Source organism: Haemaphysalis longicornis, unplaced genomic scaffold, assembly GCF_048455015.1.
Source record: "Haemaphysalis longicornis isolate Haplotype H1 unplaced genomic scaffold, Haemaphysalis longicornis Haplotype H1 scaffold_7, whole genome shotgun sequence".
Classification (NCBI taxonomy): Eukaryota; Metazoa; Arthropoda; class Arachnida; order Ixodida; family Ixodidae; genus Haemaphysalis; species Haemaphysalis longicornis.
Window position 1 is genome coordinate 59,592,654 of NW_027526422.1, and position 63,162 is coordinate 59,655,815.

General features: G+C 48.7%; 1 protein-coding gene across 1 annotated transcript; it reads left to right on the forward strand.

Moving 5' to 3' along the window:
• Positions 1-39,193: 39,193 nt before the first annotated feature.
• LOC144144357 (uncharacterized) lies at positions 39,194-59,690 on the forward strand. Its single transcript, XM_077675770.1, has 4 exons — positions 39,194-39,420; positions 47,639-47,683; positions 50,841-51,214; positions 59,241-59,690. Exons 2-4 carry the CDS (start codon positions 47,639-47,641, stop codon positions 59,599-59,601), a joined length of 780 nt encoding a protein of 259 aa, XP_077531896.1. The 5' UTR covers positions 39,194-39,420; the 3' UTR covers positions 59,602-59,690.
• Positions 59,691-63,162: the final 3,472 nt, after the last annotated feature.

The following is a 63,162-nucleotide window of genomic DNA, read 5'->3' on the forward strand; positions in this document are numbered from 1 at the left end:
TGTGTTTAGGAAAGGGTACACAACCATTCATCACATCCATGTCATCAACCAAGTGATAGAAAAATCCGCTGAGTACACTAAACCTCTTTACATCGCCTTCACACATTTACGAGAACGCTTCGTATTCCGTACTCACCGCAGCCGTTTTAGAAGCACTAAAATACCAAGAAAGAGAGGAAACCTACATAAGACTTTTAGAAGAGATATATAAGGGATTCACGGGTAGGATAACCCTCCACAAGCAAAGCGATAAATTTCCTATTCGAAAGGGAGCGAGAAAGGGAGATACCATCTCTCCTAAACTATTCACCGCTTGTCTAGAGGGAATATCTAGGAAGCTTGACAGGGAAAACATACGATTAAGGATAAACGGGGAATAGTTAAGCCCTTTGAGGTTTGCGTATGACATAGCCTTGCTGAGTGGGACTGCAGAACACATACAAATAATTTTTGCAGAACTACAATCAGTAGCGCGGTCGTGTGGCTAAAATAAATATGAATGAATATAAAGTAATGAGGAGTAAGCATGCCAAGAACGTCTTATTCAGCTTAAGAAACGAAACGCTAGAAGAAGTAAATGAATATAACTACCTCGAACAGATCATTAGTGCTTACCCCAACCGCAACAGAGAAATCCGGTGCAGAATAGGTGTGGGTTGGGGAGCACTCGGCAAGCACTCCCACAATGAGAAGCAAGCTACCTCTGTCACTCAAAAGAAACATTTACAACCAGTGCATACTACCGGTGATGACTTACGGAACTGAAACTTAGCTCCTTGCTAAACACCTAGGAAGCAAACTTAGGCCGGCTCAACGGGCCCTGGAACGAATTATGTTTGGAATAATACTCAGAGATGAGAAACGAGCTACCTGGATTAGAGAACAAACTGCAGGGTGCGCGAGGTATTTGAGGACGCTATTCCTTATCGCCATAGACACCAGCAGGCTCATCATATATATTTAGGCGTACAGCTTCTTATTCATCGACCCCTTATGCTTCGTACTGTCCAGTTTGTTCAGAGATGGAAGTGTGCAAGTTGAAGCAGGGAATAAAACGCCAGGCAGTCCTCGTCGCCCTGGCCACGCACCACAGTGACTAAGAAATTGCTACCTTTGTTTTACAAAGTGCGGACGGAGGTGGTGTGTTGCGGCGGTGACGTGGCAGGTGTAGCGAAAAGTAAAAAGCACAGTCAGCGGTCAGAAATCGTCAGAACCCCTTAATTTCGCCGGTGGTGGTGTTATCCGTGCTCCACAATGAGGGTGATGGCATGCTGGCACACTTTTTGCAGGACTCCGCGTTAATTCTGACGGTTACGTGGATGTGCTTGTTTCCGTTGTAAATCTATGGATAGAGAGTGTTTCGAAAGAAAGATCTAATGCCTTTCACCAAGATTCGGCTCCTGCCCACACCGCCTGCGTAACCCAATAGTGCCCACCTGACAACGTCTGCGACCCCGTCCCTCCCAACTTGTGGCCTTCTAGCTCTCCAGATTTAAATTCTCTTTACTACTACGTCTGGGGCGTAGTTGAGTGAGAGGCCAACAAAGAACCACATAATAGAAAATACTGGCTGAGGGCCGCCATTTCTAACTCAATCGCCAACATCTCTAAGGTGCTCCAGATCCGTGCATACAGCCATTTGCGAAGCCGAATCGAATAACTTATTGCTGCCGATGGAGGATTCATTGCGTAGTTATGGAATTAAACCATAACAGAAGTACATCGCAAAGTTTGGTGAAAATATGTCTCATTTTGCTGGCGATATTCGGTTGTGCCTGACGTCAACGTTCTGTTCTCAAATACCTCGCGCACCCGGTAGAGTTGACGATATCATAGTTCAAATAAAGAAAAAGAAATGAATTTGGGCTGGCCATGTAGTAAGACGAACGAACAACAGGGGGACAATTAGAGTAAGAGAGTGGGTACCAAGAGCTGGGTATGGAAGAAAGGGAAGGCCAATAACACGATGGAGGGATGAAATACGGAACTTCGGGGGTAAACTGTGAAGCCGAGCAGCGATGCACAGGAGCGGTGGGAGTTCAATGGGAGAGGCCTTCGTCCTACAGTGCACCTGAGCAGGTTGATGGTGATGATGATGATGACTTAAACAAGCAATGGCATCTGCCTGATCTTGTTATATTAAGCTCAAAACCAGCTACGTGTGTTCGTTGATGCCGCCTTACTACGCTTGTCATTAGTCTTCCATGGCGCTGAAACCTACATGAGAAATGCACAATGGATGCCGAGCTCACAGCCTCCCAACAAAAGAAGCTTCACTTAATGGTTAAGGTAAAGTTGAAACTTGAGCAGACTCTTACTCGTCACCATGCGATGTAGCTCACGTTTTGTGAAATTATCAAGGTCAAACTGTTTGTGTGAAATAATCAAACATCTATGTGGTGTCGTCTCATAGGTACATAATTGTGGTCTTTCTGTGCGCAGCAAACGGCGCTGAGGCACACCTTAGGCGCATCACTTTAATGCCCATAAAATGTTCTATGAATGGCGAAGTGACTCATGGGATGAAAGGCTAAAATAATTAATTCCGCCTTTTATGCTCACCAACTGTTCTTTTCTCACTTAGTTTTGGTAATGGTAATCTTGTAATGCGTGCGGAAACAGTGCAGTGCAACCTGGGGACCACGCGGGCTTCGGCTGGTTGATGCATATGAAAGCAAAAGCAACAAAATATGCACCAGCGAGGGAAGGAGGACCACATCAGGAAAAAACGGCCACTTTTGTGTTCTCTTCATGCTTCTCCCCAATCACAACTGCCAAGCTGGTAATCCTGGTGTGTTCTTCGTTCTTCTCCCATTGAATTACGGTTCTGCAGGTTTTTGATTGGCAGCCTGGCATATCTTGTGATTACTGCATTGCAGGTTTTTTGAATCCCGAGCTGGAAGTTTTCGTTTTCTCGTCGTTCTTCTACCGTTGAATCACTGTTTTGCAAGTTTTTTTATTGCGAAGTCGTTAATTTTTTATTTTTGTCGTTGCTTCGTGAGTTGAGCTGTGGTTTGTAAATTTATTTTATTGCCAAATAAATTCGGATGTTATAATGTTCCACTTTCACAAAACATTTTCACCAACTCTCTCATCTGCTGCTAAACTCCTATACACCCAGGAATTTTCTTTTCACAACTTGCAATAGCGTTTCAGGATTTCTTCTCCAATGCTTCTTGAAGCATTAAAATACAGAAAAAAATCTTGGCATTCTTGTGTTGAAGCCTAATTTCTGAGATTTTGTGGAGCCAAAAAGGTAAGTGTCAAAACAGGTGGTATCGGCTTTAATGAAGCAGCGTCCAGGAAAAAAACCCTTTTGAAGGGCTACCTAAATACCTTTAGACTGGCGTCTAGTTTTCGATGCAAGCGGAAATTGTCTTAAACAAGGAAGACGTAAAAGCCGACTCCAGAAAACTAGCCGGCTTCTGAAAAATGACCTATGGTGCCTTAAAGTACAGTAGTTTTGTAGCTGTGCTTCTGGGGAACACCTAAGTTTGCTTTGATTGATTAATAGCCTTTAATCAGAAAGTGGCAGGAACTCTTGGTTGGGAAAAGTGGGGAGATAGAATAAGAGGGGCGGGAAAAAAGCATATGGATCATTAGTGTCTTATCTAGTTCTTCTGTACTGCGGATGAATTCATTTAAAACACCCCGTGTGGAGCCCTAACCTTGGGGCACTACACCTATTGTCCAGTTTGGGCCCATGATCTTAAAGTACACTGTGTGGCAATACAAGTGTTGTCAACTTTGTGCATATTCTCTCAGAGATCTTTGACAAGTCAGACTGAAGAAGTGGAATTCGATCATGTGTCACAAATTCTTAAAGATACCATTTTATATAGAAAAGTGGGTAATTACTTCCAGTAGCGATGTGCAAACCTAAACTGCTTGCAAGTGCTTCTGCCGATTGTTTCGGAGGCCGCAGAAAGTGAGCAGTTGATCTCGACCGCGGACAAAGTGGAGGTATGTGTACCTTCAATTTTTCAGATTTTGGATGTTTTACGCGGCGAACCTGCACATTGGCTATGAGACGGGGCGTAGCGTGGAGGTCCGGATTACTGTTCACTACCTAGGGATCTCTAATGTGGGCCTAAATGTCACCACATGGGCCGTTTCACTTTTCTTTACATTTTAACAGCGGCGACCGAGATCGAACCCGCACCGTTGGACTGAGCAGCACAACCCCTTAGCCACCGAGCACACATTGGCGGGTCCATGTTTATATTTGATGAAGTTAGGCTAAGGGTGCAACTCACAAAAGGTGCATTTAGGGTAACTGTCACGGTGTGGACGAGTACATTTGCCGGTGATATCTAGAGTATGGGCGGAGTTAGCATAAGCCTCATCGCCGAATATTTCTCCCAGCTTATTGGCAGAATTAAGATATAAATGAATCCTGACGATGATACGTGAATAAGTCGTTTTCCTGTCATTCAGCATTTCGATATCCCTAAAGCCGAATAGGAATTGGCCTATCTGGGTATGGAGGAGCAGCCTCGTAACGTGCTCATTCCGAAGAAGCACCCATGGGACGTTTACAGGTACACTGTCGGGCAACAATGTGCGCCAGATCGTTACTTGTCCTTTGGGTGTGAGCGGGGGTCTAGAGAATGCGGATATGAACATTTTTGCCGTGTCATTCTTGAACTGTTCGAAGTTTTGTAGTGGGCATAAAATTTGACGAGGACGGTGATATAGTTCTCAAAGTGAGACATATGATTCAGTGATAATACTATATTTCCGAGACGGAAGATTATAGATACTATTCTGCATGTGTTGCAAAGTTCCGAGGATGCCGAAAAGCTCAGATTATTCAACAACACTATACAGATTGGTAATTTGACGTGATCTGCTCTGTAGAGTATCAAATCTCTATGCGGTAGATAACAGAACCAAACACTATCGGAGGCCAATAAAAGTTGCAGGTGACATCTACGTTTCGGTCTTAAAGGAGCCATGAAGAGAAAATACAACTTCGTTTAATTTGCAAGAACTAGGATTCAGGATCTCACTCCGTTCCATTACAGCCACAAAAGAGGTTTTTTAACGAAAAAAAGCAAGAAGTATTTAAAAAACGTTCAAATTTTGCGCCACAGTGACGTGTTATGAGCAAGAATGACGTCATACGGGCCAACAATAAAACATAATTTTCAGTGCGTTAACTGCACGTTAGCATTCAAGTGATGCGGTCAAATGGAACTAGAGACCGCATTGCAGACGTCCAGTCATGTGTGGTCGCGACAGGTCAGTTAGGCGGCCGCCAATCGCACAAACAAGGTTCCGTGACGTCATAGAAAAGTTGCGGGAAATTGGCTAGGGCGTCGCGACTGCTTCACACGTTTTCTTTCATATCTCCGTTATTTGTTCGAAGATTGCGATGATATTGGTATTATTGTTATCGGGACTAAGCATTCTTTTTAATAAACCCAACTTGTATTTTGTCTTCATGGCTCCTTTAAGATGTAAGGAGCGATAGCGTTACTTCGGCATGGAGGGAGCGTTTTGAATTGTAGTCGTGCATTTACCATTTATGCTTTCCGAGAATTGCAGTTCAGTGACAAGCCGGAACGCTCACTGAGGCGCGGGAAGGGCAGCCGACATTTCCGCTTGTGTGGCTTAAAGGGACCATGAAGACAAATTACGAGTTTGTTTTATTCGAAATATTTCGTGTTCTATATTGCCCCCAGTGCTTGTCCGGAAGCAAATGATGCTTTATTCACTGCGAAATTGCTTAATTTTAGCTACAATTTTCGTTCTCGCGCCAAAACTTGTGTTTGAACAACGTTTGCATTGGCATCATAAAAACAGGTCCTTCAGCTAAACTTGGTGTGCAGCGGAGACTTGTTTACTGTTAGTCAACCTAGATGGCGCCACCACACCACGGCAAGCCGCTTTCTGCCTTTGGTTTGTTTGTGACCATATTTAAACCTGGCTTGTTTTTGTTGATTGAGCAAATTATCGTTTCGTGAAACATAGTGCTCGCTCGACAACCATCGTCACGTAAGACACCGCCACTTGCGTCAGTCGGCCAGTGTCATTCGAGACAACCCCAAAGCCCCGTAGTGCTCTGCATCTAAACCAAGCATAGTGCGCGCAGTACCAACAGCAGTACCCATCGTTACTTCTATGTCGACGTGTGCTGTCGTAACTTCCACCTTTTACCCCACCATTCTTACTGATGTAAAAAGAATTTCCCCTACGTTTAAGCGCAAATAGCTCCTTTGGCAAGCTTATCAGCTCTGCCTAATTTGCGTTTGCTCTTGCCGGCCTCCGCCAACCCCAGAGCTGGCTGGTATGACATCATAGGTTCTGTTGCGGGACATCAGCTAGTGGGTCGCATGGCCATTCCGTTTTTCCCTAATTATGTAGATTCTTTGAGCGAAGTTTAGGTTAAAACTGGTGTCAGCATGATTCTAACGAGGTAATCTTTTGAATGAACCAAACTTGCATTTTGTCTTCATGGCCCCTTTAAGATGACGGCACTAAAACTAGCGGCGGCGCTGTTTTGGTCAGTTTGAGAAAGAAAGTTACAGTGTCAGTGACTAACCGTATTTATTCTCCACCGTTGTGAGCTAACGGAATTTGTTGGTTTATTTATATTCCACACCCAGAGTGAGACAGAAAGAAAGAGATAAAGAGAGAGTCAGGGCCTTATGGAGTAAAATGTAATGGAAGTTGTTCGCCCCTGAATATATCCTTGAACATGACCGCGTCGCGTAAAGAGAGTGGGTGTTTTAGATGCGACGCTCGGAGCATCTCTTGTCGGTGGCCCTGTCCTTCGTGCGTGCGTCCGTTGTTGTTCGTCCTTCCTGCGTGCGTCCGTTGTTGTCTGTCCTTCCTGCGTGCGTCCGTTGTTGTCCGCAGCCTTTCCACTCTCCCCCTCTCCTCTCCGATAGCGAACACTCTCTCGCGAGGGGCATTGGTTTGGATTGGATTGGCTTGGCTTGGCTTGACTTGGATCGGATTGGATTTGGATCGGATTGGATTAAAGTGGATTGTGTTGGATTGTGTTGCGTCATAGCCGCGGCAGACGCACTGGCGCCGGCGCGTGCCCAGGTGAGAGCGAACACACTCTCTCAAATCTGCGGGTGTGCGGCCCAGCGCGCTCTCACTCCGCCGGTGGACGGCACTGCGCGCGGTGCTGCGCATGTGCAGTACTCTTTCTCTCCCCGGTCTCCTCTCCTTCGGGCGCGCTGCGCATATAGGTAACCGGTGTGCCGCTCTCTGGTTGCCTTTCGGTCGACGGTTGCTCTCCATTTGCGCTTGAACTCCCCTCAGCGTCGCATCACACTAGGGTTCCCGCGAGGGGAGGTGGGCGTAATTTTTTTTTCGTATTTTGCACAGTTTAAGGTTGATGTCGCACGTTGCTTACTGAAAATCTTCGGCCATCTAGTAGATATATGTATTAAATTGCATCGCGTGCCTAGTTTGCAGTTTTTCGGCGCGTAGATCCTTGTGATGCACGGGGACGGCCGTTCCGGTGTACCTAGGCGTAGGATGAGGAGAAGTTGCCAATATTTTTCGAAGAGAGAAGTGTGGAAGTCGTGGTCAACCTGGAACACCGTATGCGAGTTTGCCTGTATCTTCGTCGGCTGCATCGTTCCCTTCCAATTCGCCGTGCTTGGTTTTAATGTGACGTTAACATTCATCTTTGCGTATTTAAGAATCCTCCTTAATTGTTTAGGTACTATGCGTGCAGCCGGAGACTAATGGCCTTTTGAGCGTGTGTAACGATGTTTAAGAATAGTTCCGTTAGGAGGATTGTAAAAACCATTGTCGCTTTTTTTCTTTCCTGTGTGCGGAGGGTAATGAAGTCACGGCGATTGACACTAGTACTCTGGGACAATTGTTGTCTTCGTTCTATCAAACGTCCAGGCGTCGGCGTATAGTGTGTTTTAGTAGTTTTTTAACCTTCCTCGAAACAATTTGACCCTAGCTTTTAGCCTGTTTTTGTTTAGTTCTGGGGCTATGTTTTTCGGTAGTGGCAGGGCTTTAATGGAAAGCCGCTGGATTGGCGATGTATCCATCATGGCGTACAGACGTTTTCTCTCTGGAGGTGCGGCATATATTCCATAGGATCGCCGGTCCGAAATATTTCCCAGGGCCTTCTTTCGTGCTGGGATAGTGGCCTCTCAGGGCCTCTCAGATATATTCAAAGTTATTACAAGACAATTTAGGACCTGTGCGGTGATCTTTAAAATTGAGATGCAGGCGCGCCGGGCTGCAGCTGAATGGTTCTTATTTGGCTTTCTTCAGAGTGGGTAACTTTGTGGTACGACAGGCGCAGGCTGGCCGATATCCGACTCGTTATAACGCGATAACGCGATAGCGTTATTAGGCTCACTTATCGGTTTTTCCGTGCCTGCTAGCCGTTCGCTATCAGCCGTGCTCATCAAGCATCCACGGAACTACGTCACCGCTGCAAACCGGAAACTACAACTGGGGTAGCCAGACACTAGGGTTCGCCCGAAGCTGCAGTACCGAGCAGCGGCAACTAGATTGTGGAATGATTGATTGTAGGGGTTTAACGCGCCGACGCAGCGCAGGCGATGAGGCGCGCCGTAGTGGAGGGCTCCAGATTAATTTTGACCACCTGGGGATCTTTAACGTGCGCCGAAATCTCGTACACACGGGCGTTTTTGCTTTTCGCCTCCATCAGAAAAGCGGCCGCCGCGGCCGGGAATCGAACCCGCGACCTCGTGCTCAGCAGCACAACGCCTTAGCCACTGAGCCACCGCGGCGGGTGGAGATTGTGGAAAGGGGGACCGTGATACTACAGCCGAGACAAAAGAAAAGTTACCCGGTTGCAGCAGGCGCCACGCCTGCATAGTGGAGTTCGTTCAACGTACCTGGTAGTCCCATGCTCCCCCCTTACGGTCGCTAGTTGTGCCCGCAACTTGCGCCACCACCAAAGCGTTCTCCAATCTATACTAATACTGGCGCTAACATTGTGCCACCGAAATAAAAAGACGTGCAAAAGCCTAACCGCTAAATCCACGGAAAACCTAGATTAGCACCAGAAACCAAATAAGAAGTGTCGCGATAAAACCGTAAAACCGGGCACATCTCTTCTTATTGCGAGAATTTTGAGATGATTTTTCGAATTTTTCGGGACCGACAACGCCGCAAGCTCTCTCCTGTAAACGATGAATAACACTACGGCGAGAATTTACAAAACATAAAAATACGTTAGCAGGAGTTCTCAGAAAACGTTCACGTAAGAATCATTGGCATGGCCATACATGCAAGCTGGAGAGCCGATAACCAAGTCGCAGAAATACGAGGAATATTTGGATATTGCGGTTAGACTCTAAAACGCCGATACGCACTGGAGAAGAGGAATAAAAGAACAAGCGAAAAAATTCATGCAGTGATCACAACTCAAATGTCGATCAGCCTGCCGTACTTGCTCAAACTGACCAACACAGCGCAGCCGCAACCTTTCCGGCCGACATCTTAAACCACACCCGCGCAAATGTCCTCTGCCATTCCTGTGGCGCAGTCATTGTTGCGACCAGTCAATCTATCGTCGCTGAACTGGAATTCTCGGAAAGCAATAATGGTAAATGCACGGCGCCCATCCAAAACACTCCCTAAATGACCAAGCAACACACCCCGCCATACATCTTAAGACCTAAAAATAGATGTCATCTGCAACTGTTTTCTTTCTTCTGTTATTGCTGCTGTGCCGTGCCGACAAGCCTTTAAGACTCGAGGCGACCCAGCCTCCGCACCTGCTCTCCCTCGCGGCGACCCAGCCACAGGGGCGGCCCTCAGCAGCGGCCAAGGCCTAGCTGGCACGCCCTTCAGCCCTGCTGCCCGAATTCGCCGCTGGGGCTGCAGTCTCCGCACGAGCGCCGAACGCAAGTAACGCTCAGCACCCAGGTGAGCCAGTCTTGGGCGCGGCCTCCCCAGCGGTCGAAGTCTTCTGGGCTCGCTTTGCTTCTGCAGTTCGCGCCGTGATTTCTGCGGACTTTGGATTCCCCTCCGAGAGTCAAGAACATTCCCCGATGGCGATCAGTGCTGTGCGTGGTGGCCGCCCTTCTTGGGCTGTCCAGGTCCTCAAACAGGCGTGCCGGAGGCTTACCGACGTCGCGCCCACCCCGGAATAAGCAGTCCGTGGCAACGCGTTTTCATCGCCTGCCCGCGCGATGTCGCTTGCGGCACAGATGCCGCTAGGCTCACAGGCCTCTGGCCGCCATCGAGCGGGAAAGGGCTGCCGAACACTCCCCTTCGTAACCTTCCATCCCCCAGTTTAAAGTTTCCCATCATCATCATCGTCGTCGACGAAATAGCCTCTTACGTCACTTATGCGATATACACTTGTGAGGGATTTGCCCAAAAATAAAAAAGGCTCCATGCACCATGCCTGGAATGCTGGCTAGTCAAAACACTTGCAACATGTGCTGTCTGAGCCACCACTTGTATGTATGTACCAAGCCGTGTTTTCTCTTCCTTGAAGAAACAATTTCCGGGTCATACGCACTTCCACGTAGGGGGAATTTCAAAGGATATTGTTACCAGAGGACGAAGACGCGAGCAGTGGAACATGATATTGCGGTTCCAGCTCCGAGCGTAAAAAAAAGCTGTATGGGCGTAGAGAGAGAGAGAGAAATCGACTTTATTCGATAAAAAATCCTACGGAGGCTGCAGGCGGACCACGCAGGATCGCCCAAAGCCCGACTATTCTAGGCCTGTCGTCAAGGCGCGGTGTCCCCCCGACCTCCACTCGGGCCGGCCGGACCGCGGGCGGTCCCGAGGGCTCGCATCCCTCGGTCCCGCGCGGCATCAGCCCGCCCTCGGGATTGCCGGGCGAGAGCCGCATCGACCCGCTGGACTACCTGCAACTGCACTTCATAGTCTCTTGACTGCATAGCCCACACCACGTCCGTCGGTAAGCCCCCCGAGTGTGACCCAGGTGGACACAGGTCCGTAGTGCAGTGCCAGAGAATGTGGGTAAGAGTCGCTGTTGCCCTTCCGCACACACTGCACTGCTCACTGTCAAACACCTCCGGGCACACGAAGCGCGCCAGCGCCGGCGTGAGCACAGAGTTGGTTTGCAGCTGCCTAAACCGCACTGCCTGCTCTCGCGTGAGTCTTGGATGAGGCGGTCGCATGGTCTGGCGACCGGCACGGTACCAGTCCAACATCTCGGCGTATCCCAGCAGCGGGTCCGCCTCCTCTTCGTCCTCGCTCACCTCACTGGGGCCCGACATTTCACTACACCGAACACTCGCACTCGCTGCACGCACCACACCGCCACTCACACGCCCCCCGGTCCGGCTTTCGTGCGGTTCCTCGGAGGCGTTCAGCGGGCCCGTCGGGTGACCCTCATTTCACACACGATTTCTATGACACCCCCTCTCGCTCCTGTCACGTGATCACAAATGTCGTGACGTCAAGACCAAACGTCACGTGACAAAGATCGTTTCGTCACTTTCTTGTTTAACCCAAAACAAATCGTGCCGTGCGCGTTTTCTCCACGTTGGCGTCGGCGTTTGTGGGTTCGGTGCTATCCGCGTTTGGTGTCAACGGCGGTTATTTAAAACAAGTGCAGCGTCGATCTGCAAACGTTTCTGTCAGGTAAATAAGCGAGCGAGAGTGAGGGAGAGCTATTTTCCCCTTGTTTCCGTCGTTTCGTGGTTTCGGACGTCGCGTTCGTGCCTGGCGGTCGATCGTTCCGAGTGCGCGGCTGGCCTTGCGCGCCGGGTAGCTGACGCCCACATGTAGTAGTTATTAACCTTACCTTACCTGTTCTTGCTTCTAGCTCAGAGTACTGGAACAACGAGAAATTTCGCAGCTACTTTGAAGCGGTGTGGCTAAGTGTGAAGGAGCTGTGGGTAATGTTTCACAGGCTTGAATTTGACGTTCTAACGACAAATAACGGCATTGAAGCCAAAACAGGGTGCTCAAGGCCCACTATGTCAAAAGTGCGAGTGGAAAGCGGTCACTGACGTCTCGGATCGCAGCCGTTGTTCGTGGCTACCTTTCGGACAACGAGAAAAGGTTCCATGAGTCAACGATGAGGCAGTCATCACTGTACAGACAGTAGAGAGTTTTAGTACAGCGGAAAGCAACACTTTAGCGCGCCCATTGCGTTAGCGAACACGTTAACTGTCGTGTAACGAGGCGTTTGTGATTGCGGCGCGCAGTCGTTAACGCCTGTAACAATTTTTGTGGAGGCTTTGTGCAAAGCCCGTGAGTTTTAATTGCACAGAGGTGCAGTGTCCTGGTATCTGTACAACAAAGTGCGAGTGGTCTTTTGTTCTTTGATTTCCATATTACTCCACATTGGATTGTTTACCTATGTATATATTAGTTTGTCTTTCAGTATGTTATTTGAATTTGAATGTTTGTACACCGACACGTACCTGAGGCCTGCTCTCAAATAAATTGGTGTCTGCTTAACTATCCTGTCTCGCAGATCTGTAGCATTGCTAAGAGCAGTTAAGTGGCTTATAAGCTACACCTTAGACAGACATAATGAATGCTTCACACTGTTAAGGCAGAATTACAGGTAGAAACAAGAAGTCAGTCACATAAACAATAAACTACCTACCTGCAAGATATTGCTTTTATTGCACTTTTGTGCATAAAAATATTGTTTTTTTCTTTTGTTTCAAGTGTGCTTATTGAATTCTAATTTTACTTTCGCAGTTAATGGCCTTTTTGTACATTTGCTGATTTTATATTATATATTTTGTTTTACATACCTGTGACATAGTATTTATGCCAATGGGCATACTATCGCAATAAAAAAAAATGTGGGGTATGCTTGCTGTCATTCTAACTCTGACTGATTAATGTGAAGTTGTGTACAGCAGCGGCAACGAAACATCCCAACTGTATGCGCCATAATGCAAGCATAATGTTTGGTACAAAGTTTGTTTACAGCAAGGCATTTTCAGCTGCTGCTGACACACACAAAAAAATGTAAAGTTCCTTTCAGGCTTTGGTAACTGTTGTGACTAACAATAGTGCAGTAGAAGTGTGGCAGTTTCACAATTCATTTGTAAAATTGGTTGCGAACTCAGTATTCCAACACTGAAACTATGCAAGTCATTACGTTAACTTTGTTTCAGTGGATTCAGCATCTAAAGGTCCAACGAGACGAAAGGTCCAATAGTGGATATTCCGTCTCGCTGGTCATTCAGGCTCGATTGGACTTTCCGTCTCAGAGGATCTTTCGTCTCGTTAGACATTGAGGCTCTTACTATTAAATGAATGTCTGGAGCACTCTGAAGTTACCTTGAATGCCCTCTACCGCAATATAGTTGTGGGACCTTCTGCATTTTCACATGCAATACCTTTTACACGATAATTTGAAGTGAAATGTATGCCTGGCACCTCTGATTTACGTCATAAAATTTGAGTGCGCCTGCAACGCTATTGACGAAAGCAAGCTTGGTCGCGAGTACGTTGCTGAGGGTGCCGAAATATGACTCCAGTTTTTTCATTTGGACCTGTTTTATCATTCGCGCAAACCATCAGGGTTTTTCTTGTCGTTTTGTTGGAGTGCACTAGTATCAGTGAAAAAAATAATTTTCCCGACCTTCATGCCATGGCAGGCACACGAGTGCTAAGCAAACAGTCACATGTTCGTCCATCCAAAAAAAGGAGGGTGCTACGACAGTCGCCTAAAACATCCTACTTCAATATCTTCCCTTCTGATATTTCGTCTAAATTTCGTGCCCACTTATAAAAACGACGTTATTGTGCTTCACGCTGTCACAAGAGCAAGCCAAAATACTAACTTCAAGCCTTGGAATTATCATAGTATTCACTTTTCAAAAACCGTCTTCTTTTCATCAATTCCCTTTCCTCATCTGTCCGCAGCAGTAGAAATTTGACGATGCCCTCAGCAGCATAAACTCAGCACCAGGACATGTGTTACATCGATAAATGGAACACTTCCTGAGCGTATGAAATGAAAATACGCTCAGGAAATAAAAGTTTCCTGAGCGTATCGCTGCTCTGTTCGCGCTCAAACTTTTTATTTTGTTTGGCACTGGGAACAACAGCAGTAGATACCTGTTTATTCTGCAAATACATAATATCGATCTTTGACTATGGCAAAATGGCGACCATTATGGACGGGCAAGCTGATCTTGGATCGGTGGTGCCACCTGGGATATGCAAAATGAAATGAGCGATGACAATTCACGGTGGGAAGGAGCCGAATGAGGTAGCAGAGGATCAAAAAACCTCTTTTGTCGATAGCTTAGGATGGCCACAAATAATTACATAGCAGCTAGTACAAATCATAATACTGTACTCCTGCGGTTCATTGTTGTCGATACCGGTTACCTGGTTTCAGATAAGCTGTCGTCTTCTCTGCCAGGTTCCCAGGCAGCACAGGACTGTTCGGCCTAAAACAGGCCGGTGTACTTTGGCCGGGGATTTTCTGTCCGGCTGTTTTCCGGCAGCCATGTTCGGCCCATGTCCAAATGTGGGCCTTTTGGCCGTATACGGCCGTACTCCCATGGCTGTCCAACGGCCAGTTTCCGTCGGCCAGTCGACCGGCTTACGGTCATACGGCCAGATTCCAGACGTAGGGCTGCGGCCATTCTAAAGCTACCCGTGTACGGCCGAAGTACGGCCGCCGGAGGACAGCCGAGATGGGGTCGTCGGACTCCAGCCGGACTAAAGCTACCGGAAATACGGCCGTGCTACGGGCATTGGAGTTCAGCCACAGTACGTTAACTGTACTGAGGCCGGTCACTGCATGTCGCGCAAGCTGATGACTCATTCGCGCAGTGCAGAAGCAGCACAAACCCAGCATTTTGGGCCCAATGCAGCCACATCAAAGGGAGCTCGCGCGCAACCACCAGCCGTCAAGCTTTCAGCGCAGCCTTGCTTAATTACCAGCCTCAGTTGACAGCAAAATTCATTTATTAAACAGTGCTCACAAATTGTCGTTCCTTTAATTGCTGTGCCTCTTTTACTGTCGAACACAGAAAATATTCAGTTCTTTGTAGAGCTTGAATAGATGTATTGTCCAGGTCCTGATATCCTCTGTGGGGCGGCTTACCTGTAATAAACGGGGAAAGAGGAGGGGGGGGGGGGGGCGGCGGAGGGCGCATACTTTAGTGGGTTGAATTTCAGAGAGATAAATTGCGCCGCTTTTAGCCAATTTCTTTTAGGGCAATATTCCGGAACACTTTCATGATATGACTACTTAAACTATTTTTATAACAGTTGCCTGACCAATTTTGATGTATATAAAACCGGCGTGAATGCCTTTACGAAGCGTTTTGGTTCTCAACAAAACACTCAGGAGCATTTAATGTAACTCCTTCACAAAAAAGTATGTCCAGTTTTTGCCCATTTTTCTTGCAAAGACATTTTCTACTCGATCAACCTTTCTGATGATCTTGCGCAGGGCTGATCCTAAGAAGGAGCGAACAGGTACTTTCATTTTCAATCTATGTTAATGTTGTTTTCATGAGCATACGTCCACATTACTTAATTGTCCAAAAGAACTTAATTTTCTTCTAATGTCATACTACGTTCAAAAAATTCTAGACGTGTTGCGAATGACGCCCTGCTTCAGGTGGCTGCAGTTGTATCCCTTTGTGCTCACGCAAGAAAAGGCGTAAAATTAGAGTTACATAATTTGTTTCAAACCAACAACACAGCAATGGTAGCATGCATACAGGAAACCTTGCATACTGCAACGAATAGGGCAATAAATATTTTATTGGTCAAGGTTGAATGCGTAGGGTTCTCAACCCGTCGGAGGCAAACTTGCGCCTCTGGAAGTTTATTTATTTATTTATTTATTTTAGTCATTTATTTAGTCATTGTTTTATTTATTTATTTATTTATTTATTTATTTATATATTTATTTATTTATTTGATGCCTGCTTGCCTTTGCATGCATTACAGTAGGGAGATACATAACACTAAGCATTAAATATGAGACAAAATAACAAAATAATTCTTCAAAGCGCGCTGAAAATCGTCAATATAAACAGTTAATGTAATCATACGTGGAAGATAATTACACTGCAGTATTGATGTAAAATAAAATGAATCGCGCAATTCGTCACCTTTAAAGGAAAATTAAGCATTTGCTTTAAGCTAGCGGTCCCACTTTGCGATATGTAGAATGGCGCTTGGACATACTTCTCCCCTTCTACTCCAGTTTTCGAATGATAGATATTACGAAAAAAGTTCAACCTGTGGTTTCGTCTGTGATCTTTCACGTCCTGCCATTTAAGTTTACTTTTACTTTCTCTCATGCTAAGTTGAGCGTGCCAATTACCTAATACGAATCGCACTGACATATTCTGTATGTTTTCGAGCGTATCAACCAGCTCTTTGGTGTAGGGATCCACGAAAACACATGCGTACTCCAAGATTGAGCGCACATGAGTGAAATACGGTTGTTCTTTTCAGTTAGATAGAGGTTCACTGAAATTTCGTCTCAGAAAGCCAAAAACAAATGCAGCCATAACTTTTATGGTGTGAACCTGCCTATTTAACCTCTAACCACTCCCTAAATAAACTCCTAGGTATTTATATTCCTCGGCCATTGTCACAACAGCATAATTTACGGTATACGTATTCAATTGGAATGAAGGTTTTCTTGTAAAGGTGCCGTTAACACACTGTTTAACATTCAAAAACTTTTCTGAATCAGCACACCGGGATGTTATCAAATTCGAATGAAGCTGCAGGTATACGGAATCACGTTCATTCGCTATAGTCCGGTAAACTACACAGTATTTTTGAACAAAGCTATAGGGCCAATAGTAATAACAATGCAAAAACCGATTCACTCAATTCATAGGATGAAATGTACTACGCAGAAGGTGATATGGAACACCATCATTTGCTTTTTTGCAGTCCAGGAATATACAGTCAACCTCTTGAAGGTTATCTATTGCAAGAGCCAAATCGTGCGTGAACTCAATAATCTGCGTTGAGCAAGAAAATCCTGACAAAATCAGTGTTTTCTAGGATGCTGGCTATTATGTTTAACCAAATGAGTCATATCCCGAGAGTAGCTAAGCTCACCTTCAAACATCGGAACTAAATTAACAGCTAGGCTTCGTCAGTGACAAGGCTCTGTTGTTATCGCAAATTTAAAATAATTTTTTTTCTAAATAGGCAGTCGTAAAATCCCATGAAGTAACATAGTGCAGGGCATGAAGTTGATCCTACCAAAGCACGAGCGAGTCTCTTCTACGTTTATCACCAACAACATAGTGCAACATTGCTTGTTGCAGTTTAATTGTAAGCAGAATAACGTGCGCTTTTGCTCGCACTTGCCTTTCTTTGGTGGGGAGTCCTTGACATGGCGCCGGTTGGGCTCCTGCGTGGTGGCCCAACGCCCTTGAAGGCCAGTTATTTAGGTGAACCATCTCCATCTCGGATCGGACATCTCTACCGGGTCGATGTCTCCAATGCTCTCCATTTCTTGAGGGGGCGAATAGCCTCGAGCTGATGCGTCGACGAAGCCGGCGGCAGAGGCGTGGTAGCGGCGATGACTGGCGAGGCTTAGCTCACCCGTCGGTGTGGCACAGTCTTCTTGTGGCAATAAATGACATTTCGATGGCCTAAAAGGTTCCCTGCTAATGTCCAGTGAGTCCTTGCACCTTGCCCGTTCACTGAGAACACTCATTACTGTTTGACAAACGATGTTCATTCATTTAAAACGTAGAAACACGGAGCGGATGAAAAACGCGTCCCCGTCGTTCGGCTCCCTAACGGCTTTTTCTCCCCCCAGAAAGAAACCGGTCGGTCTCCTTCCAAGCACGTCTGTGCATGAATTCTCGGAGCCCAGGCGCGTGCCGTTGTTCGGCTGTATGCCGTTTGCCGAAAAAATGACGTATAACCAGATACCTTACGTAGGCCGGTCTCCTCTTGAACACCGGTTGCCAAATATTCTGTGGCCATTCGCTTGCCGTAATTCGGCCGAGGACAGCTAACCGAATGAAAAACGTATATTCTGGGGCCGTACGTCGGCCGGTATCCTTCATAACACTGGTTGCCAGAAGAAAACGAATATTCTACCGCCGGACGCGCGGATCACCGTTGAAACAACGAATGCACGGCAGCCGCGCTCCGGCCGGTCTCCTTTCGAACACCAACTGCCACAAGAATATGCATATTCTGTGGCCAGTCGCTTGCCGTGCTTCGGCCGATTACCGCTTCCCGAAGAAAAAACGGATTCCCTAAGGCCGTACTTCGGCCGTTCTCTTTCTCAACATCGGCAGCCGTAAGAGAACTGAATATCTGGCAGTCGGTTAGCTGCCGTTGTGCGTCCGTACACGGGCGGACGGAAAAATACCGAAGCGCTGGTTGCCGAATGTTGGCCGTTCAACGTATGATCAGTGGCTGCCAGAACCTGGATGCTGGCCGGACATGCCAGAGAGCGGCCATAGACGGGCCGGTCTGGGGGCACACTTTCTGTGCCGCCTGGGTTACCCTACTGTCCGAAATAAGGCTTACAATTCTTTGTTCACGTTTGTTGCTTTGTTCTCGTTTTACTTCTATTACTATTCTGTGCGTAAGTGTCTGTGCTTGTGACAAGGTGCCACGAGATCATTCACAGCATACGAAAAGACATACCCTGTTCACCTGCAGTGATCGATATTATGGCGTCATGTCACAAGTACAGAATGTTCGCCGTTCGGCTGGCTTGAGAGACAGGTAAGGTGTGCCGTACATAATGTGCCTTATGAGAAAAGCTTAAGTCGGATGATGTCTGGTTCCTTCACTCCTGCCCGTTTGTGCTTGGTGCGGTGGATGAATTTGGTTAGCTGAGTCATTGTGCGTCGAAGTTGGAGCCTGATCCGTCCTGTGGGATGGTGAGCACGAGTAGGCTCAATGGCCAATTGCACTCAAGATTTCAACCCCCTGAAAATGTTATTTCCGCATAGTCGGCCTAAAAAGACTGCATGCATGCATAGGCAAAAAAGGACTAAAAGTTGGTCTTCTGGGGGACTACTTGACTTTGCCCCAATCATTACACCCTTTAGGAACTAAATGTGAGCGGACAAACGGTTAATCTGCCACCGGGTTGTTCAGTTGCCATACTCCCCAGGGATGGACAACTATACTTCAAACAAAGGAATGAACAAGAGAGAGCGCCAAGAGATGCTGCTCGAATGCAATTATTTATTTTCATAGCGGGTCAGATGATTTTGTGTGCACGTTAATTCTAGTAAACCATGAGCGCTTGACCCGTCGTCCTTCTTTACCGTCGTTGTCCAAGTCACGCTGTATTTTTTGAATCATTAAGGAGTGCTCCAACTAAATCGATAAGATAGCCCATACGTTGCTAAAAGAATCAATTGAGCAGAAGTTCGTTTTTCTGGCCTAAGAGTAATTGGCGAAATTTTGTGATTTCCGGTCCAGTCTTCACACGCCATTAATCATATGATGGTACCCTGTGCCGCAAACAAACAGATTAGTCTTATAGATTTCCATATTCACAATAACACTTTCTTGTTTGTTTTGCGGTGGAACTATTTTTAGGAGGTTGACGAAAGCCATCCGGTACGGCACATTCATGTGCAACGCTTTATATTGACGCAAAGGTGAGGCCCGCACATGACTACCTGCACAGTCGCAACGCTCATTTTATTAACGTAGCGCAACATTTGGCACAACACGCTTGAACCTACCGCTATCGGCTTAATCTTCACAACAAATGCATGTCTTGAATAAAACAGTGGGCCTTAGTATTGTTGGACCCTTCGTCTCGTTGGACATTCAGGCCAAAAGCGGTTTTTATGTAGCTTGAAATAAAATTCAAGAGAACAAAGAGCAGAATACACATTTGGTGGATACTTCAATGCCCACAGGAGGATATATATTAAAAGGCGGGGGTAAGTGCGAAAGGGTTTAAGCGGAGGTTGTTCAGAAAACATGCCTGATTTACAGCACCCCTAAAAGGGCACTTGCAAAGTGGCCTTTTATAGTCCAGTATAATTGCTGGCTTTTTGTAAATGTGAAATTCGAACCTGTTATTAGATACAGAACCTACTTTTTGTCGTTCCGTTACGACGTCCAAGTAAATTGGCAGAAGTCTAGCCTTCATGCTGGAATAGAATAAGTGCATGGACGAGGGATAATGAAAACAAGCGTCCTGCTGTCACCATGGTCTCCGTACCCTTTCTTTCACCACCGCCGCTGCCATCTTTCGTCCCCGCAACGCGCAGCATGTTACGCGGGTAGCAGCTCCGTTGGGCGAAACAACCTCGGGCGCTAACCGAACGCCAAAGCGATCGTAATTGACCAGCACAACCGCGCGATGCTTGCAGCGGCTGCCTGCAACAATCGCTGCCCATGCAAGCATCGCACTTCACCGCCGAGTGCGCCGACATGAAGAGCGACAGCACAAAGTAATCGGTACATAGGACACAACACACCCTCCACTCCTCCACATCTCATTTGCGCATTTACCACAAAATCCGAATGTGGTAAGTACGTCGAGCTCTACGCTCCGATGCACACAATCGAACATCACTGTATTCGCCACATCACAGCACGGCGTTTGTTCGTGTGGTGATCTCCGGCACGTTGTTGCATGTCATTGCTGGTGGCAACGTGACTTGTAGGATAGGTACTGCAGAACTAGTGGTGGCAAACTTCGTCCTCGATTTTTCACGAGATGGATCGGCGTCGTCATGGTCACCGTTTCGTCGACGAGGGCTCAGCACGCCGGCTACACCCGTGAGCTCCCAGCACAGCACACAACGCGAAGTCTAGCGTTTGCAGATCGACGCTGCACTTGGTTTAAATAACCGGCCTTGACAACGTAACACGCGGATAGCACTGACGTTTAGATGAACAAAATGGGGCGTCAAACAAACGCCGACGCCAACGTAGAGAAAACGCGCACGGCACGATTTGTTTTGGGCAAAGCAAGAACGTGACGAAACGATCTTTGTCACGTGACTTTTGGTCTTGACGTCACGACCTTTTTGAACACGTGACAGGAGCGCGAGGGGGTGTCATAGAGATCGTGTGTGAAATGAGGCTCACCCGGGCCCGTCCCTGCGGCCGCCTCCGCGCGGTGGGTGAGAGCACGCGCGGCGGCGTCCGCCGTCTCGTTGCGGTTGGGGTGCGGGCCGCTGGTCGCGGGGGTGTGCGCCGGGAACCACCGAAGGTAGGTGGCCGGCACAGTGTCCGCTGCATTGGAGTCATTGCACTGCACTTCACAGATTTTCACAGCACTTTTGCACACACGGTTGCGGGCGTAGCTCCTGATGGCAGAGCGGGAGTCGCTCAACACCGTGGAACACCTCTGGTCCGTAAGGGCGAGCGCTATTGCCGCTTCCTCAGCTTGCTGCGCCGATCGCACTCGCACACTGCACGCGCTGTAGATTTCCCCGGTGGTGGCCTTTACCGCCACCGCCGCGAACTTGTCTCTTGATCCGGCGTACCGTGCCGCGTCCACGAAGAGCGCGCCGGTGTCGCTAGCGTACGTGTCCGTAAGGGTTCTCGCTCTTGCCGCACGTCTTTCCGGGTTGTAGTCGGGGTTGACGTTGCGAGGTAGAGGCGTTACCCTCAATCTCTGCAGGGTCCTCGACGGGAGCGCATGCTCCGTCTCTCGTAGCATAACCACCTCGCTAGGTGCACTTAGCCCATCGAGTCCCAGCCGGGCGAGGATGTTCCTGGCCGTTCTGGTGGTCGAGAGTCGCTCCAGTTGCGCGGTCCTTTGCGCCTCGGCAATCTCTTCCATGGAGTTGTGAACGCCCAGCTCGAAGATACTTGCCGTGCTGGTACAGTCCAATAGACACAGGGACGCTTTGTAAGCCTTCCGTATTGCCGCATTGATTCGTTCTCGCTCTTGGACCTTCCACACGTGGAAGGCCCCCACGTACGCGACGTGGCTAATGGCAAACGACTGCTCTAACCCAAGCAAGCTGGCTTCGTAGCCTGCGCGGGCTTCTCATGGCCGCTTTGTACACAATCTAAATATATCGCTCGTCATCGTTAACCGCGGTTCAGGCTATCTGTCCTGCCGCCACGTAACAATATAATAATAGCTGCAGCCACGCAACATGCTAACAATTCCAAGCTCCTCTAGTCCAAACTCCCCCCCCCCCCCCCCCCCTGATCTAGATAAACCACTCTTGTCCGCTCCAGAGACATCTACTTTGTAGTGACTCGCGAAAAAACAGCCCCTTGTCACACCCGATTACACCGCACCACCAACTGGTGACTGTGGCCAAGGAGGTCGCAACCAAGCTTTCGATCCGGCCAGATATAAATTATTAAAAACAAGTAATAGGTGAGATAGACAGAAAAATATTTTTATTTGCCGAGCAAAGGCTCACGTTATGGCCATCGCCCGTTAAACGTACCCCTGGTCAGGGATTCTTGGCTTCGGCTGGCTGCCCTTGCCGGGTCAACAGGTTGAGCTGGGTATTCGGGTATGGGCTGGCCAGGGAAGCCCTCCACTGCTCGATGGTGGGGTTGTGAGGTGGAGGCAAGTCTGGAATGCCTTGGAAAACCCGCACTATGTGGTATAGGGTGCACGGAGGGCAGGTTAATGGGTGGGGAGGATGAGATTGAGGCGGGTCGGAGGGGGGTAGGTATTCGTTCGGAGCCATCGCCAAGTTGCAGCTTCATCTCGGTAGAGGCACGAGTGCGGTGGCGGGAGGCTGCGGCGAGTTTGCCTGTAATGGGCGGGAATTACTGCGTAGCCAGTCAGTGGGTGGGGTTGATTTTGGGGGGTAGGAATTGGCCACAATCGGCAAGGGCCCGGTGTATAAAATCGCGAGCCGCGGTGTGATCCTCCGGTGAGGGGCGTGTTGAAGGAGGAGCTTCTACGTAGTAGAGGCCAAGTCATTCGCTACAAATATGCGACAGAAAGCTTGAGAATCCGTCATTGGAATCGTTGCGGAAGCTTGAGTGATGGCGATTGTCAAGGCTGATTCTTCCGCGGTCCAATAGATGTGGTCTTGAGTGCGGTGCAGGTGGGGACCACCTTTAAGGTGGTCGCCGGGGCGAAGTGAAGGGAGGGACTGGATTCTGGTATTGTGTAGAAAACATTAGGATTGCTTCCTCTAAATTCGTTCTTTGGCTTGGCTACGAGCATGGCGACACCGGAGTGCGAAGAGAAATGCATGTTCTTGGGCAGAGGACGGAAACGAATTACTGAAGCCGATTACAGGGATGAGGTTTTCTGTCCGTGGTCTGAGGGGTTAACATGTCGACGTCTTGTAAAAGTTCCAGCTCTGTTGGTGTTTGTAAAAGTCTTGTAAAAGTTCCAGCGGAGACGTTAGACCTGGAAATGGCGGTTCCTTTCCGAAGCAGCATCATGAGTATAGGTCTAGCGTTTTGATCTTCACGACAATGAGAAAATAAGTATTCCGGCTGCCATTTGATGGCATCATCATTGTCATCAGCATGATCACCATCATCGTTGTCGTCTTCGTCAGTAGTGCCGAGCCAAGAAGAAGTTAAGACGCCATTAACGGCGCGGCTTCGCCATGGTCCAGGACAGCGGTCAAATCTGCACTCGCGATTTAATCGTCTCGCTTCTTTACTTCTGCATCGTAAGTACCTTCGGCTGCGTGTAGTGGGGGCACTGTGACACTATTCTGCGTATTCGTAGGCGCGTATGTTCCAGAAACGCTCTGCCAAAAGAATATCCGTGTTTGACAGGGATTCGCTGTGCAACCTGCGCGTAGCTGGGCACAGACCACGCACAAACAGTGCCCGCCTTTTTTTGCAACGCCATGGACACGCCATACAGCCCAACAATGCTATCACATCGATTACTTATAATATTATGCCGCTAACACTACCAATCGATATGACGAGGAGTAAAAATATTACTCTTTTAGAAATGTTGATTTATTTGATTTGATTATAGGGTTTAACGCGCCGACGCAGCGCAGGCGATAAGGCGCGCCGTAGCTGTGGCTCGGGGTTAATTTTAACCACCTGGGGATCTTTAACGTCCGCCGAAATCGTGAACACACGGGTGTTTTTGCTTTTCGCGTCCATCAGAAAAGCGGCCACAGCGGCCGGGAATCCAACCCGCCTCCTCGTGCTCAGCAGCACTACGGCTTAGCCACTGAGCCACTACGGCGGGTTTTACAAATGTTTGCTATACAGCATAAATGAAACTGTGTAGTACCCACTTGCCGTAGGAACCTTTGCGCGGCTATGGTGAGGACCAGCATCCATGAAATCAAATCTTATGGATGGTCGCGCCGCAGGTCGGAAGCAGCTAACATGTAGGGGGGATAGATGTTGCGAGCCAGGGCTGTTTGAAATCAAGTATTTTGCGGTAGCCTGTTCAAGAGGACGAAGTAGGACGACTAAGTTGAAATAAAGGAAACTTACTAAGGAGGTGTCGCGACCTTCATCACAGCCGGTACTTGGTCCACACCTATGAGTCGGCGCCGGAGTGAGGCCTCAGTTTGGCTCGTACCGCGGTCCGTACCAGGAGGTTCGTACCGCGCGGGATATGAGTGCGAGCGTGGCGCCGAAGTCGTTCATTCGCCCTGGACATAGGTATGGATATTTCACACCCGTTAAGGCGGTACCGACATCTGCTGCCTGCATCCCGGGGCGGCGGTTGCGCTGGCGCCTTGTTACGCAAACATGACAGATATAGGTGTCAAGTAGAGCCTAAGTTTACGGGAAAAGTGCAGATACATGAGTCCCGCAGAACTCTCGAATAGAAACTCCTGATTCGGTATAATTGTTGCCCTTAGGTAAAGTCAAGAAACTAGCGCGGTTGTGTGTAGAAAGCAAAGGTTTGTAAGGGCTATAGTTGGTACAGTTTTTTATTCAAATTTAGCGTTCGCTGCACACATAGGTCAATGGTAGGGGCGAGGGAACAACGACGCGTTGGTGAACAATCCTGGCGTTGATGCACCACTTGGGGCATTCCGCATTGCGAGCTAGCAGCCCCATTTAAGGAAGGGAGTGATGATCTTTCGTTATGTAGGCGCACGTAATTGCTTGAGACCGCATCTTCCAACAACACATAGATGGTATTCATGGAAATGTTCAGCTGTCAATGTCTTGGCTTGACAACACTGGCAACGGCTACGGACATGGCCGTAGCGCCACAGACATTGTGGGGCTTGTGCCACTGCGCCCGCACGCCGCAAAAAAAAAAAAAAAAAAAAAAAAAGAAACACTGGCGTGCGTCGTCTGATACTTTTCAACCCGATTCTCAACGGTGCGGCGACGCCGCCGCGTTCAGCAGAGCTCGCTGCAGTTCGGCTGCCCGGGCGCCGACATAGGACATGTCTCTATCATGGTGGAAGAATAGACTGTGGTACACTCCAACACGGCCGGTGCAGGCAGGCGCATACGCCGAAGGTTTTGCGACTAGTGCGCCGACTGTCGTAAACTTCACGAAACGGCCGTGAAGCGAACGAGCGGGCGCGCGCCCGCCCAAACTGGGTGGTCTGGTGGGGTGTCCGCGGGATACGGGGCCGGCGCGTCCGGCGTACCGCGCGTGGAATGAATGAATGAAACTTTGTTAATGATACGGGGGGCTTGTTAGCCTAGTTGGGGAAGAGGGAAGAGGGGAAAGGGAGTGGGGTGGCCGTCATAATCGTCCGGTCAGGTCTGCCGCTCGCACGAACTCCCACAAGGAAAGGATCGTGCTCGCGGCATCCAAGTGAGGGGGCGGGGTTGTGCATTCTTCCAATGATGTAACGCCGGCGCCCTTGTGCCTGTTCCTCAGCGGTGAAAGGCCTGGGCAGTCCCACAGTAGGTGCCTTAACGTTGGAGAGGCACCGGTATTGCATGTGCAGCACGTCGCAGTGGCTGCCTGGTCGCCCTCCTCGTTCTCATCGGTGATGTCCGCCTGTGGGTCACCGCCACGAGCTCTTTTGGATGCAGCGTGTGCTCGCCACTTTGCCAGAACGTCTTCCGTAAGGGCAGCTCCTGTCCTAGCCTTGTAGATTAGCACTTCCGCGCCGCGCGGAAGCCCTTGGGAAGTGGGTGGGGATTGTGCGGCACCTTCGCCCTCAGTTCCCGTTTGGCTTGAACCTTTTTCCGCTCGCGTTCCTCATCCGGGTCAAAGAGCAGCGGAGCCTGAAGGACTACGTCAAGGGAGGACGAGCGGAAACATACCAGCTCGCTCGCCGCGTCATGGGCGGCGCCGTTTCCGATGCTGCCCGCATGCCCCGGGACCCAGTCCACACGCACCGTCACGCCGTAGAGCTCGTGAAGGGTTGCGCAAGCTACTTCCACGTTGTGCGCCAAAGTGCCGGCTCAAGGTGTCTTCGTCAGATTTTTGAGGGCGTCCAATGAGTCGGTAAAAACGGTGAAGGTTTGTCCTCGCACAGAAAGTGGGCTGGTCCTTGCACATTCAGCCAACTTCTCTAGTGCATAAAGGATGGCCTGCAGTTCAAGTGACCTCACAGGTTGCTCTTGGCAGTATTGAAACGCCCACGCATCCTGCTGCTGTCCTCGGACGGCAGCTACCGCTCCCCGGAAGGTATCTGGATCCCAGGCGGCGTCCGTGAAGATGGCGTTGTCCTGGAAGTCAGCCCCCTCAGCAAGGGCGGTTCGTTGGGCCGTGTGATCCCCTTTTGTGCGTCGGCGCGTGACTGGCTTCGTGACACGAACCTGAACGTCGTCCCATTGAGCGATCGCGCGGAGAACTTAGACTGTTCACCCAGCTGTTGCCCGTCCAGCTCTAGGAGCGACTGGCCCGCTCGCGTGTAGAGACGGCGGCGATCATGTCTTGCCTTGCGTTCTGCGATGATGTCTCTGAGCGGCGGGATGCGAGAGTAGCGGTGCAGCTCCTCGACCCGGGCATGTAGGGGCAGGCCCGTTATTACCCGAAGACATTCCCGGGGTAGTCTTTCCAGCTTGTCGTATTGCGATTTTGTCAGGTCAAAACACACAGCTTCGTAGCAAGCTTTTGACGTTAGTACTGCCATTGTGAGGGTACGAGCTGTGCGTGTGCTGGCTCCTCCGGATTTGTGGGCTATGCTTCTTACAAGATGCAGAAGCTGTTTCCCCTTAGGCTCTAGCTCCGTAGCCACGTTGCCGCACCTCCGCTTTCATGTATCGGGATGCCGCGCGTGGAATAGAGACCCCAGACTGTACAGTCGGTACAGTAATGGGAATGGCCGCTGGCGTAGTCTCGCCGTCGTGTCGTCGCCGACAGGGCGGTCGCGCACCCGTGCGCCGGAAAAGTCGTATATGGTGGCGGATGTGTCGCGGGGTTCCAAATTGAACCAAATATTCTTAGTCACGGACAGCGCAGCCAAGCTTTCAGCTGACGAAATGCTTTCTGCTAAGATTTCGAAATAAGCACACGAATGTGTCGAGTCACGTTGAAGTGTAGCCTAGTGTAAATATTTTTGGCTGCGACGCTTTTGTCGACTGCAAAGCTGTTAATACCACCGGCTCGTGTTTTTGTGTAGTTTTTCGCCATTAGGAGAGTTTTTGAAGGGGCAACAACGGTCTCTGGTTAATAGGCACAATCGGTAACTGCTGCTTGAAGGCAAAACTGCAGACTGAAGAAAGATCTGAACAGTAGGTATTTATTCTTTGACAGAGCAGAATGACATCCTCTGCTCTTCACAACGCCGATGAATCCCATATGGATAAAACAGGAAAATGTAATTCCGTAGAAATTAGTGAGCTATTTTTTTCTTCAGCAGCAGATGACAGGCGACGCTGCGGGAATAACACCATTTAGTAACTTTACACTATTAGGCGATTATTATTATTAGGCCCCACACAAGATGATTTGCAAATAATTCCCTTATTGCTAGGTTTCCAAATTCCCTTGAAGGTTTCCGGGAACGCCGAATGGCTGTCACGACTAGAGTACTCGAAAAGTTCCCCGATCCTCATTCTTATAAACTCTGTTTCTCAGTCATTCATCGTCCTCCTCGGGATGCATCTTACCGGCCGGCGTTGTACCCGTCATCTGAGGATGGCTGTGCACGTGTTCGTGGCGTCAGCTTAAAACTTTTCTGATAAAGAGCAACAAACAATGACTCGTCAGCGTAGCAAATTCGTTACATCAAGGCTAACCGTCACAACTCCTTCGTTACACAGAGGTTGCAAAAACATTGGCTTCAATGGGTGGGGAAATGGGGAATTAAAAAACTTCGTTGAATCCAGGAATTCGTTACATAGAGATTCGTTGTATTTAGGTTTGACTGTATTCGCTTTTTGTACTCAACCACGTATTAAGAGGGCACTTACCAGACATGCGGTCGTGGGTACGGTGCGGGTGCACTGGCGTCGGTATCCGCGGCGGCAGCCAACTCCAGCGTCACACTTATGCGCACCGTTCGCATCCGCGGTTTCATCCTCCGGTGATGCGGTGTGCTCGAGGGCAGAGCGCCACCAAATAATGCGAGTGTGATTAATAATATGTCTGTTGGCGCCACTACCGATAATAGGGTTAAAACGCAGCAGGCGATCGAAGCTCGTGTTTTTTTTCCCTGCGAGATGCGGACGCAAAGCGCATGCGCTGGCACAGTGGCCACGGACATGGCGGTTTTTAGTGTTGCCAAGCAAATAAATCGCCCGCTAAACTTTTCAGTGAATGCCGCATATGTTGGGACCTCCTGTTGTAAAGGTGGCATTAATTGCAAAGTTTAGCTGGGAATTTCTTCGCTTGGCAACACTGGAAATGGCCACGTACATGGCCGATGCGCCACGGACACGGCGCGGCTTGTGCCACTGCGCCCGCACGCCGAAGGAAAAAAAAAAAACACCGGCGTGCGTCGTTAGTTTCGTTTCAACCTGGTTCTTAAAGATGGTGTCAACAGAGGTGTTATTATTGGACTCAAGGCATTGCTTTGCGTCCGGCGGGGCAGGGTTTGGAACGTCCAACATAAATCATGGGCTTAGTATGGACAAGTACGGCCATCCCGCTGAGACCGATGTAACGAGTAACGGTGCACTCACAAGGTTGCCTGCATGCGTGCCTCGCCAGTGAATACAAGCCACACCTACATATGTAATCGCATATCTGGCCGGCTTTTGTACCTGGTGTGGTAGATGCATCTTTAGGGAGCAGCCATATTTTAAGTACATAGCACTTTAGGGGCTCGCCTTGTCGTCGTAGCTCGCACGCTAGACCGAAGTAGAGCCCCACGGTGTTCCGTCGTAGCTGCTGTCGTCCCGGCATAACCCAGAGGCTTCGAAAGTCAACCGGTTTATATAGTCATAAGCGTTCGAAACTCGTGAACCGCTGGCGCTTGTCATACATCTCCCCATTGTTTAATGCAATGAAAACTATAGGTACATTTGCGGCAAAATATATGGAATTAACCGGCAGCGCCCGCATTCATTCAGTTAGGAACGCTCTTTTGGTTGGTTTTTACGATAGCAAGCGAAAGAAAATGGCAGTGCAATGCCGGCAAGTGCGAGAGGAAAAGCGAACAGAACTCCCGCTGGCGAAGTTTTAGGCAGGGGGCGCGCGAGTACTACGAAGGCGGGATATTTTAATTGCATTGGGTGGTAGCAGTGAGCGGATTACGGCGTTACAGCCCATTATGCTGAATCAGTGCTCTGCACTTACGACAGCTTTTACATTGACTGGAACGGCTTTAAGTTTCATTATGGTTTACACTCGCTTCATAAATTATAAGCTATGACTCGACAAACATGGCCACGAAAGTGGCCGTGCCGCTTATGTCACTCGGTCAGAGACGTGCAACGCGTCCGATGGCTGTGCCGACGGCTGTGCCGACGGACGCACAGTGCCGCACTAACTGCTTTGATTTCTACGTGTTCGTTCATAGCTTTGATTGTTTACCCCACCATTTTTACTGCTTTAAAATGAATATGCAATAAATTTAAGCGCACATTGCTCGTTCTGCAGGCTTATAATTATTGTTCAAAGTTCGTTTGTTTTTGCCGGCCTCAGCCAATGACACAGCTGTCCATAAAACGTCGAAGGTAATAGTGCGGGAAATGAGCTAGTTGTTCGCACGGTCATTCTCTTTTCTCCTATTTATGTAGCTTATTTGAGTGAAGTTTTTGTTAAAAGATGTGTCAGTGTTATTCTGACGAGGCAATCTTTCGCATGAAGCAAACTTGAATTTTGTCAGCATGGTCCCTTTAAAGGGGCCATGAGTACAAAATACAAGTTTGTTTTATTCGAGAGATGTCGTTTTTTATTTAAGTATTTTAAAGATATCGTGTTTTTCTTTTATTAGAAAGCTACCTAGCCCTTTTCCGGCAGCAAATGATGCCGTATTCACTGAGATATGAAGGAAGGAAGGAAGGAAGGAATACGTTTTTTCGTCCATCGGGATCAGGTGTTGGGGGTGGAGGAGGCCCACAGGGCCGCCGCGACCGCCAGAGCCCGGGAGGTGGTCAGGACTTGGCCTGACTCCCCCGGGTCACGCAACATCTGCTCCCAGTGGTGAGGGGAGGGAACGGGGGGGGGGGGGGGGGGTACGGGTCTGCGGGGCATTCGCAGAGGGAATGGTAGTGAGTGTCGAGTGCCCGCAGGCTGGACAAGTAGGGTCAGGAAAGAGGTGTGGATGACTGTGTATCAGTTGTGTTCTGTGTGGGAAGATGTGTGTTTGTAGGATGCGCAGCATGTGGCCAGCCTCCGGAGAGAGGTGTGGGTGCGGGGGTGGGTATCGGCGGCGGAGAAGGCGGTAGTGCAGGGCAATATCCCTGTATTGCAGGAGGGAGGCTGGCTTGCCTGCAGGGGCATCGCGTGTAGGCGTAGTGAAAATGGCGACCCGGTGAATTAGTTCGCGAGCACGTACGTGCACCACTTCATTAGCGCCTACGCCTGTGTGGGCTGGTGTCCACAGCAGGGTCACGATGTCGGATGGAGAATTTTTGGAGAGAATTTTTAATGCCATGGGAGAGATGTTACCGCGAATAAAATTGCGGATGGCCTGCTGACAGTCAGAGAGGACGAATTGGGGGGTGGGGCGCTGGGTGAGCGCGAGGGCAATGGCTGCCTCCTCCACCGTGGTTGTGTTGCTAGTTAGGATGGTAGCCGCTGTGACGTTTGGGGATGTGTGTTGGCCAACAACAGCTACACAGTGTGCAGGTTTGTGAGGGTAGGGGGTAGCATCAGTGTATACACTGTATACACTGATGAGAAATGAATCAATTTAGGTTGAAATTTTGATCCTCCCGTCAAATCGCCCGTTTTAAGGACGTCAGCAATGAAGTCATAAGCGCGCCTATACAAACGAACTTGCACTGCGTCACTCGGCTGCAGCGCTGCTTGCCGTCAGACTTCCCACATGGCGCTACCATACTCCTGCACGGACCGTTGTCTGCCGTTGCTTTGTTTTTTGACCGTATTTGCACCTGGCTTGTTCTTGTTACTGCAGAACGTAATCATTTCGTGAAACATGGAACATCCTCGACAAACAGGGTCACGTAAGACGTCGCTTACGCCTGTCGGCCAGTGCATGTAAGAAAACTCCAAAGCAGAGGACTGCTGTGGAGCTAAACAAAGAATAGTGCGCGCAGTACCAACAGTAGTACGCATCAGTATTTCTATGTTTACGTGTGCTTTCGTAACTTCCACTGTTTATCTCCCCATTCTTACTGCTATAAAAAGAATGTGCCCTAAATTTAAGCGCAAATAGCTCGTCCGGCAAGCTGTTAAGTTCTGCCTAATTTGCGTTTCCTTTCGCCGGCCTCCGCCAATCGCTGAGCTGGCTGGTATTACATGATATGTTCTGTTGCGGGAAATCAGCTTGTGGGTCACATGGCCCTTCTCTTTTTTTCCTAATTATATAGCTTGTTCGAGCGAAGTGTGTGTTAAAAGCGGTGTCAGTATGATTCTAACGAGGCAATCTTTCGAATGAACCAAACTTGTGTTTAGCCTTCATGGTCCCTTTAAGGGCTGCTTCAGCGGCGCTTGGTTCCGCAGTCTCGTATGGTAGCAGCCAACTGGGCCGTCTAAGCGTGCGCGTCTGCACAAGCAACCAGCTGAATCCGATCATCCAGTAAATAAAGCTGTATTGCAGAAACTTTAAATGGAAGCTAAGCCTTTGCAAAACCAAACGAAAAGCACCCTTTGCTGACCCAACCTGACCCAGTTTAAGCAAGAACACAGGAAGCAGCACTCCCCCTTCTCCCCATTTGAACACAGAAGTGTTTTATTCCGGGATACACAAAAATTTCACTGACGTCATATCCGTCACGGAAGTGACGCCAGTAAAACGAAGCAAGCCGCCTGCAAAGGGTGTACTCCTGCCCACAGGGTATTCTTGCTGCTAAACAACATTTAAAACTAAAGAGTACGTTATACTTATGGTTGTTCTTTTTCGGGTTTTGTATTTTAACACGAAAGCGTTTTATGCCGGGATACACCAAGATTTCACTGACGTCATATCCGTCACGGAAATGACGCCAGTACACTTTTGCCAAAGAGATCCGCCAGCAGGCCGTCGCTCGCCAAGCACACCCACAAGACAGCCGCTGACCCGCATATCATGCTCAGCTGCAGATTTCGTTGCACTTTTCACTTTCGTGTTTTACCAATTCCTATGAGAGAGGAATCAACCCCAGTTTTTGAACAAATATGCCTGTCTCTATGTTGAATTCTTAGGCGCATGCACCGTACGCTTTTTTCACAGGGCTGCAACTTATGCAATTTCGTTCGCTACTTGGTGGGGGACTACAGGACGTACCGGCGTAAGCATAGCAGCTCCATGTTGCGTTTCTCACACTAATGTGCGGTAGTTGTGGTGATAAATGTGGTGCGTGTGCGCGCACGCGCGTGCGTGCGTGCGTGCGTGCTTGCATGCATGTGTGTGCGTGTGCGTGTGCGTGTGCGCTTGTGTGCGTGCATGTGCCTCTCCGCGTGTGTCTGCGTGTGCGTGCGAGAGAACGTGCGCGTGTGCTTGTGCGTCCGTATGCGTGTGTGTGCATGTGAAAGTCAATTAAGAGTGAGAAGCTGCAGCTCATCGTTTTGGTCATTTTAATCTCGAGGTTACTTGTCAAAGAAAAGGCACATTATGGATCAAGAAAATGGAACCACTATGGGCTTCAATGAAATTTATCTACACTTAAACTACTAGAATCCAGTCTCAATGGCTCTTTTAGTGTGCACATTTTGCTCCTACGGCTGGGAGTTCCTTCACATGGCTCCTTAAATTTGTTCTTACCAGTCGGCTAAAAAAATAATTTTGTTATAAGCTTTAAATGGGCACGCGACGTGCCAAAATAGCCGATCCCGCTGCTAGAGATATGCGCTTTCAATCTATCTTCAATGTATTTTGAAGCTCTTGGAGTCTGGTTTGACGTTGCCTTCGGAGTGGAGACGGGGCTGAACCTCCTGGGTGACCTGAGGCTACTTCACGTCCTTCAGCCAGAAGTAGGTATACCGACCTGCGTAAGCTATACCTGGTGCTTATACCAATTTTGCTTACAACTAAAAAAAAAAAAAGGTTATCTCTTTTGATTGTTTGCGCTCAGGGCGACGTGTACCTAGAAGCGCTACACCTGCAACTTTGCAATCGTAACAAAAAAAAAACGTGTTGAACGTTTCATTTTGAAAGAAGCAAGAAGTGGTTCACTGAACCTTCAAACTACCATACCCGTAGACTGCATCTCCAGCGCATTTGCCTCTAGTCAGTAAGGCAATAAACTCCATAATAGAAATTCCCCTACGAGCAGTACCCTTGGAGTAACCTCGCAACGAAAATTTCGTCGTATTAACGGCTCGTATTTAAGCGGTACCAGATCTCTTAAACCAAACCTGGAATGGGTTGTAAACGTTTTCCAATTAACTGAAGGATTAAGGTCAAAAAGCGGCGGCCGTCTTCTAAATTTTGATCTTTTGTCTTACCCGCAATTTTTTTTAGAAGAGAGGGGTAGATTCGAACAAATTGAAAGAATTGTCTTCTAATGCGTGGCATTCTTATGCCGCTTGTCCAGAGGGTGAGTTCTTTACAGCCAAATGTATTGGTTTTTCTAAGTACTGTCGGACCCATTAGCTCCATTACCGCTATCATAACGATTACAGGTGTTACTTCTTTATTTACGCTATTATAACAATTATAAGTGTTACTTACGCCAAATTGCATTTTTTTGTGGAAATGCACGGCGTTACACGGTTCGGCATTTTCGGTATTATTTCTATTTTTCTTATTTCTTGGTTCCTCCAAATTCAGTTCTACCACGTGCTTCTATTTACGCTGTTATAACGATTATAGTTTTTACTTCTTGCAAGTCTGCATTTTTGTTGAAATGCAGGGCGTTACACGGTCGTGGCTGGGGGTGGGGGGGGGGAGGGGGGGAGGGAGGAGTGGGGGGGCTGCGGGGAGGAGGGTAATCGGAAAAGAATGATACGCATTAAACACCCTTTACTGAACACTACCCGTCTTGGAGAGAGGTTTGCCAGGTACTCAGAAGAAAACATGGCCGGGAAATTGCTGAAAGTAGCCATAAAAGTTGCCCCTTAAGTGACTGCTTAAAAGGGAGCTAGAAAAGTCGCCATTTTCTGCAAGGCGATGCTAGCAATTACTTTTCAACTACCTTCACCGAAGAAACCTATCAATTCCGAGAAGTATAAAACCATCTCCAAAATTTTATTTGTTTGCTGCGGTGCAGGTAAACGACAGGGGTTGCCTATACTGTCTCCAAGAAAGCTAAAATTTGCATGTTTAGGTAAAGAATTCAAAGAAAATCTAATGACTTATAATGGGCGTTTGCTGTACACCTTCTTTTACCACTTTCGCTGCCTTTTTACATTCCCGTGCCTATTAAACACCGTTACACACTTCCCACCACTCTGCAAGAATTCTCAGGCTCTCGTAAACTACTGATGCATTCCACTTTAAACCGGCGGTGTTGCTTGAAAGCTTTGGCGCTATTAATGATTCATACGACATCGGGTCTCGGATACTAAAAATAGCAAGGGATATTTCGATTTGCCCCGGTAAGTAGCGGTGCACGGTGGTATGTTTGAGTGACTGATTTGTCTCGACTTTGCCAGATCACCGTCGTCTGCCTAAACGTTTGTTCTGTTCTGTTTGTTTAGTTTGTATCGAAGGCTGAAGTTCACTGAAAGGTCATATAAGCTACTTTTTATGCAAAGTTGGGCGTAGGAAGGGCCCCAAAACATATAAAATTTCCAATGATCCAAGGCGCCAGAAAGTATTCAAGTCGCCACGCTGATATTTCCGTCCCCACGAGTCTTGAAAACTCACCAGTTTGGCAACAAATCACCAGGCTTGGCAACCCTGCTTGGAAGGGGGTGGGGGGGGGTACCTTAGCTGCCCGAAAAGACGCCCTCACTGCTGGTGCCCGTCCAGGGCCTCCACCCAGTGGTCTGGGAAGGTTATGGTGGGGTGATGGTCAAAGTGGCAGGCCCACTTGTGCTGTTTCACTGTGGATTTAGCGCCACAAAGTGGGCAGAGGGGAGAGGAGTACGTATACGTTTATGGATGGAAGAGGTCTGGTTAGGCTCATGGGTAACGAGTGCTCGTGATAAACCCACTCCCGAGTGCGTCCCCATAACCAGAGGGGCTCGGCGGCTATAGCTTGGGGGAAATTTTGAAGGAGAATTTTGTCGGCTAGCGTGGCGATACTGCCGCTGGAAAAATCTCGGGTAGTCGTTTTTGAATCGCATAATATTAGAATAGTATTCTTAACATGTATTCGCCGTTAGTTCATTGACGGGTATCATACATTTCTAACACGGCATATTCGAGCGTTTACATGACTTCATTGGTATTCTTTGCGTTGCGACTCATGCCAGTCAGTTTCGTTTCGGTGCAGCACTCTTTGCCGCCAACTTTAAAAGGCATTTCCTAACGCACAAGCGGCCCTTTCTACCTTTTCATTTTTGTTTTCATCGAATGCATGCTATAATGCGGTGTTTCTCAATGTTTTACATACTCTATTGAATAGGTTTGACACAGTTGGTTCTCAATTCCAGTGCGATCCCAATGTGGAACCACGAAACCCGGTAAGGACAACTTTAGTGGCACTCAATATTCTAAAGACAATGTACATTCCTGGGACCCCCCCGACGGAAATATTTTAATGCGATCGAAATGCCTTAAATCTTTCTTTCAAGCCCGTGCATTGTGAACTATACACTTAGGTTATATTAATTGCGCTGGCTAGGCTCACGATATTCAAACGGAGACGAAGGTGTCCGATACAGTGCCTACTGAGTTACGAGGAGAACAAGGTGACCATGAGAGCTAATCGTAGAGTTTGGAGCCATTGGTTACTTGGCGCCACTGAACACCACTATACGTAGAGTGACGTCCCCGATTTATTAATATACGGCGTCCACGCAACGTAAAAAAAATGTAATTATAGTACACCCCCGTTATTACGAATTTCTGAGCACAGAAAACTGACTTTGTTATAAGCGACACTTCATTAAAAGCAGGGATGACTTACCATATGTGCACTGCGATTGGGACCATGAAGACTTCGAATCAAACGCTAATTTTAATGAAGCGATTTCGTTTAAAGAAAGTATGCAGTACCTGGAGTAAAGGTGTATTCAGCAGGATGCTAATAGGAAACCAACCCCTTTGAAGTAGTTTGACGTTCAGGCGAACTGTGCCTTCCAAGCAGACGACATCCCACCAGAGAGGGCACAGCCTCCTCCAGCAAACTCAGCAGCTTGGTTTCTTTTGTCATTGTAGTTTACTTCTTGTTTCCAATTGTCTTGCTGCATGGTTGTTTACGTTGCCCAGAGTTAGGTTGTTTTATGATCATCTTTATGTTTAGGCTTTGCTGCTTGCTCACTAAGTGAGAACAGGCATTGATGTCTGGAACAGACGGATTTAAATGCCAGCCATATCTGGAACGATTCTGGAAGCTCAACAGCGCCACTAAACACCCATTTTATGAAAAATCGCGGTCGTGCAGATACCAAGACTGGGGTGTGCGGCAGGGAACTGTATACTATGTTCGGTTCATGTTGGCCGAACATGTTCGGCCGAACAAGTGAATTAATCTTCCTGAAGAGTTTAGCACATATCAACACATTATGCACGTCCACGTGTTTGTCTGTACGATCACAAGGGACTAAGCTTGTCGCGTTGAGCTAATTAATCAAACCTGTAGGCACCTGTTTCTCATGCCTGCCACTCAAGCCGCCTTAGCGAGTATGTAGCGTGGGAATACTTAGAAGATAAATATTTCGCCATGTTTGCCATTGTGAACCACCGTGAAGTTCTTTAATTTACAATTTAACCGGCCGCATATATGGTTGCAACCGCCACCAAGACCGAAGCTGCCACGAAGAAGACCGCAACTCTGCGAAGGTCATTAACTATACTTATTCGACATCGACTCCAGCGCCACTTTTCGGCAATTTCTCTATGACGTCACAGAATCTTGTCTGTGCGATTGGTGGCCGCCGATGAAAACACCTTCACGAATACAACTTGGTGATTGCAGGGGAGATAGTTCCGTTTGATCGCATCAGCTGAATGCTAACGTGGAGTCAGCGCACTCATGACTGTTTTTCAGTGCTTGCCCATTTGCGCTACACTAGCCCATAATACGTTGTGCAGCGTAAATTGAAAAGTTCTTCAATACTTCTTGCTTTTTTAGTTTAAGATACATATTTAGTTGCTGGAATAGAGCTCATTGAGTTACCAAAGGATAGTTCTTTCAAGTTGAACTCAGGTGTAATTTGTCTTCATGGCCCCTTTAAATTTAAAGAACATGCGGCGAATTAGACAAAGTATACTTTCAAAAAGAAGCCTGCCGGCCAAGATATAGAAGGAGAGGTGCAACCACTGGGGTAAACATTTGTAACTGTATGTAACCAGGGATATTTCAGTACGTTGCGAAACTCAGTCACCTTTACTTGGGTAGCAATAACTTCAGCTGCAGTTTGAAACGAACGTTTTCTTTCTTCTCGAAAGCTGATGTTTTCAGAAAACGGCTCGTATACAGAGCAGGGGTGCACCTCGGCAGATATTTACAGTGCCCACACACGAATACGAAGGAAAAACGACGCAGCACAAGCTCTGACTTTCAACAAGCTAGGTTATTTGAAGTCAGTGCTCATGGTGCGTCGTTCTTTCTTTGTCCCCACGTGTCGGCGCTGTACATATTTCACATGAACCAACGAGCCCAACAGGCTCATTGTGGAACTTGGGCTCGCGAAAACATAGCACTGTGGAAGTGTTGGCCGGTTGGTTCATGACGTCCAGAAAAAAATACAGTGAACAGATGCTATACAAGAGGAGAGACAACCCAGTGACTGCCCTCGTGTGTTGTCTCTCATCTTCTTATGTAGCGTGTTTTCAGTGTTTTTTTTTTCATGAACGTAGCATTGATAGCCATACTGCACATCCAATGTGTAAAGAGCGATACATTAGCTATTGCTTCAGTCGAGAACAATTTACACGTAAACTCTGCCGATATAGGCTTTGAAGATCACAAACAAGCCTTAGAAGCACCTCTGCAGAATTTCGTTAACGGGATATACAAAAGCGGGCCATGTTTTTTTTTTTTTTTTTTTTTTGCTTTATGCTGACATGTTCCGATAGCTTACGCTGCCTCAGTTCTATGCGAAATATCCGGTTGTTTAAGGCAGCTTTGTTTGTTCGGTGTTCTATGTGCAGGCGCGCGCGGCACTCATACTTGGGAGGTTCGTCACGTGGAACATTGGAACGACCATCTTTTGCCACGCCACGAGCATCGCGGCCGCCAAGTTCAGGACGGATCACGTGAGCCAGCCGCCCTTGAGTCACACACGAAATAAAACGCTTATGGACGCTCAAGAAGTTCGCACCCTTTCACCGCGAGGGTGGCAAAGGTGCTGAGATCGAATGCTCCGTAACTTTGCGTAGTACACAGGGGAATTTCAGGATTCACATCGTAACCAAGACTGAGTAATTTGGGACGCCCGTTACCGGATATCGGCATGCCGGTGGATGTGACGTCCCAGAGCGAGTACTAGAGCTTTTTGAGGGGATCTGTTTTGTAATGAAGCTAACAGTTCGTTCCCAGGATCGCGGCTGCCGAACTGTCACAAGAACGCACGAATAATGCAGTCAACGGGAAACTAACGCTTTCTCGGCCTTCTCTTTAACAGCGGAGGATAGTGCTGCACTCTGCGCTATTCAGCGCTTCACAGCATTTCCACCACGTATATCAGTCAAGACGGAACCGGGGAAAGCCTTTATTGGTTGTAGCTTCGTGCTTTTATAGCTACGCCGAACACAGTCACGTGTGGCTGTAATCGCTTGCATTGATAGCCACGGCTGGTTTGTAGGAGCATGCGAGCTTGCACGACACATCTCTTGTTTTTGAAGGACTAGTTGCATATATGGAATTCACTTGGTTAAAGTTGTGGTCGTAGCCAAGGTGTTTTGTTTGCCGAGTTATTCGACCGGACCGTGTTTGCTCCAGCGGTGACGGTTGAAGGACCGTTGACTGCGGCATCGGTGGCGGTTGTACGTCCGGACCCTCGTCGCTGTCGGCGTCGCTTTCGACCGGAATCTGCTGGAACGGCTCGAGCGTAGGCATCAGGTGCTTGCGGTTGCGTCGGAGCACTTGGTTATCTTCGGTACAGCACGATAGAACCTCGGCGCAGATAGTCCTACCAGTTCAGCTTTTCGGTTCCATGCCTTCCCATGAACCCTCCCAACCTCCCCTTCCTTAAAGGAGCCATGAAGAGAAAACACAAGTTTGGTTCATTCGAAATATTGCCTCGTTAGAACCATACTGACACCACTTTTAACACAAACTTCGCTCAAATAAGCTACATAATTAGGAAAAAAGGGAATGACCATGCGACCCACCAGCTCATTTCCCGCCGCAGACGAATAATCGGGTTCGAGGCTCTTCGGGGCCAACGAACCGTCCCAGCACGCACAGCCGCGACCTTGCTTGGTATCGTAATCCCTTCACAGGAGGTTTGCCGTCATATCGCCAACCAGCAAAGGTAAAAATAGAAACGAGGGGAGTACGGAACAGCAAGCAGCGACGAGATAGTGACAGTCGTCGCAGTTTCGGAATGGTGTTGGCTTGCTGCTATTGTTAGGAGCTCGTTTCCAGTTTACAACCACGGAAAACTTCAGTTTGTTCGAGTACTTTACAATGAAATTTCGTTGCTACGTTTTGAAATGCCCACGTAGTACGGGCAAATCGTCGAAGAGTGCGACATCCCCGCCGGTGAGATCTCTTTTCATGTGCTGCCCAACGACGAACTTCGGCGAAGCAAGTGGCTACGTTTTGTGAACTATGCAAAGGGAGGAGAAAGAGAGCTAAAGGAAGTACGAGTGTGCTCGCTTCATTTCCGAGGAAGTGATTACGGCAGGGACCCTTACGTTAGCTCACTCCTGGGACATGCTGGCGCTCGTCGCCGACTTCGTCAAATCGCTGTCAAAGCGCTCTGACCTTGGCGGGAAAATATGCCGTACACACCGCGCATTGACGCTCGTATCTTTCTGGTCGAAGCAGAGAGCTCGCGCGAACGGCTTTCCATACACGACACCGGCCAACTGGCATAAGCGATACTGCTACTGAAATTGAACTATTATTAACCGTAATAAAAATACGGCACATACGTACCAGTGTATTCGTCCGTCGCGACGGGGCTGACGGTGCAGCGGTGCCGACGGCTGGGCGTTCGTCTGTTGTGGCCATTGTGGCTATCGCGGAATGGTCGCTTTCCGGTCCATCCGCGTATGCGGCGTATCCCACAACTCCTGCCGCTCGTGCACTTAGAAGCATTGAGCGTTCAAGTGGTGTGAGGTTGTTAAATGCAAGCCCAAGCTTCTCGGCGAAAGTTTTGTTCTCCAGATCAGGCGATTCCATGACTAGGGCTGCGGATAGGTTTTACTAGTATTTTTAAAATGGCCGCCCGGTTCCTGTCTGACTCCCGCGTGTGGGTGCTATATGGAGTCGACATACTAAGTATCTGTTTCATGGACCGGCTCGTATGACGCCATTGTTCACGTCACGAAATGTGCAATTTAGGCGGGAGATTTAAAATTTTGGCTTAAATTGCCTTATTTCTCAGTGAATAAAGCATCATTTGCTTCCGGGAAAGCGCTTAGGGTACTATGAAACACCTAATCTTTCGAATAAAACAAACTTTTGTTTTCTCTTCATGGCTCCTTTAAGGTCTGTCAGGTTCATCCTACTGGGATCACGTTGCTTACGCTTGAAAACACGGCATCTTGGCTGTCGTCTGAAGTCTGGTAGTTGGGTGCGCAGCCTCCTGCCTTGTAAAAGTTCACCTGTGATCGACCATCTTCCAGCGGAGTCGAACGGTAACCAAGAACGCCAAGCCAAAAGTCGCCATGGGTTTCCTGCGTTTTTTTCCGGTATTCTTTTTACGACTTGGACACCTCTCTCCGCAAGTCCGTTTGACTGCGGGAATCTAGGGCTCGACGTCATGTGGTTGAATATGTACCTGGATGCGAAAAAAGCAAATTCATGAGAAGAAAACTGAGGCCTGTTGTCGCTGCCGACGTCAACCGGAATCCCGTACCTCGCAAATATGCAACTCAACCGGTCAATTACAGGGCTTGCTGTTGTGCCACTTAGTCGTTCAACTTCTGGGAAATTGGAGAGTGCATCGAACACACACAGATAATAGTTCCCGCCGTGTTGGAAGATATCGACGCCGACTCTGTACCAAGCGTAGTTCGGTATTGGTCTAAGAATATATGGCTCCCTTTGCTGCTTGTACGCGTACTTGCGGCATACAGCGCATCCCTTCAACATTGTCTCGATATCGGCGCTGAGCCCAGGCCAGAACACCAAGAGTCGGGCCTTCGCTTTGCACTTGTTTATGCCCAAACGGCCCTCATGTATGCGTTGCAGCTTTTCTGCTCGCATCGACTTAGGGACAACTACTTTGCTGCCGTTCAGCAAAATACCTTGAATGGTCAACAGTTCTGCAGCGAATGGCTTCAAACTGCCGCCGAGATCACCGTTTCCTCTCAAGTACGCCATCGCTTTCTGCAGGTCAACATCGTTCGCAGTAGCATCAACCAGGGGCCGAATTCTCTAAAACTACGGGGCGTCGTTTTGAAACGACGGGGTAGCGCCATGCAAATGCATGTGTTCTGGTGTTGGGGCCGTCGCTTTGGGGTTCTCTGCAGGTAGAGTGAGCCGCAGAAAAGCGCTGTGGCAAGGACGCGAAGCGACAAGTGAAACGACGAGGGGGCAGTGGGTGTCGCTTCGCGCCCTTGCCACAGCGCTTCGCGCCCTTGCCACAGGATCAATGCAGACCCGCAGCGCGCCGGCCTTTTCTGCGCAAGAACTCATCCGTTTAGTTGGCTCGTCCACCTTTTAGAGGATGTCGCCTCGTTCGAGGCGCTCCAACTCCTGTCGAAAAGGTTCTTGCAGTGCCCCAGGCACACGTCGGGCCGGTAAGACCATGGGAACCGCGTCCTCTCTCATCACCATACGGTACTCGCGGGACACGCGGCAGGTACCTTGAAATAGGTCAGAAAATTCTTCCAGTATTCCTTCAGTACCGCTGGCGGTCACCGCATCTACTCGACGGCAAACTAGTCCCAGTGCTTCGATCGCCTGTATTCCGAGTATGGCCTGACGTCCTTTCTTCAATATAAAGAAAGTGAAGCTTGCAGACATGTTGTTCACCACGACTGGTAGAGTGGCAACACCGATGTGTTCAATGACGTCCCCACTGTAGGAGCGAAGAATGGAGCCACTTGGCTGCAGGCCGGTCACATTGCAGCACCGTCGGTACACAACCCGCCGCGGTGGCTCAGTGGCTAAGGCGTTGCGCTACTGAGCACGAGGTCGCGGGTTCGATTCCCGGCCGCGGCGGCCGCTTTTCTGATGGAGGCGAAAAGCAAAAACGCCCGTGTGTACGAGATTTCGGCGCACGATAAAGATCCCCAGGTGGTCAAAATTAATCCGGAGCCCTCCACTACGGCGCGCCTCATCGCCTGCGTTGCGTCGGCGCGTTAAACCCCCACAATCAATCAATCAACCGTCGGTACACAGAATAAGGCAGCAGGTTGGCCTGAGACCCAGTGTCCACCTTAAAGGGACACTGAAGTGAATTTGTCAAGCTCCCGTTTTTGCTTGCACTGCGTAGACTGGCTCAAATTAGCACACTTTTCATCGTTTATCCGGTTGACAAATCGGTAATTATTTTACAAAGCGCGAAAGAAGAAAAACTACCATGCGCGGTTTGCGGCGGCCGCACCAACTAAGGCTGTGACGTTGAGAGGAGGGGCGCCGTGATTGGACGATGCCCAAGGTTGGCAATCACACAAGTTTCGGTTTCGGTTTCGGTTCTGTAAAACATAACCAATGGCTTTGTTGGATGGGCATTCTCAATATCTCAGTAATCATCGTACCGCGCTTCTGCCATGTTGTCGGCTGTAAAATGCACAAGATAAGCCTCCCAGGACGGCTTGTAGTCGTAGCATTCACTAGCCGAGACCTACGCAGTGCATGAACGCCCTCCGCGTACCCGCCGACGCCCAAATGTCATGCGCTTTTCCCCCATATTTGGAGCTTGCCTCCCTCATGCCTGTATCGTAAAAAGCGTGTTCGCACCAGGCCAAGGGTCTGTTCATTCTGGCCTGTGCCCACTGCCTGCAAGCAGTCGGTGCTTATGGCAACAGCACGCCAACGAGAACTCGCTAGCGCGCCAGTGCCAGCCTGCGCGCGTTTTGTGAACTAGTTCGTGTAGCCATGAACGTTGCGGCCCCAAAAAAGGTGAACTCAATATAGAAAACATCGGCGGAAAACAAAAAAGTTAACTTAAAAAAAAAAAAAACACGTACCCGCGGGGATTCGAACACGTGACTCGCAAAACATTTGCGGTGAATTCCTAGCGCCCCAGACTGCTAGGCTACGGAGCGGGACGCGAAAGATTTGCTAATATAGGGTATATATTGTACAACCGGTTTACACTTTTATTTAGTTTTGGCATTTCAAGCCGCTTAGGTGACTATTTGTTGTACTGCGATCGTGCAGTAAGCGTCGCCCGAGTTTCCACAGTAGCTCACGTCTAGCAATTGCATTTCGTAGACGGAAAAGCGTTCGCAGATGCGTAGTCGTGCTGCTGACCGCTGTGCTTGTTCGTCCAGCGCAAAAAAGTGCTTCCCGCGCCTTAGTTTTACGCTGTACGGTAAAAATATCAGTTGATTTTATTTGCTTAGTACCTATATTGACTTCGCTGACTCTTCTCCCGCCTTCAAGAGGCCTTATATTTTCCTACTGGCGTACCAGTCAGCGAAGCGTCGCATGTGCAGCGCTTGTGTGAAGCGACCTTGACTTGAAGCTAGATACAGTGTACAAACAAACCAAGTAAAGAAAGGCACATTCTTCCATTCACAAACGTGTCCTGGCTTCGTTTCAACTAAGCGAACGAATTGCGACCAAGCAATTTTTTTTTAACCTCCTTGATTGCGACGACCCGCCGGTGGCCGGCGGACGAAACGCTGGGCCGACTGACCGACTGACTCTGTCGGCCGGGGAGCCGTGCAGTAGCGCAGCCGTGGCGCAGCCAATTGCCAGCTCATCCCCTCCTGACGTCACACGAAAACGCCACAGAAAATGGGCGAGCGTAAAGAGAGGAGGACAGCGTTTTCGAATTAGTTTTTCTACTAAATAAAATCGCGTAAACGCGCCTAGAGTGGTCGAAACATGGCCTGGGGACTCCGGACTACAATTTGCGCTAGTAATCCCGCAATGTTTACATATCACTTCAGTGTCCCTTTAAACAGTGTGTTTTGGTCGGTGACTTTGGCGTTCACAATCCAGTCGGCGTTACTTTCCACGGTGCAGACCCTTACGTCGAGAACGTCGAAGGTGTCTCACTGCTCCACTACTTCACCGATTCAAGGCCCCGACTTGCAACACGCCGAAAAGTGGTTCTGGCCGCCACACAGAAAACACGCTTTCCCGAACGCAGGGCATCTGCCGCGCTCGTGCGACCTGTTACAATTAGAGCACCGGAATTCCTGCCGTCTCTTCTCTGCTGCTACTATCCGTGCCGAATGTTCCCAGGTTTCATTCTGTTGCGCTGGTGCTCCCGAAGCTTTGCAGATTTGTTCCGCCTTGAGCAGTGTCAGGTCTTTCACCTTCAGCATCTATTCTCGCAGCTTCACACTTTTCGTGCCGAACACAACCTGGTCACGGATCATAGAGTCGGCAAAGTCCGCGAAGTTGCAGCTCCGTGCCAACTTCCGCAAGTCCCGCAAAAAATGCTCGAACGGCTCCGCCTCAGCTTGCGTTCTTGACTGGAACATGTACCGTTCATAGACTTCATTTAGTTGTTCCTTGCAATAGGCTTCAAACTTCTGAACTACCGTAGCGTAGTCTTTCTTGCTTACGCCTTTCAGAAAAGTGAACTTGCTAAATACCTCGAGGGCGTCGTTTCCCGTGACATTCAGCAGCAGTGCAGTTTTCTTAGCCTCTGACCTTGGCTCTTTCAGGACCGCTGTCGCCTGCAGGAACAGCTCAAACTTCTGCTTGAAGAGATCCCACTTCTTTGCGATGTAACCAGAAAGCAGCCGCTGATCCGGTGGTTTGATTAGTTCCATCCTTAGTGACGCCCCTTCAAGCCAGGGCCCGAGCTGACTGAATCCCACTTCTGACACCATGTATCAGTCAGCATGTATCAGTCAAGGCAAAACGGGGGGAAAGCCTTTATTGGTTGTAGCTCCACGCTTTTATAGCTACGCCGACCACAGTCACCTGTGGCTGTAATCGTTTGCATTGATAGCCACGGCCGGTTTGTACGAGCATGCGCAGCTTGCACGATACACCAGCTGTGCTGTAAACGGGCCATGTATACAAGATACAACTGTCTTAACTTGAAACAACCAGCCTTTGGTAACCCAATCAGCTCAATTGCTGCCCCGAAAGAGCTTTTAACCAAAAAAAAAACGCAGCAAACATTAAACCACTTTCAAATTCAGTACTGCAATGACGTATGACGGGCAGAGGTGATGTAATGTAGGCCAGCACTAAAAAACACCGTTGTCAGCATATTAACTGCACGTTATATATGAAGGGATACGATCAAACGAAATCGAAACTACACTGCAATCACCCAGTCATGTTTCTTGTCGGTGGCTTCGTTTAGCGGCCGCCAATCACACAAAGAAGTTGTTATGTCATAGATACGTTGCCAGAAAGCGATAGGGGAGTCGCCACTGCTTCAGATGTTTCTCTTACTATCTCCATTATTTGTTCAAATTTTTTTGATAAAAGTGGCATCGTTGTTGTCAAGACAAACAGTCCTACTAATGAACCAAACTTGTGTTTTGTCTCCGTGACGATTTAAATAGTCGAGCAAGCAGCAAACCTAGCCGGCAATTTTCGCACATTTTCGCGCAGTTTCTAATCCTTCTCGGCAATTCCTCCCCACTGGTGTGGCAACGAAGCTTTATACGCGGTCGTGATCCCAAAACGATTTATTAGGGTTCTGCTTGTAGGGGCGACGGGGATAATTTCGCTCCGCGTGACAATGTGCCCGGCGGCGGCGGTCGGCTAACTGGCTTCCAACGACTTGACAACTCGCTGCCTGCAGATTGCTCCTACCGCGCGAACAGAGAGAGTCGTTTGGTTCTTTTGAGAATTTGTCGTTTCGCTGTCGTAAATTTTTCCGCCGTTGGGTCGTTCAGACACACACACTCTCTGTCCGCATGCTTGACGGTTATGCGCAGCTCCCTTCTCCCTACGATTGGTGGCAGCGGAGTGGTTATTTCCCCAGACGTTGCTTGAGCCTTGCGCTCTCAAACATGCGAAACGGCGATGTTTCCTCAGTAGTTGGCCCTTCGGCGTGCTTGTAGCTTACAGGTGCGAGCCATCTGTACGTGCTAAATGTTACGACCTTAGAGCAGCTATCATCACCTTCGGGATTCATCGAGTTGTCGTTGCTGTTTTTTTTGTAAGCCAGCTTTGCAAACCACGATGATTTACTATTCCGACAGGTGGACTTGACAACGGCTCATAAAACTGGCACATCAAAACCCTGCCGCCGTTTTTACGTGACACCGAGGCGTCGTGGCGGAATGGTTATCACGTACGTTAGGGAGAGAATTGTGATTTGGATCTGTCCCTCTATCCCCGATGCTGGCAAATGTGGTCTGTGTATTGAATGAGCGACAGGTGTGGGCTACCCACAAATCAGCAACGACGCTAAGTTCAGGCAAAGAGTATAGTGTATAGCGTTTGCAGTGTACGAAGACGTAGACCTGCTCTGAGACGTCAGACATAAGGAATACGCGCAGTTAAAACGCATCGTTACAGTTAAAAAGTACTTCTAAAGGTTTTAAAAACTAACTAAATTTTCAGCAATTCTTTCATTTCAGCAATGATGAGCCGACAAAACATGAATACAATAACATTGAGCGTGTAAACACATGATGTTCCAAGTGAGGCTTCTAATGCATGACTAATACAGGGAATGAAAACACAAGGAACACAGCACGATTTCAAGCGCAGAATAGTTCAGCATTCAGTTTAGAAAAATATACCAGAAAATGGAAATAGCTATAAGTCGGGGCTATGGTTAGTTTAGGATACCATGTCATGTTCCACCGCATTTATCCAAAATAAAACGCCCTCAATTGTAATTGTACCGTACAACAGCGTCTGGTAACTGAATATAAAGGCCAGTTTTAGGTCATATAAAGCACAATATTTTTCGGTTCACCTATCTTGGTGATCCTATAAGTTAAATTATATTTATGGATGCTTGATCATTGACACATTGTTCTGTCGTATTCTACCTTTGCAGATGCGCCTGGATCTACAGCCGGGTCAAGACGAAGCTACACTCCGCGTAAGACGGACACGATAATGCATTTCTTTCACGGATAAAGTTAATCGGAGCCTTAATGCCTGCAGAGATGTTTCTCTCCAGTACTGTCTCATCGGTAGAAATTTATCGCTGATAGAAGAATCACTTGAAGGCAATCTAAATTGACTTGAAAATATTGGAGGTGGTTTATCCAAGCTAAGAACAACCGATTTTTGTAGAGCCTTACGTATGCTACCAAAACGAACGCTAGCAATCATGACCGTGAAACCCGCCGCGGTGGCTCAGTGGCTAAGGCGTTGCGCTGCTGAGCACGGGGTCGCGGGTTCGATTCCCGGCCGCGGCGGCCGCTTTTCTGATGGAGGCGAAAAGCAAAAACGCCCGTGTGTACAAGATTTCGGCGCACGTTAAAGATCCCCAGGTGGTCAAAATTAATCCGGAGCCCTCCACTACGGCGCGCCTCATTGCCTGCGTTGCGTCGGCGCGTTAAACCCTACAATCAATCAATCAATCATGACCGTGAGCTGGGCTGCAACATACTTCTCACTGTACGTGATATGAAAGAGGCTATTTAAAAACTTGTCGCATGTTAAAACAGTCATAAAATGGGGCCATTACACGGCACGGTGGCAGGCGATTATCGTCTTTCGGCGGCATTTGCAGTGAAGCAAGAAGGTACATGGCGGATTTTTAATGCGGTATTTCGGCCGTTCTGCTACATTAGCGTGCAAAACGCTATCGTAAATAGTTGATCTTTTCAGTGCCTGGCTACGAGCAGGCGTTAGCATCTTCATTTATGCTGAGTTGTAGTTGAATAGCACAGAGGGAAATGCCATAGTTTTCTCGCGTGTGCATTCTTGGCATTATTAAAAAATCGCCATATCGTTTTTACTGAGTGAACCACACGCTGTAAATACATTAAAATATTGCCAATGTGGTATGTTTCTACGCTATAAAATAAATCGACTTGTTTCTCGGAGGCCTGCCCGTGTACACACCGCGGGATACCAGAGCACGATTCGGAGAAAGCATGCATTTTCAGCCATAAATGAATCCCTTCACTCACAGACTGGGCCCATCTTGTGTCGTTTACTAAGCCAGTCGACAATTGATTCGAGCGGCATTTCTTTTTTGCCTCTTGCCTATCGCATTGCAGAACAACTATTTCATCGCGGGAATACTCTTCTATTCAATCGTCGCCGGAGTGAAGGTACGCCCGGTGAGATGCGGTAATGTTGTTACATCAGCTAACACATGCTTTTGTTTCAATGAAGCCCGAAAGTAGTTCCCTTTACCGCCTTCTCATCCAATTAAAGCACCTGGAAGAAATGCCGATGCAAGCAGTGTAAAATCTGTGCTAATAATATTGCATTAGAGTTCTGGCTTTTTGCAGAGAATAGAAATGATGCATGCCTGAGCACGCCTGCATCGAGGAGATCGGATAAAAGTGAGCCCGCACGGCACCGCCAACCATCCAGCCGTCACCGCAGCCCTGCTTATTGATCAGCCTTAGTTGATAGAAAAATTTATTGAATAATTACTGCTTACAATTCTCATCCCATATATGTTGGGTGTGCCTGCTTTGTCGTAGGTTTCTGAACATATTTTTTTTTGCTATATCAGGAATAGGTGTGTAGGCTTGGCTGGCCGTCGCGTAAGGAGGCGGGCCGCCCGCGGCCACAAATTCTGCACGGCGCCTGTGGCCGACGGGCCAGGGCCGTGGAGTAAAGAGACGCAGACGCAGTGCTGGCGTTCGAGGCCCGGGGGCCAACTTCGTTCTCCTCTTTATTAGGCCACGCAACCGCATAGCGATGACAATGGTGCTGTTGCGGATGCTGCTACAGATGTATTGTTCAGGTCCTCATATCTTGTGTGCGGCCCAGCTGTAAAAAAAAACAGGGGGAGGGGGTCAGGCGGCTAAAATTAGTGGATTGAATTTCGCACAGACAGGAGGGCCGCTTTTAGCCAATTTCTTTTACTACAATCTTACTGACCACTTGCATGCTCTGACGAATTTGACTATTTTTACAATATGCCTAACCAGTGTAGTTGTATATAAAACCGGCCCGCATGCATTTATGCAACCGTTTTGGCATTCCACACAACACTCAAGTGTGTACGTTCTACAGGGTGTTTCAGGGAAGAGTTTATGTAATTTTAAAAACTAGGCTTTCGGAGGTAAAATCGCTTTTCTCACGCGAAGTGGTTAGAGTCCCTGGCGAACGCAAAAAAAAAAAAAAAAAAAAGTTCCAGTTGCTATTTAGGGCAACAATTGACTAGCACTTGTTAGTTGACTTTTTAATTATTGCAGTTAGGCCTGTGATTGCAAAGTGTAAATTGTAGAGGATAATCAATAATCCCGATATCCAGCGTTAGGTTTGCTAATTGTAATTGCCTGGAGACCTAGGGGTTGAGTATATTAGTCCTCTGGACGCGCGCATCTGCAGCTCGGCGGCTGCAAAGAGCTACAAAGATAAGCCCACGTGTTGACTTCACTAAGAGCACGCCGCTCTACTTTCCCTTTGAAGCAAGATTAAGCCACGGCCGGGATAGAACGGAGGCGCTGGTCCGCTCTAACCCGGCCGTGATAAAGCGCGGCGAGCGTGTGACGTGTGCAGTTCTGAGTGACGTCAGCACGTATTCAGGGCGCTGCGGTGCTTTGCATACGCCGCGCTCCATTGCGGGGGTCCGGAGGATTCAAAGAACTCAGTCCATAGGTCTGCGGAAAATTACATTTTCTGAAACCGAACGGTGGATTTTGGTTTGACTGATGATCCTCTACAATTTCAATTTTGCAGTAACACGCCTAACTGCAATGATTAAACAGTGAATTAACAAGTACTAGTTAATCATTGACCGGAATAGCAAATGGCACTCGTTTTGGGTGCGCCCGCCACTGCCTCTGATCACTTCGCGCGACAAACACAAGTTTACCTCCGGAAGCCTGTCTTCTTTCACTAAACTGGTTAATGAAACACGCTGCTTCTAATTACCTTCATTTTAAACTCAGTTCGGCCTTTTTAGTCGGTGTCAACCCATCGTCCAGGTGTGGCGATGGACTGGGCATACTTGCCGTGATGCATTTTTTTTCGTTTGCTACCTTATTCGTACACACAGTATGCGCGCGCGTGCGTGTCTTTAACCCCCGCTTCCCCCCCCTCCCCGCCAATCACCTTTTCAGGGTATGATATTGTACGGTCTGCACAACTACCGCAAGGCTTACGAAAAAAGGATACAGAGGCAAGTGGAGACGCAGCAAGGACTACAGCTTCCTCTGTCTCTACTGGCTGAAACTCCGATACTAATCATACACATGCAGCGGGAAATTCACCTTCGACGCCAGCCATCCGCACCAGCCGGCACAGTGGCACACGATCAGCGTCAGGAGCAGGGCCCTGGTCCCAACCTGTCAGCCGGCCAGTTGGCGCAACGACCGCAGCTACGCCCTCCCCTCTCTTCCGGGCCTGAAACCCCGCCGCTACAACAACGGCTAAATCGGCGCGCCGTAGCGCTTCTCCAGCTGCTCCGACTTCTAGCCATCGCCGCTCAGAGCAGGTATGCTCCGTGGACGCATTCCTGGCTCTACAGGGTGTCCCAGCTATCGTGCTTCAACATTTCAAAAAAAAGTAATGGCGTTACTCGAAGAAAACCTAGTGCCTAATGTTTTGCAGTACTGTGGAGAAGCGGACAGTAATTTTTTCGCTAATGAGACTTAATTATTTGTAATTAATTATCTAACTCCAGAAGTACTGTCTTGATCACTAAAGGGTCAATGAGTAACTTGTAGGTGCCCACGAGGAGCATCTAACTGCGGTATTTGCAGCGACGAACTAATTGCGTACTCATTTATTGTGAGTGATAAACAAAACCCGCGAAATATGAAAAATACCACGTGACGGCGCTCTGGCGCGTATCGTAAAGCAGCGCTCCCAAATAAGTTGATTGAAAGCAATTGCTTCGCATGTCACCCGCCCGAAGAGACAGCGCATCACCTTGATGATGACATGCATGGAAGGAGCAACAGCAGCAAGTTTCGCGGGGCGCGTATGACTGATAAGGCACAAACTCGGTCGCGATTTCTTCTGTCTTTCTTTTTTTTGTTTCATTTTGGCGAATTCAGATACCACCTGTTTGAGAACGTTGCTTTAAGTTGCGCGCGGGAGCGCCGTCACGTGGTATTTTTCATATTCCGCGGGTTTTCTTTCAGTCAGAATAAACGAGTACGCAGTTAGTTCGTCGCTCAAAATACCGCAGTTAGATGCCCCACATGGGTACCTACAAGTGCCTCATTGACACTTTAGTGATCAAGAGAGTACTCCTCGACTTTGATAATTAATTACAATTAGTTAATTAGGTCTTATTAACGAAAAATTACTGTCCGCTTCTCCACAGTACTGCAAACATTAGGCACTAGGTTTTCTTCGAGTGACGCCATTAGTCTTTTTTTAAAATCTTGGTACATGATAGCTGGGACACCATGTATAGCTATTTAAAGGGGTTTTAAGTGCACAACACTTCAGGGCCGCGCCTTGTCGTCGTAGCTGGCTCGCTCGACCTAGTGTCACTAGATAAGGTTGCAGAGTATCGTCACTCTTTTCTCCCATTGTTCCGTGGCGCCGCCATGAACATTGGTCAGTTGGAATCACGTGACATTTGTTCACACTGAAACGGTTCATGGGCGCCGCCATTTTGTTGTTTATGCGCTTTAGTCGGTCAGCTCAGGTAGGCTTAGCTTGATCTCCCTGCTCTGCGACTGAGCGCGACTGACGTCGTTCCTAACGCGTATCAAAGATAACGCGTGTAGCAGCATTTCTGCAGCACAAATCTGTCTGAAGATGCCGTTTTGCTGCATCTTCTGCAGTGTTGTCACCCAGCGACCCGGTCGAAGTTAGCGGCGAGGCAGTAGATACGGCAATCTCACAACACCGATAAACACCAAAATGGTCGTGGTTGCTGACTTGCTGCCTGAGTGGCGGTACTGAATGATTGATTGTAGGGTTTAACGCGCCGACGCAACGCAGGCGATGAGGCGCGCCGTAGTGGAGGGCTCCGGATTATTTTTGACCACCTGTGGATCTTTATCGTGCGCCGAAATCTCGTACACACGGGCGTTTTTGCTTTTCGCCTCCACCAGAGAGTGGCGGTACTCTTATACCTTATCTAGTGACCTTAGCCGGACCCAAGTGGAGCCTAACGGAGTTCCGTAGTCGCGTTGTAACCAAGAGGCTTCGAAAGCCAAGTGGTTTATATAGTAAGAGCGTTCGATCGACATTCGTCAACCGCTGGCGCTTGTCATACAACTCCCCGTCCTTTAGCGCAAAGAAAACTGCTGGTACTTTTGAGGCAAAATATGCGTAATTAACCGGCAGTTCCCGCGTTCATTTAGTCAGGAACGCTCGTCTGGTTGGTTTTTTAAGCGAAAAATAATTGCACCATCTTCCCGTAGGGGAACACTGAGTAGTAGCAAAGCAGCCATGGGATCGATTCAAGTGCCCATTAATTTTGAGTTCGTCGTTGAGGCCATGGCTGTTTCGCATACTACTCAGAGTTCCTCTACGGGAAGATGGTGTAATTTTATTAGATGCGACGGGGCTATGTCCCTCCCTTGTCGTTGTTGCGCCGTCCAAACCCCCACTGCGCATGCTCGGCTTGCTGAACGCCCGGTGGTGTCTTACCCTTTAATGGTTCCTGGAGCGATATAGTGTTACCGGTGTCTTCCTGGGCCGGCCCGAGATAAGCCGAGCATGCGCAGGGGGGGGGAGTGGGGGGGGTACGGCGCCACAAGCCACAACAAGGGAGGGACATAGCCCCTACCATGAGATGCTGGAGCGACAGTGTTGCCGGTGTCTTCCTGGGCCGGCACGAGACGATCACGCTTCCCCTTAAAGGGACACTGAAGTGAATTTGTCAAGCTCCCGTTTTTGCTTGAACTGCGTAGACTGGCTCAAATTAGCACACTTTTCATCGTTTATCCGGTTGACAAATCGGTAATTATTTTACAAAGCGCGAAAGAAGAAAAACTACCATGCGCGGTTTGCGGCGGCCGCACCAACTAAGGCTGTGACGTTGAGAGGAGGGGCGCCGTGATTGGACGATGCCCAAGGTTAGCAATCAAACAAGTTTCGGTTTCGGTTTCGGTTCTGTAAAACATAACCAATGGTGTTGTTGGATGGGCATTCTCAATATCTCAGTAATCATCGTACCGCGCTTCTGCCATGTTGTCGGCTGTAAAATGCACAAGATAAGCCTCCCAGGACGGCTTGTAGTCGTAGCATTCACTAGCCGAGACCTACGCAGTGCATGAACGCCCTCCGCGTACCCGCAGACGCCCAAATGTCGTGCGCTTTTCCCCCATATTTGGAGCTTGCCTCCCTCATGCCTGTATCGTAAAAAGTGTGTTCGCACCAGGCCAAGGGTTTGTTCATTCTGGCATGTGCCCACTGCCTGCAAGCAGTCGGTGCTTATGGCAACAGCACGCCAACGAGAACTCGCTAGCGTGGCAGTGCCAGCCTGCGCGCGTTTTGTGAACTAGTTCGTGTAGCCATGAACGTTGCGGCCGAAAAAAAGGTGAACTCAATATAGAAAACATCGGCGGCAAACAAAAAAATTAACTTACAAAAAAAAAAAAAACCACGTACCCGCGGGGATTTGAACTCGTGACTTCCAAAACACTTGCGGTGACATACCTAGCACCTCAGACAGCTGAGCCACGGAGCGGGATGCGATGGCTTTGTTAATATAGGGTATATATTGTATAACCGGTTTACACTTTTATTTAGTTTTGGCATTTCAAGCAACTTAGGTGACTATTTGTTGCACTGCGCTCGTGCAGTAAGCGTCGCCCGAGTTTCCACAGTAGCTCACGTCTAGCAATTGCATTTCGTAGACGGAAAAGCGTTCGCAGATGCGTAGTCGTGCTGCTGACCGCTGTGCTTGTTCGCCCAGCGCAAAAAAGTGCTTCCCGCGCCCTAGTTTTACGCTGTACGGTAAAAATATCAGTTGATTTTATTTCCTTAGTACCTATATTGACTTCGCTGACTCTTCTCCCGCCTTCAAGAGGCCTTATGTTTTCCTACTGGCGTACCAGTCAGCGAAGCGTCGCATGTGCGCTTGTGCAGCGCTTATGTGAAGCGGCCTTGACTTGGAGCTAGATACAGTGTACAAACAAACCAAGTAAAGAAAGGCACATTCTTCCATTCACAAACGTGTCCTGGCTTCGTTTCAACTAAGCGAACGAATTGCGACCAAGCAATTTTTTTTAACCTCCTGGACTGCGACGACCCGCCGGCGGCCGGCGGACGAAACGCTGGGCCGACTGACTCTGTTGGCCGGGGAGCCGTGCAGTAGCGCCGCAGCCAATTGCCAGCTCATCCCCTCCTGACGTCACACGTAAACGCCACAGAAAATGGGCGAGCGTAAAGAGAGGAGGACAGCATTTTCGAATTAGTTTTTCTACTAAATAAAATCGCGTAAACGCGTCTAGAGTGGTCGAAACATGACCTGGGGACTCCGGACTACAATTTGCGCTAGTAATCCCGCAATGTTTACATATCACTTCAGTGTCCCTTTAAAGGGCTCATGGAGCGGCATTCTTGCCGGTGTCTTCCTGGGCCGGCGGATGGATGGACGACGGACGACGAATGACGGAGCCGAGAGCAAGAGATGCTTGGCATCTAAAAAAAACTGGCAGCGCAACACCGGCACGTGCGGGAGAACAATGAAGCACAAAAAGAACAGTACTCCCGCTGGCGCAATTTCAGGCTGGGGGCGCGCGAGCAAAGCGAAGGCGGGAAATTTGAAATGCGTTGGGTGGTAGCAGTGAGCGGATAACGGCGCTATATACAGCCCATTATGCGAATCACTGCTCTGCACTTCCGACAGCTTTCACATTTAGTAACGCCTTTAATTTTTTTCTACTACCGACTTCTCCGTTACATAGATGGTACCAAGAATGCGATTCACCGTCGAGTGGTCTTTCTTAAATCCTGCATGTTTCCTATAGAATGTTGGTAATCTATAAGTTGGCGTTTATGCGGCTAATACTTCATTGGTGCACAACTTGCGTACAAAAGAGAGTAGGCTGATATTTCTCCATATCTCAAGTTCTTTGCAATCACCCCACTTGTGAATGAGAATCACGTTGTCTTTTTATACGTCTAGGGGTACTTAACAAGTTCACTTTTTTTTTCGGTGCATCATAACCCGGCCATTCGGTCATCAAGAGTGGCTTTCCCTCTCTTTAAAAAGGAAAGGTGAAGGGGTTTTAGAAGTAAAAGAAAAGTTCACCAGCAGCAAGTACACATCGATTAGGTCCAGTGGACGAAACGTTTGCGCAATACCTGCAATAGAAGCGTCAAAATAAGCAAACAAAAGTGGCTGGATGATCCACCGCCATCTTGTCGAGCTATGCTGGAAGAAAGAAACGCGCATGCATAACCGGCCCGCGAAACTAATGGTTGCACTTCCGGCGGGAGCGACCGCCTATGCCACGATTTTTTCGCCGTGTTTCCTCTAGAGGCTCGCTGCAGGGAAAATGCTACTCGATTTTGTTGTTGTCGTTGTTAGCACTAATATGCACAACGTGTTGCCATAATACCATGCCGGGACGTTTTTAAACCATACGGAAGCGACAGCCGATGTGGCCGTGCTTAATGACCGCGAATATACTAACCTACGTTGGATGCTTTGTAAAATGCGCAACTAATACGTTTTTTTACAGCAACGAACATGAATGTCATATCTGGTGCTAAATAAAGAAAGCATGGTAAATATGCCTTACTTTAGGCCAGGTTGTCTCTTTCATGTTCTAGAAAAACACAGTTGTTCACAGAAAACCTATTTCTTTTAACCGCGTCGGTTTTCTTTCGCTACGACGCTGGAAATGTGTTCAAAATGCAAGGTTTAGCGAACCTAAAACAATTTTCTGATCCTGAAAGAATCTTCTTTTCGGCTAATAGGTGAATAGTATTCTAATAGCGCTTTCCATTGGGCGAACAGGAGCACTTCTAACTGCACCCAAAGTGCTCTCGCGAGTTCTGGCGTCTTCCAGTGGTCGGGCAGGAGCAGGGGCGTTGTGTTTCATTGGTTGAGGAGGAGCACTTTTTTGGCGCCGAGAGCAGCCGAGAGCAGTTCTCGGTGCTCCGTCGCCAGCGGCGGAGTAACAGGGAACGCCGAGGAAGTTACATGACCTCTTTTACGTCATTTCTGGTTTTATCCCCGGGTGGCGGAGGAAAAATGGCGGAATCCAGCAGCCGCGATAGACGCTCAGTGCGTACGGCAGCAGCTAAGCGCGGCCGTCTGGACGATGCTGCTACTTTTAGATGATGAGAGCACCACAGATTCAAGCGCAAACTCATCATCGGACAGCAGCAGCGAGGCCGACGACGATTTGACATTGCAGGAGTTTATGTTCGAGCACCTGTTCACCCCGCCGGAGCAGCGACCGAAGGTAGAGTTGTATCTGGAAAAGACGGCGGATGCTGTTATCGTTCGCAGCTATTTTTTGGGAGATACGATGGTGACCCTATCATGGACATGAACATCCGCTCGGCTTCTTTATTCGTCGCCATGCGGAAGGCAGACACAAAACCACCGGCACGTATCTGGCAAAACTGGCGAGGAACAGCGTGCGGACAACACGAGCGCGCGAAATGCTCCGGGAGGCGAGAGCGGGAAAAGTTTGGTCACATGACTCTTGACATCACTCCCTCCACCTCTTTTCACTGCTCCCGGAGCAGCGCGAATGTTTCATTCGCGGAACGAAAGCACACGTCCCCGTTACTCCCGTGTGCTGCTCTGGCTCCTCGCTCCACTTGCTCCTGTTCTACCAATGGAATTCGCCATAACAAAGCCAAGACCTGATCATGATGTGTTTTGCAGGTGTACATGCTACGGGAAGATATTTGTCTGTAATGTGAAAATACCAGTCCGAATCACCCAGGTACCATAAGTTCGCGAGTTGCCAAGGGCGCTTTATTATTTTTCCCAATGTGCATTGCGTCATCTTATGGATTATTGTCACGAACCCCCGTTGACCGCTCGCGCAAACAATGGAGGCGCGACAAGTGACATCCGATTTGCGCCCCACCGTCATTCGATTTGAGCCGTCGGTTGCACCTTGATTATTCCCTAAATGAAACTGAAACTCACGGTTCAAATCGAATTTCGCTTGATTTTCGCTTGATGGTGGTGTGCGCACGGATGGAAGCGGACGGACTTTGGGCGGTCTAAGGTACTCCGCACCGTTACAGGCGAGGGAGTAAGCCGTTTCTTTGACTCTTGGTTACAAACTCACCGTCGTAGTCCAATGGGTTAGACGACTGACACTAACTCTGTCTGGTCTGTCAGACACAGACTCGAATCCTTCCAGTGCCCGTATGATTTTTTTGCGATTGTAAATGCTATGCGCACGGACGCGGACGGACATTGTGCGGTCCTAAGGTGCTCCGCACCTAAAACAGCCTCTTTATGCGCTGTCTTGTATGCACATGCACAGTTGCGGGGTTCGCTAGCTCAACAAACGCTACTTCTTATCATGTTAGAGGATGGCCTGCTCAATTCAATTCAATTCAATTCAATTCAATTCAATTCAATTCAATTCAACTATTATTTTCAACAAGAAGTTGGGGGTCCCCCAGGCGAGAAGTGGCCGTAAAGACCACTTGAAAGGTGCCTGAGGGCCCGCACTCGCAATGTAGACAGTTACAGTGTTCTGTTTCCTTTTTTGTCTCCATTATACAGAGCAGGAACAATATACACTGTCATGCGCAGATGAACAATGAAGCATAGCGATTGCAGTGACACAGGTGCAAAAAAGAAAAACAGTCGTAAAAATCGAAATATTTCTATACAAAGACTCCATGGACACGAAAAGGCAAAAAGAAAAAAAAAGAAAGAAAATAAAAAGAGAAAAAAAACGACAGTTTTGATCAACATATATAAAAAAGAACGGTGTGTGTCAACAACTTTATAAAAACAATTCCCTTATTTATTTTCGGGTGTAGCCACTTAAATTTGTGTTTACAATATCCAATTTGTTTAGCAGGGAAGGGACAGTACATCTTAAGGACTGCAGAAGATAGTCAGTTCGTCGAAGCGGAACTAGCCACCTGTCAACCTCGAGTGCGCGAATCACTCTGTTGCATTTTTAAATCGCCCATGCATTCCAAAAAAACTGGGTACCTTTCATTTGAAAAGACAAGCGAATACAATAGACGAAATTCATAAATGTTCTTGACAGACATGATTTTATATTGAGAGAAGAAAGACTGAGTTGAGTGTGAGTAGGGTACATTGGCGATGTAGCGCATGCAGGGCCCTTTTTTGTAAAAGAAAGAGTCTTTCAATATTTACAATGGTAGTGGTGCCCCATATGAGAGTGCAGTAATGTAAATGTGCAGCGAACAGGGCATGTTAAATCTGAATTTTAGCTTTCACCGGAAAATAATGTCTACATCGCGCTAGTGCACCCGCCGCTGACGACAGTGATCTAGTCAAGGCTTCTATGTGACCCGTCCATGTCAAATCAGAGGATGTTAGCCACAGAGTACCGTAATAACCTTTCTAAAACGTCTTGGCGCAGAGAAAACCCAGCATCGACGCGAAGACGCGAATCCGCTGCTTTGTCGACCCTGGATCGCGGGGACGTCGGTCGGGAGGAGGAGGCCGCAGTTGGGACGCAGTCCGCCGCTAGGCAGCCCAGAGTTCGACTAGTGTCGCCGGAACGATCAGCGCTCCGGGCGCCGCCTAATCAGGCCGTCAGACCGCAGCCATTGCCGGCAGCTGTCCCGGGTCCAACAGGTCCACCCGTCGTGTTCCCAACTCCCATTCTGCGAACGCAGGCCCCTTCGGCACCTACGCATCCATCACGGCCGCCAAGCTGGTCCGGCCGACCGGTCGCTCCGCAGGCCCCGCTGCAACCGGCGCCTGCTCGTCCACAGTGAACTTTGTCGCTCGCTCAGGGAGTGGTGCTTCCCGGAACTCAACTGATTTTACCAATGTTTTGTTAACCTTATAGTTCGCCTTTTCACAAGGTAAACATTAGCCTGTTCTGACGATGACTTCAATAAAATACGCCGAGAACGGTAAATAGTTATTTTGAGGGCCAAAATGGATAGAAAGAACAGTGTCGCGTTGTACATGGCCACAAGGAAAGTATAAATACAATGCCCCCTTCAAGTACACTGTAAAATACAATGAGTAATGCATTGTAGGCAGGGCAAATGCTGCACGGCGCCTGTGGCCGACTGGCCAGGGCCGCGGAGAAAGGAGACGCAGACGCAGTGCTGGCGTTCGAGCCTGGGAGTCAACTTTGTTCTGTTCTCCATCAGAGCATAGCGATGACGATGGTGCTGTTGCGGATGGTGCTACAGCATAATACCAGAACAATAGTAAACATCATGCAAAATTCGAGGTTTAGCGACAGAGGCAGACATTGAAAATACAAACCGAGAGGCAAAAAAATTATAAATGAATATAAGTGAACAGAAATCCCCCAAAATACAGGATGCGGCTTAAAGTTTGGCAGCCGATATTTCTCAAATGTTCCAGGTACACTTCCTGACAAAATATGTTTTTTAGGCCAACTCTGGGGGCCATCCCAAAAGCTTCGAAACGTGACACCCCGTGACGTCCAGAGTTAAACACCATTTTTTTTTCCTTGCTTCTCGCGATACTCTGCGGGCCCTGAAGCCGCTCTTGCCGACGTGCCCCAACGCTCCCAAACGCCCCCCCACCCCTTTTTTTCCGGCGAAGCATGTCTCATTACAAAAAAAAAAAGCAAAGAGCAAAAAAGCAGAAGAAGCTGACATTGCGTCTCCACTCTTCCTACCAACGGATGGGCGCTAGCGGGCCGAGAGCATGTGTGCGTCTTCGATCCCGTGAATGCGTCGGTTTACCTCTATAGATGTAACCATTTAAACAGAGCCCTACGGGCGCTGGTGTTTCGAGCTCGACCGCAGCTCCGCCGAACAGCGGCGCCGTCAATAATGGGATGTTGGTCAGCCCGAGGGAGCCGCGGTACAAGGCAGAGGCCCCGCAGTCGTTGCGAAAACGTCACGCTAGTAATCCGTACTTCGCGGTCTACGGCTCCCGTAACATTACCAAAACGCCGCGAGGACGCTGCCGGAAAAATGTTTTTTTCCGGTTCCCTTGAAATGAAGCGGGAAGGCCACAGCATTGAATCCGCGCGCAGAGACGTGCAATGTAAAGAACGCGTGTCTACTTCTGGCCATAAACATTAGTTTTGCTGTTTTGTGTGAATGAGGTTTATACTCGGGGATCTTGCTTCTGTTCACGCCCTATTAAGTTCGGGCTCCTCATATAATTAATGAAAGCCGCCGGTGGCTCATGTATCGGCGTTGCCTCCGCTGGTAGCTGCCATGCCGTGTTCCTTTCATGCAGCCGCAGGGACGCGAAGTTGGGGGCCACTCAGAGCATGCTTTGTGTTCCTTTTGTGTGGCAAAAGACGGGGGTGCTTAGCTCGAGTAGCTCTGTTGCATTGGTATGCGGTTAGCTAGACCTTGTGGTCTCAGTGAATGGCGGATGGGTGCACAGAAGTGAAAACAGTTACGGCGCGTGGCTCCCTCTCGGACAGCGCGCACGCCGATATTAAAGACGATAGTCTTTCTTGGGCTACTTAACCCCAAAAATTTTGCTCTGTCTTTCTGTCTGTCCGTCTGTCTGTCTGTCTGTGACTCGATTCAGCCACCCGGCCAAAGTAAAATTCATATTGCGCAATAGTCTTATATACTCACAGCCACATGTAAACGTCTAAGCCCGGTTTATATGTTCATACTTGTCAACTCTGTTGAACAAGAACAACACATTACGCAAATATAAGACAGGAAATTAGTACACAAGGGATATTTACAGTGTTGCTTTATTAAAAAATATATGGATGCTTCGTTTTTCGATAGAAAATGATATTCTACATCTACTGCAGAAAACCGCCGCCTCCTGGCGGCATATGAAAAATCACGCGGCAACAGCAACGTAAGGTTCCACTAGCCAAGTTCCACGTTCTGCTTGGAACGCACGTGGAGCACGGCCACGCGGCTCTATAAACCTTCTAGTCGGCCGCCTCCATTCACGCGCCTCTCCGCCGTACTGCAGCGCTGGCATCGAGGAAACCGGCCTGTAGCAGTGGAACGCGGTAAATTCAAATCGCCTTGCGCAAACCTTTAGTGTGTTTACCTTGGAATGAGCGCCACGGTACAGGAACAGCATGAGATGTGAGCGGGAAAGCAAAGGGTGGGCATTTCCTTGGCAACTGTCTACAATGACTATCGTCTTTTGACGACATTTGCAACGAAAGGAGCAGATACGCCGCCAATTTTTATGGCTTGCCGACGTTGGGAGGTGGCTCGGTCGTTCGTCAACGTTGACGGTGACGGGAAGGGAAAGAATGCCGTCTCTTAAGCCCCGTGTACATGGACGCGACAGGGGCGGGGTGAGTTGAGTGGCGGTTTCAGCTTAACTCGACGCGTCCGAGTTTACAAGAACCCCGTCCAAAGAATCGAGGTGAGGGGAGAGGCGGGGTTCACGGAAAAGGGGCTACCGTATTTTCACGATTCTAACGCGCACCCACTTTTGCTAAAAAGTAGCCCAATAATTGTGTGCGCGTTACAATCGGGCTCAAAACCGAAATAGGCTTTCAAGCGGCCAGCAGCATTGCCATGCACAACGGACACGAAGTATCCGCAAAATCCAACTCAATCCAATAAAAACAATCCGTCAACATCACGTGAGTGAATTTAGACGCACTGATTCCTCAATGCCTTTTCCTCCATGCTCAATGCCATGCCGCATACCCTGGTCAGCTGTTGCACATCGTTTTGCGCTTCTGCTTAGCCCCTAACGCTTAGAATTGTGAAGATCAAGGCACTTGAAATCGCAAGCAGCTTCAGTGTTCCCCCCTATAACTTTATTTCCAGCAGCAGCTGGATAAGCAACCTTGTGAAGCACAATTCATTTTTGGCTTCCAGAGCTGCATACGCCAAATAAAATCTCCCTCTTCCAGATACGTGGTGTCATGTCTTTTCCATCTGCGCAGTACCATCAGCGTCACATTTTTTTCCGAATTTTCCTGCGCGAAGTTACCCGCGCGTTACGATTGGGGGCGCGCTAGAACCGCGCAAATACGGTATTCTGCTCCCCGCGGCCCGCCGACTCAGCCCGACGAGCGAGCTAACCCACCCCCTGCCTCCGAGTTGACTGGACTCGCCGCGACGGCTCTCTGACCCACCCCGTCCGCTTATACATGGGGGTGTCGAGTCCAAAAAACCTGTTTATTTCGACTCAACGCGCCCTCGTCGGGTCAATGTAAACGGGGCTTTAGTGGCTAAAGGGCGCGCGGCGTAGTATTTGAGGATTTTACGGAGCCGGCGTAGGCGCTGTTCGTTAATGGTCATTCGCCTCGAGAATGCTCGCCTAAGTTTGCAGCAGCCCTTCCCGCCAGTCAGGCGGCGGGCACTGACATCCCTTAGTCTGGGAAAGGGATTAGC

What these genes read in the sequence shown, in the direction of transcription:
- LOC144144357 (XM_077675770.1), top strand. Translation starts at nt 47,639, where the DNA reads ATGCGCCTGGATCTACAGCCGGGTCAAGACGAAGCTACACTCCGC. An exon ending in AAGACGAAGCTACACTCCGC is followed by an intron (nt 47,684 to 50,840) that starts GTAAGACGGACA and finishes TCACCTTTTCAG; the next exon opens with GGTATGATATTGTACGGTCT. An exon ending in GCCATCGCCGCTCAGAGCAG is followed by an intron (nt 51,215 to 59,240) that starts GTATGCTCCGTG and finishes GTCTTGGCGCAG; the next exon opens with AGAAAACCCAGCATCGACGC.